Source organism: Coffea arabica, chromosome 2c (assembly GCF_036785885.1).
Source record: "Coffea arabica cultivar ET-39 chromosome 2c, Coffea Arabica ET-39 HiFi, whole genome shotgun sequence".
Lineage (NCBI taxonomy): Eukaryota > Viridiplantae > Streptophyta > Magnoliopsida > Gentianales > Rubiaceae > Coffea > Coffea arabica.
This window is the reverse complement of record NC_092312.1, coordinates 48,892,963-48,965,051: the sequence shown is the minus strand read 5'-3', so window position 1 is coordinate 48,965,051 and position 72,089 is coordinate 48,892,963. Positions and strand designations below refer to the sequence as shown.

Below are 72,089 nucleotides of genomic sequence, written 5' to 3'. Positions count from 1 at the left end.
AATCAAGAGATAAATCACATATTCCAACACTCAAGCCACTTCTAAGCATAATAATACCATCATTAGGTGTAGTAGGGTGTTCAAGCATAACTTACCAAGAAACAAGAGATGTAGAGAGGTGTTGGACACTTAGCTCTTCAAACAAACTTCACTACAACCCTTACTAGCACTAGAAGATAGAATTTTATGGAGTGAAATCTAGTCTAAGCTTTTGTTTATGGAAGATTGAAGCTTATGGAAGCTTGAAAGTTGGTGGAATTTCCTTCTTCTTTGCAAGGAGAGAGCCGGCCACAAGGAAGAGAAAAATGGTGAATTTTGGGCATTTTTTTGATATTTAATCCTTGGGTCAAAAAAGTCAAAAATGTGAATAGTATTTCTTAAAGTCCACCCAATCATATTGTGACACTTGTCACACTCATTAATGCATTCTTATCTTTCTTTTTCCCTCTCACATCAATCACTTCACACATTCTACTTATCTCTTAACACCCGATAAATTTTACACAGTATCCGAAACTTAACCTTATTGGCCGAATTTTTCCGAACTTTTCGCACTAGTGGGTCCCACGTCCACTATTTACTCTTAATTTTCTAAAATTTCACCAATGCTAGAAAAATCATTTTAAAACAATAATTGCTCATAAAATCCACCCAGATAATATTTCTAAGCCAGAAACGCAAAAATTATGCAATTCAGGGAACTAAAATCCTAGGAAAATGATTAGGGTTTTACGGGTTCTCACACTCACTCTCTCTCTTGTGTTCAGCCAACAAGCTAAAAAAATGGAGAAGAATGAAGCTCCAAGATGGCTTTAAGATGACTTAGTCTTCACTTGGGTCAAAGGTCACTTTTCCTCCACCAATCAAATTTAAGCTTAGGAAGACCTTAGAAGCTTCAAGGTTACTAATATCTTACTTTGCTAAGTCTCACACTATGGCCCTAATAACTTTTAATCTTTGCAATTAACTTCATGGTTCACCAACTAGTTGAAAAAAAACAATCGCATTTACCGCACTAGCGGGTCCCACGTTCATAATACATTTCAAAATTAACGTGGACTAACTTGGATCAAGAAAAATGATTTGAAAACTATATTTCCTTATAAAAATGTATAGAAAATTAATATAAGCGAAGAAAGGCATAAAATTATAGACAAGGAAACAAAATAATGTCTCGAAAATATATAAAATGTTTCGGGTTCTCACACGTATCTTTCGGGGCGTCACAAACTTCCCTCCTTAAAAGAATGTCGTCCTCGACATTCCATCTTGTACTAATCAAGTCAAGACATCCCGCAAGAATCACTCATATTTCAAACCAAACCCACAGTCCGGCATCCTAAACTTCAAGCCTAGGATACACTACAGAGATCGAAAGCCTAAGCTCTGATACCAACTGTGACGGCCCCACCTCCCCCTAGGGCGAACCCCAGGGTTCGGCGGGCCGCCTGCCCGGCTCTCGCCGGGACTCAGTCGTTCACTAAAGTCCTCAAATGAATTACAAGAATAAACCTCAAATATACATCACATGGTCCACAAATATACATCCAAGTCTCCAATAATTACATGTCACAAATGCAGCGGAAACTAATTCCCAACTATACATCAAATGATTCCAAATCCAAAACTGTACAAGATATAGGTCATCCATTCACGTGAATAAGCACAACAAGTCCTGCCTTCGCCTTGAGCCCTGTGGAGGGGAATAAAATATTTTTGGGGTGAGCTAGAAGCTCAGCGAGTAACCAGAAAATCAGTAATCAAATCGGTTTAACAATATTTCTTTTCAATGATGTCATAAATCAAATGATAAGTCCAGAAACGATTACAGCATTTACAAAACATTAAATATGGAGTATCAATAATTCAAGAAACATGTACAATGGAAAGCGATAGTAACATTCATGAAAAGGATACGTTCATTTTTTTTATAAATAATCCCTCGTTCATCTTTTTATTTGTTCATCTTTTTTTTTTCCCGGACGTTGGCCGGTCTCCACCCATCCGGACGTAGCCGGACTCCACCCATCCGGACGTAGCCGGACTACAAGGTAATACTCGAGTATACCAAATTCACCCAGGGTCACCATATCGCCCGACCGAGTCCGCTTCTGGCTCGAGTCGATCGGTAACAAAGGGCAGTGGCCAATTCAGCCAAACGGCTTACATTCATGCGCAACTAGCATTTCAATAATTAAATCCTTGAAAATTGCACCGTTATTTAAGTCGAGTGCGATAAAGTACACACTCGCCTAGAAAGCTCGTTTTGGAAATCATTCAAAGCACTTAACACGTTATCAATCAATAATACAAGTCATGAAGTCAAGAAAATATATCAAATAAGGAACACTCACATGCAAGCACGCATGATATGCAAGAAAACAGTTCAAAAGTAACTTTGGAAACAGTTTAAAGGTAAATAATGCAAGAAAACGGTACAAAAGTAACTTTGGAAACAGCTCAAATGTAAATAATGCAGGAAACTGTTCATAAATAACTTCAGAAATAGTTTGAGGTCACTCACCTCCATGGCTCAGAAACCATCCATCATATATCATTGCCTTGCTTAAATCCAAGTCTTAGATCACAAACTCAATGCAAACAAGTCCTTTAAAAGTTCGGACAGCACTTCCCCTAAATTTGCTTACTTTTCCAGCCATCATGGCTTCATTATTTCCTCGGCCAGTCCCAAAGGTACACACACAACAACAAGTTCATCCAATAGTCATTCAGCAAGCTCCAAGTAGTACAAAGACAAGTCAAGCTAGGAAAAAGTCTGGAAATGAAAGTTAAGCTCAAAACCAGAAAAAACAGGTTTTGACGTCATTTTGCGGAAATGGTACCAAAGGCACTACGATTGTCGGATGAAGGTGAAAGACCCACCATTTCGAAGCTAAGAGACAGGGCTACAATATTTCAGAAGGTAACTCAACCCAGTTTCGAGTGTAACAAGGTCACAAATGCAAGAAACTACACCAGAACTGGAAAAACAGATTCACAGAACTCATTCCAGCGGAAACATCATAAATCAGGCTATCCAAGTCCAAATTCAGAAATTCCAAAACCATCTAAAAGCTAAGAAACAGGGCTAAATTTCATCAGAAGGCTTCAACAACCAATTCGGAAGCAATTCCAGCCAAAACAACCAATTACAGGCGCACTTCTCAATTTCGGGTAAAACCAGAACAGCAATAGTAATTTCGACTTTTCTCATTCCACACTACTCCGATTGACCTGAAATTTTGTAGCCACCTTTATAATGTCGTTCCCTACAACTTTCATGTTTTGTACTAAGGCCAATTCCGCCTCTAACCTGGTCAAACAGAAACGGGCAGAATTGAGGAAATGAAACCCTAACTGGAAATTTTTGCATTCAAGTCAGAAATTTTCCACTAAAACATCTCTTAAGCTATCACAAGTCATTAATTTAACATAATCAAGAACAAAGGAAGGATGGCTAGACATGATACCTTCAAATATCAAGAAAGGTGATGACTTAGGAATTTTTCTTCCAAAACAACTCCACTAGAAGCTTTAATCCTCCTTAATAAGTAACTTTGATGGAGTAATCTTCACTTTTAATGGTTAGAAATCAAGATTGGGCAAGAAATTGAAGAACAAATGAGGTTTCTCTCTTGCTCACTCTCTCTCTTGTGTTCAGCCAACAAGCTAAAAAAATGGAGAAGAATGAAGCTCCAAGATGGCTTTAAGATGACTTAGTCTTCACTTGGGTCAAAGGTCACTTTTCCTCCACCAATCAAATTTAAACTTAGGAAGACCTTAGAAGCTTCAAGGTTACTAATATCTTACTTTGCTAAGTCTCACACTATGGCCCTAATAACTTTTAATCTTTGCAATTAACTTCATGGTTCACCAACTAGTTGAAAAAAAACAATCGCATTTACCGCACTAGCGGGTCCCACGTTCATAATACATTTCAAAATTAACGTGGACTAACTTGGATCAAGAAAAATGATTTGAAAACTATATTTCCTTATAAAAATGTATAGAAAATTAATATAAGCGAAGAAAGGCATAAAATTATAGACAAGGAAACAAAATAATGTCTCGAAAATATATAAAATGTTTCGGGTTCTCACACGTATCTTTCGGGGCGTCACAAACTTCCCTCCTTAAAAGAATGTCGTCCTCGACATTCCATCTTGTACTAATCAAGTCAAGACATCCCGCAAGAATCACTCATATTTCAAACCAAACCCACAGTCCGGCATCCTAAACTTCAAGCCTAGGATACACTACAGAGATCGAAAGCCTAAGCTCTGATACCAACTGTGACGGCCCCACCTCCCCCTAGGGCGAACCCCAGGGTTCGGCGGGCCGCCTGCCCGGCTCTCGCCGGGACTCAGTCGTTCACTAAAGTCCTCAAATGAATTACAAGAATAAACCTCAAATATACATCACATGGTCCACAAATATATATCCAAGTCTCCAATAATTACATGTCACAAATGCAGCGGAAACTAATTCCCAACTATACATCAAATGATTCCAAATCCAAAACTGTACAAGATATAGGCCATCCATTCACGTGAATAAGCACAACAAGTCCTGCCTTCGCCTTGAGCCCTGTGGAGGGGAATAAAATATTTTTGGGGTGAGCTAGAAGCTCAGCGAGTAACCAGAAAATCAGTAATCAAATCGGTTTAACAATATTTCTTTCCAATGATGTCATAAATCAAATGATAAGTCCAGAAACGATTACAGCATTTACAAAACATTAAATATGGAGTATCAATAATTCAAGAAACATGTACAATGGAAAGCGATAGTAACATTCATGAAAAGGATACGTTCATTTTTTTATAAATAATCCCTCGTTCATCTTTTTATTTGTTCATCATTTTTTTTCCCGGACGTTGGCCGGTCTCCACCCATCCGGACGTAGCCGGACTCCACCCATCCGGACGTAGCCGGACTACAAGGTAATACTCGAGTATACCAAATTCACCCAGGGTCACCATATCGCCCGACCGAGTCCGCTTCTGGCTCGAGTCGATCGGTAACAAAGGGCAGTGGCCAATTCAGCCAAACGGCTTACATTCATGCGCAACTAGCATTTCAATAATTAAATCCTTGAAAATTGCACCGTTATATAAGTCGAGTGCGATAAAGTACACACTCGCCTAGAAAGCTCGTTTTGGAAATCATTCAAAGCACTTAACACGTTATCAATCAATAATACAAGTCATGAAGTCAAGAAAATATAGCAAATAAGGAACACTCACATGCAAGCACGCATGATATGCAAGAAAACAGTTCAAAAGTAACTTTGGAAACAGTTTAAAGGTAAATAATGCAAGAAAACGGTACAAAAGTAACTTTGGAAACAGCTCAAAAGTAAATAATGCAGGAAACTGTTCATAAATAACTTCAGAAATAGTTTGAGGTCACTCACCTCCATGGCTCAGAAACCATCCATCATATATCATTGCCTTGCTCAAATCCAAGTCTTAGATCACAAACTCAATGCAAACAAGTCCTTTAAAAGTTCGGACAGCACTTCCCCTAAATTTGCTTACTTTTCCAGCCATCATGGCTTCATTATTTCCTCAGCCAGTCCCAAAGGTACACACACAACAACAAGTTCATCCAATAGTCATTCAGCAAGCTCCAAGTAGTACAAAGACAAGTCAAGCTAGGAAAAAGTCTGGAAATGAAAGTTAAGCTCAAAACCAGAAAAACAGGTTTTGACGTCATTTTGCGGTAATGGTACCAAAGGCACTACGATTGTCGGATGAAGGTGAAAGATCCACCGTTTCGAAGCTAAGAGACAGGGATACAATATTTCAGAAGGTCACTCAACCCAGTTTCGAGTGTAACAAGGTCAAAAATGCAAGAAGCTACACCAGAACCGGAAAAACAGATTCACAGAACGCATTCCAGCGGAAACATCATAAATCAGGCTATCCAAGTCCAAATCCAGAAATTCCAAAACCATCTGAAAGCTAAGAAACAGGGCTAAATTTCATCAGAAGGCCTCAACAACCAATTCGGAAGCAATTCCAGCCAAAACAACCAATTACAGGCGCACTTCTCAATTTCGGGTAAAACCAGAACAGCAATAGTAATTTCGACTTTTCTCATTCCACACTACTCCGATTGACCTGAAATTTTGTAGCCACCTTTAAAATGTCGTTCCCTACAACTTTCATGTTTTGTTCTAAGGCCAATTCGGCGTCTAACCTGGTCAAACAGAAACGGGCAGAATTGAGGAAATGAAACCCTAACTGGAAATTTTTGCATTCAAGTCAGAAATTTTCCACTAAAACATCTCTTAAGCTATCACAAGTCATTAATTTAACATAATCAAGAACAAAGGAAGGATGGCTAGACATGATACCTTCAAATATCAAGAAAGGTGATGACTTAGGAATTTTTCTTCCAAAACAACTCCACTAGAAGCTTTAATCCTCCTTAATAAGTAACTTTGATGGAGTAATCTTCACTTTTAATGGTTAGAAATCAAGATTGGGCAAGAAATTGAAGAACAAATGAGGTTTCTCTCTTGCTCACTCTCTCTCTTGTGTTCAGCCAACAAGCTAAAAAAATGGAGAAGAATGAAGCTCCAAGATGGCTTTAAGATGACTTAGTCTTCACTTGGGTCAAAGGTCACTTTTCCTCCACCAATCAAATTTAAACTTAGGAAGACCTTAGAAGCTTCAAGGTTACTAATATCTTACTTTGCTAAGTCTCACACTATGGCCCTAATAACTTTTAATCTTTGCAATTAACTTCATGGTTCACCAACTAGTTGAAAAAAAACAATCGCATTTACCGCACTAGCGGGTCCCACGTTCATAATACATTTCAAAATTAACGTGGACTAACTTGGATCAAGAAAAATGATTTGAAAACTATATTTCCTTATAAAAATGTATAGAAAATTAATATAAGCGAAGAAAGGCATAAAATTATAGACAAGGAAACAAAATAATGTCTCGAAAATATGTAAAATGTTTCGGGTTCTCACACGTATCTTTCGGGGCGTCACAAACTTCCCTCCTTAAAAGAATGTCGTCCTCGACATTCCATCTTGTACTAATCAAGTCAAGACATCCCGCAAGAATCACTCATATTTCAAACCAAACCCACAGTCCGGCATCCTAAACTTCAAGCCTAGGATACACTACAGAGATCGAAAGCCTAAGCTCTGATACCAACTGTGACGGCCCCACCTCCCCCTAGGGCGAACCCCAGGGTTCGGCGGGCCGCCTGCCCGGCTCTCGCCGGGACTCAGTCGTTCACTAAAGTCCTCAAATGAATTACAAGAATAAACCTCAAATATACATCACATGGTCCACAAATATATATCCAAGTCTCCAATAATTACATGTCACAAATGCAGCGGAAACTAATTCCCAACTATACATCAAATGATTCCAAATCCAAAACTGTACAAGATATAGGCCATCCATTCACGTGAATAAGCACAACAAGTCCTGCCTTCGCCTTGAGCCCTGTGGAGGGGAATAAAATATTTTTGGGGTGAGCTAGAAGCTCAGCGAGTAACCAGAAAATCAGTAATCAAATCGGTTTAACAATATTTCTTTCCAATGATGTCATAAATCAAATGATAAGTCCAGAAACGATTACAGCATTTACAAAACATTAAATATGGAGTATCAATAATTCAAGAAACATGTACAATGGAAAGCGATAGTAACATTCATGAAAAGGATACGTTCATTTTTTTATAAATAATCCCTCGTTCATCTTTTTATTTGTTCATCATTTTTTTTCCCGGACGTTGGCCGGTCTCCACCCATCCGGACGTAGCCGGACTCCACCCATCCGGACGTAGCCGGACTACAAGGTAATACTCGAGTATACCAAATTCACCCAGGGTCACCATATCGCCCGACCGAGTCCGCTTCTGGCTCGAGTCGATCGGTAACAAAGGGCAGTGGCCAATTCAGCCAAACGGCTTACATTCATGCGCAACTAGCATTTCAATAATTAAATCCTTGAAAATTGCACCGTTATTTAAGTCGAGTGCGATAAAGTACACACTCGCCTAGAAAGCTCGTTTTGGAAATCATTCAAAGCACTTAACACGTTATCAATCAATAATACAAGTCATGAAGTCAAGAAAATATAGCAAATAAGGAACACTCACATGCAAGCACGCATGATATGCAAGAAAACAGTTCAAAAGTAACTTTGGAAACAGTTTAAAGGTAAATAATGCAAGAAAACGGTACAAAAGTAACTTTGGAAACAGCTCAAAAGTAAATAATGCAGGAAACTGTTCATAAATAACTTCAGAAATAGTTTGAGGTCACTCACCTCCATGGCTCAGAAACCATCCATCATATATCATTGCCTTGCTCAAATCCAAGTCTTAGATCACAAACTCAATGCAAACAAGTCCTTTAAAAGTTCGGACAGCACTTCCCCTAAATTTGCTTACTTTTCCAGCCATCATGGCTTCATTATTTCCTCAGCCAGTCCCAAAGGTACACACACAACAACAAGTTCATCCAATAGTCATTCAGCAAGCTCCAAGTAGTACAAAGACAAGTCAAGCTAGGAAAAAGTCTGGAAATGAAAGTTAAGCTCAAAACCAGAAAAACAGGTTTTGACGTCATTTTGCGGTAATGGTACCAAAGGCACTACGATTGTCGGATGAAGGTGAAAGATCCACCGTTTCGAAGCTAAGAGACAGGGATACAATATTTCAGAAGGTCACTCAACCCAGTTTCGAGTGTAACAAGGTCAAAAATGCAAGAAGCTACACCAGAACCGGAAAAACAGATTCACAGAACGCATTCCAGCGGAAACATCATAAATCAGGCTATCCAAGTCCAAATCCAGAAATTCCAAAACCATCTGAAAGCTAAGAAACAGGGCTAAATTTCATCAGAAGGCCTCAACAACCAATTCGGAAGCAATTCCAGCCAAAACAACCAATTACAGGCGCACTTCTCAATTTCGGGTAAAACCAGAACAGCAATAGTAATTTCGACTTTTCTCATTCCACACTACTCCGATTGACCTTAAATTTTGTAGCCACCTTTATAATGTCGTTCCCTACAACTTTCATGTTTTGTACTAAGGCCAATTCCGCCTCTAACCTGGTCAAACAGAAACGGGCAGAATTGAGGAAATGAAACCCTAACTGGAAATTTTTGCATTCAAGTCAGAAATTTTCCACTAAAACATCTCTTAAGCTATCACAAGTCATTAATTTAACATAATCAAGAACAAAGGAAGGATGGCTAGACATGATACCTTCAAATATCAAGAAAGGTGATGACTTAGGAATTTTTCTTCCAAAACAACTCCACTAGAAGCTTTAATCCTCCTTAATAAGTAACTTTGATGGAGTAATCTTCACTTTTAATGGTTAGAAATCAAGATTGGGCAAGAAATTGAAGAACAAATGAAGTTTCTCTCTTGCTCACTCTCTCTCTTGTGTTCAGCCAACAAGCTAAAAAAAATGGAGAAGAATGAAGCTCCAAGATGGCTTTAAGATGACTTAGTCTTCACTTGGGTCAAAGGTCACTTTTCCTCCACCAATCAAATTTAAACTTAGGAAGACCTTAGAAGCTTCAAGGTTACTAATATCTTGTGACGACCCCACCTCTCCCTAAGGCGTACCAAAGGGTTCGGCGGACCGCCTGCCCAGCTCTCGCCAGGACTCACTCACTATCTCAATCGAATCATAAATACACAACCATGCACCATAAATAATATTCACGATTCAGACTTATAATTTACATTGATAGGAATCAGGTACAAAGTCTTAATACACCAACTAGTACAAAACGTATACAATCCAAGTACAACATGTTTCGTTCGAGGAATAGCGCGAGTACAAGACCAAAAAGTCAAAAGTCAAAACAAACGGCTACACTAGTCTTTTACAAGTCTCTCGCGTCACCCGTACCCCTGTAAGGAAAACAAACTAACGGGGTGAGCCAAAGCTCAGTGACGTTCCCAAATATCAAATTGGTCAGCAACCAAGTTATAGCAAAATAAAAGTGAAATGGCGAGCAAATAAGTCAAATCAAGGAAATAGTACTTCAGCTAGTCAAGTAGTATTAGATGCACATTCACATATAAGGATACGGTATTCATGTTACGGCTCCATTCCAGCTTGGTCAAGTGGTAGTCGACACTCCGTCAACTTTCAAGTAATTCCAAGTCCAAATAAACTCCGCTACACGCCAATTTCCGTCCACCGATCAACCCCCTATTCCGGGCCCGCACGCCATACCAAACATGGGTGGTAATACTCGAGTATACCGTTAGTCGAGGAGATAACACTCCACTCGACATTACAAGTGACCCAGGGTTTGTTATCTAATCGACCAGGCCCTTGCCGGCTCGACTCGATTAACTAGCCACAGGGTTTCTGGAATTCCAGGCAAGATATAATTCAAGTACATGTACAACAAGTCAAGTATGATCAATAGCAAGAACAGGTCATATTAGGGCAAGTGCGATAAAGTACACCCTTGCCCTTTCATTCATTGTCATGTAATCACGCAAGTCAAGTAGGGAGTACACATATCAAGTACAATCGGATATTTGGAAGCACTCACCAAAATAGTGCTTCTAGTGCTCGTGTCTGGGTGGTACTCCGAGTTGGGAGTCCAAATCTGCGATAAAACTTAACTTGAGAACTTTGAAAATCAACTAAGGTTCGAAACTTAAGCGTTTCGTTCAATAAGAATCAAGAAATTGAAATTCACTGGAGAAGAGTCGTGAAATAGTTGCTCGCTCTTTAAACTGAAAAATTTGATAATATTTTTGCTTGAAGATGACTCTTGAGTCAAAAGTGCAAGTAAAACGGTTTCGTAGTGATTCAAATCGTTTTCCTAAGGGTACAAGTTCGGCCAAGTCCTAACATATAACCCTCGATAAACAAGTGGCAAAGGTCCTCGATAGTTCAAGTGCTAATCACTTAACCTTCACTCAAGTCGCAAAGATAGTTCTCTAGACCTCGAGTAAAAATTTGGGCAGCATGCCCTTTGTGTTTACCTAATTTCCAGCCATTTAGGCTTCAATATTTTCCTTCAACAACATCCCAACATCATACAAATAAGAAATTTATGTCAAGAGCCGTTCCATAGGCTCACAATATTATAACAACAAGAATCGCCTCAAGTACCAGTGCAGAAATTCAATGTGGCACAAGACAGATTTGACGTACAAATGCGGTAATAACACATCCGAGGCTACGCTTATCGGATTAAGACAAAACCTGTGCCCTTTCGAAGCTAAGACACAAAGCTACAACATTCATGAAGGTCACTTAGTCCATTTTCTAATGTAACTTAGTCAAAATCTCAGATTACTAAACCAGAAACCAATTCGTCGGCTGTTTAAATGCAGAACACTGTAATGGTCATAACTCAGTGTACAAAAGTCCAATTCAGGTGTTCTTTGAGGCATTTTAAAGCTACTTCAGAACACGACAACTTTCATGTTTTGGCTCAGAGCTAAATCAGTACGGCTCCTAGTAAAAAAACGTGATAAACTGGACTTAACTGGTGAAACGGACTGCTGGGAAATATTTAAAATAGTAAGGGTATTTTGGACTTTTTACACCCTACGTTGCTCCGATTGAGTTGAAATTTTGTAGGCACCTATAAAATGTCATTATATACAACCTTTCTTCTTTGACCTAAGGCCAATTCGGCCTCTAACACACAGATAAAAATTCGGACAGAATGTAAGCAAGAATTTCCAGAAATCTGAAATCTTTAGTTTTTAGTGGAACTTTCCTTAATTTCTTGGTCTAATCACTCCCACAACACCTTATGAAACCTCAATTGCAACATATAAGCATCTTACAACAATTTGGGCAGAATTTCCATAAGCCCTAGTTCATCAAATAAATTGGGGAAAAACCTCTAAAACATGCTAATCATCCATGATTCCACCACTATAATCAAACTACTAAACTTAATTTAACAAAATTGAAAGCAACACTTAGAGAGATAAGCTCTCTTACCTTGAATAGAGGTTACAAAGAGCAGCCCAAGCCTTCCCTTTCCAAACTTTCACCACCAAACACTAACTAACCACTCAAGGACAAGATTAATCGGTTTAGTTCTTTGGATTTCTCACTTTGTAGCTTGAATCAAGAAGAAATGAAGAAGTTTTTCTCTTGGTCTTTCCCTCTCTCTCTTATTTCGGTTATGGAGCAGAAAAATGAAGGAAATGGAGCTTAACTTGTCTTATAAGGAAGTAAGAAGATTAAGGCTAATTGTGTCCACAATTTTTGGCCAACACTTGGACTAATCTTGTCCACAAATTTTTCTCTTTCTTCCCTTACATTTCTAGCCTTATAATTTCGGTCAAACCAGCTGCAAATTAGGAAGATATTTCGTGCAAAAGTCAATAAGCTTGTTTGGTAAGAAAAATGGTGGTCAAGCGGTGCGTTCAATCGGTAGTGCGCGGGACCCGCCGGTTCGCGCCGTTTTTCTTAAAAACACCCGTACTAGGGTTTTTACTTCCTATTCACTAACCTTATATAATTGCTCCTATTCACATATTATTTCTCACTTAAAAGTCACTTTTAATTATCAAATTGATCCTTGGCCAGTACCGAAAATTCATTCGGCGGAAAAATCGCTAAAACCCTAATTTGCTCAAATCTTGAAAACAAAGAGTAAAACCCTACTTTCTAGATTCATTTGCACTTATTATGGAATAATTAGATAGTAGAGCTTTAATAAATAATAATTTCCAAATAAAAGAGCATTTTTAAGAAACCGTGAGGGTTTTACAATTTCAGAAATTAAAATTAGGGTTTCTATTAAAATGTGAGACATTTAATAAAACCGGTTAGTCACAAGTAAACTAGGGTTTTTTGATTAAACATTTAGGGTTTCTAGTCTTTTAAAATAAAATAAGGTTTTAAATCAAACCCGAAGAAATACTCTTTAATATCTTCTTTACAAACAATCTCCTTTCAATTCCAAACTATTCGCATTCCCCGTGCCTGTGCTTTCGCAATCCAAACTTATCCCAATATTACGCGAGATCTTAACTTATCGTAAAGGTGTCACTCATTGGTATTCGGGGACAAGAATCCAAAAATATGATAATTCACCACTCAAGCTGGCCAGGCTCAAGAGCAAATCACCCGTATTAGAGATTCCTACCCAACATACATATCTAAGGTCTCCAACAATAGACAATTGTTCCACACTTAACAAGTCAATCCCCACAGTCCGAGAACCTTCTCCCGGCACGAGCTCAATAGGAGCTCTGATACCATCTGTGACGACCCCACCTCTCCCTAAGGCGTACCAAAGGGTTCGGCGGACCGCCTGCCCAGCTCTCGCCAGGACTCACTCACTATCTCAATCGAATCATAAATACACAACCATGCACCATAAATAATATTCACGATTCAGACTTATAATTTACATTGATAGGAATCAGGTACAAAGTCTTAATACACCAACTAGTACAAAACGTATACAATCCAAGTACAACATGTTTCGTTCGAGGAATAGCGCGAGTACAAGACCAAAAAGTCAAAAGTCAAAACAAACGGCTACACTAGTCTTTTACAAGTCTCTCGCGTCACCCGTACCCCTGTAAGGAAAACAAACTAACGGGGTGAGCCAAAGCTCAGTGACGTTCCCAAATATCAAATTGGTCAGCAACCAAGTTATAGCAAAATAAAAGTGAAATGGCGAGCAAATAAGTCAAATCAAGGAAATAGTACTTCAGCTAGTCAAGTAGTATTAGATGCACATTCACATATAAGGATACGGTATTCATGTTACGGCTCCATTCCAGCTTGGTCAAGTGGTAGTCGACACTCCGTCAACTTTCAAGTAATTCCAAGTCCAAATAAACTCGTACCCTTGAGAAATGAAATAATGATTGCTCGAAGTTTGTTTTCCTTGTACTTTCAACTCGCAAGACAATTTCAAGTATAAATATTACAAAGTTTTACTGTTTAAAAAGGCGAGCAAGTGTTTCACGACTACTGTCCGAGTGAATTTCAATTTCTTGATTCTTATTGAACGAAACGTCTAAGTTTCGAACTCTAGTCATGTTTCAAAGTTCTCAAATTGAGTTTTATCGCAGATTTGGACTCCGAACTCGGAGTATAACCTGAAAGTGACCAGTAAAGGCACTATATCTTTTGGTGAGTGTTTTCAAATACCGAATTGAACTTGATACCTGAACTTGATACGTGACCAATATGATTACATGTTATCTACGTGAATTGTTAGGGCAAGAGTGTACTTTATCGCACTTGCCCTTACGTGATATACTTGTTTATTGTTACAATTGACTTGATATACTTGTTTATGATGCGCGCACTTCCTGGAATTCCAGAAACCCTGTGGCAAGTTACTCTAGTCGAGCCGGCAGGGGCTTGGTCGGTTGGGTAACGAGCCCTGGGTCTCTTGCTTTGTCGAGTGGAGTGATATCTCCTCGACTAATTGGTATACTCGAGTATTACCACACCTGTTTATTGAGGATTTTGGGCCCAGTAGGGGGTGTGAATGGTGGACGGAGAGTCGTGTAAGTGGTGCTCTACTGGATTGGTTCCTTTACTTGAAAGTTGACGGAGTGTCAACTACTACGTGATCAAGCTCCTGATGATGAATGGAAGTTGGCTCCTGAGGGCCATCCGTATCCTTATGCTTTGGATTGATTATTGCTTATTGGATTATTGTTGATTTTGAAAAACTTTTACACTCGCTCATTTTGAGATTTCTACTTGACGTGTTATTGCTCACATTTATGAACTCTTCATGCTCCTTACTTTGCTATATCGAAAACTTGTACTTATAAATAATGGCCAATTTGCTATTTGGAACCTCACTGGGCTTTTAGCTCATACCACGTTATTTGTTTTCCTTACAAGGGGTACGAGTGACGCGTGAGATATGTAAAGACTAGCGTAGTCTAGTTGTTTGACTTTTGACTTTTGACTTGTACTCGCGCTATTCCTCGAATGGAACATTTTGTATTTGGATTGTATACGTTTTGAACTAGTTTAAGTATATCGAGACATTGTACCCTGATCTCTTACAATGTAAATTATAAGCTTGAATTGTGGATGTTATTTATGGTCCATGGATGTGTGCACGTGATTTGAGTGAGTGAGTCCTGGCGAGAGTTGGGCAGGCGGTCCGCTGAACCCTTTGGTATGCCTTAGGGGGAGGTGGGGTCGTCACATATCTTACTTTGCTAAGTCTCACACTATGGCCCTAATAACTTTTAATCTTTGCAATTAACTTCATGGTTCACCAACTAGTTGAAAAAAAACAATCGCATTTACCGCACTAGCGGGTCCCACGTTCATAATACATTTCAAAATTAACGTGTACTAACTTGGATCAAGAAAAATGATTTGAAAACTATATTTCCTTATAAAAATGTATAGAAAATTAATATATTGAAGAAAGGCATAAAATTATAGACAAGAAAACAGAATAATGTCTCGAAAATATATAAAATGTTTCGGGTTCTCACACGTATCTTTCGGGGCGTCACAACTCCAAATTAAAGCGGAAATAAGTCAAAACTCAATTGCAAAAGATGCTTTCTGTGACGCCCCCGCTTCTCCCAAGGGCGAACCCTAGGGTATCGGCGGGACGCCTGCCTAGCTCGCGCCAGGACTCGAAACACAAAACTAATAAAACTATATTAAACCAAAAGAGAACTGTTTATAATATATACAACCACCAAAAGTTCTATTTACATCTTCAAAAGTCTCAAGTCAAACCACTCTAATATACTATAACCACAACCAGCAGAAGATAGACCCTAAGGAGGGTCCTTATACAAACCACCAAAACAAAAACAAACATACTATATGTCCAACTATTATAATCAAACCTAACTATACTAGTGTACGAGCCAAAAGTCCCCGCGTCGGCCCCTGCTAAGGAAAACAAAATGAAAGGGGTAAGCTATATGCTTAGTAAGTAAACAGGGGCGAAAGTATAAATTTCACGTAACAACAGTTACACAGTAAGAGTAAAGCAAAAGCAGAAAAGTAACATCACATAATAAGGATACAGGTGGCTCCAAAGCCAATTCATGTGCCATGTATGATCTCCTGCCGACACTCCGTCGACTACAATTAATGGTCCGTAGAACTTCACTTGTGCTCCCACCGTACAGCTTAACACCCTCTCTAGCCAGGCACCTCACAAACTTGCTCGAGCGAACGAAATTGAGCTTGGTTCACAAGCTCGGGTCACAAACTTGGTCCACATAATCGGTGAACCGGATTCACAAACTTGGTGACCTCAACCAGGTTGGACTGACTTCGACCAAGCCCTAACCGGCTCGAATAGTCCATTTAGGTCATGAGATCGGGCCCCAAACTCACAAACTTCACAAAATTTATTCAAAAGGCACCCCGAGCCACAAGCTCAAGGGGTTTAGTTCCAAAATGATTCATATACATATGTCATGTACAAATATGTGCGCAAACTAGGGTTTAGGTCGAGTGCGATAAAGTACACCCTCGCCTAGGTACCCATTTCATACATATCGAAACACATAAGCAACTAACACGTAAGAGCGGCCTGAATACTTACTCAAAATACAAAAGTGGTACAAGAGCAAAATCACTTCGCGCGTGTTCGCTAGTAGTGGGCCCCACCGGCTCCGCCTAGCTCACCACTGTCTGAAATAGAAGATTGTATCACATATTATCACAAACGGCCACTAACATGCCCAAAACAAGCAAAACGGCAAAATCGGCACATGCAAGTGCGGAAACGGCACACGGAAACGGGAATGGCGGCCTAGCCATTTTGCCGTCAAAACTGTTTTGAGCCTAATCGAAGCTATGAGTGTCGGATCAAGGTACATGAGGTACCGTTACGAAGCTAAGAGAAAATTATATAACTTTTATGAAGACCCCCAACTCTGGATCTGAAAAGAGATGGGTCGAAAGTGCAGAAAACCGTTCCAGGAATTCGCACTCCAAAGTAACGGACAGGGTATGTTTGCTGGACTATAACTCCCAGCTCACAAATACAAATCAGGAAATTCCAAAGGCATTAGAAAGCTGAGACATAAGGTTAAAACTTTGATGTTTTGGCCAAGACCTGAATCCACTCAGAACAGAACGAAATTTGAGTGTCAAAGTACCCGTCAGAACTGTCCAGATTCAAAGGCAGTTCTGACGATTGATTTTGTTTGGGTCATAACGGAAGTTACGGAACTCGGATTTCGACGTACTTTATACCGTTTCGAAGCCAAAACCAAGATCTACATTTCTTATGAAGGAGTCACCACCCAGATCGTACGGTATCAAAACCGAAAAAAGTCACGGACAGAAGCTAAACTAAAAACGTACAGAACCTGATGTTCAAAACAGGCTTGAGTATTTCATCTATAACTCATGATACCCTAATCCATTTGACCTGAAATTTTACAGGAATATTAAGGACTTAAGGGGTTACAATGTTGAAGAAGGATACTCAGTCCAATTTTGAGTGTAACTACGTCAAAAATGTAACATACTACACCCGAATCGCAAAATAGGTTCACAAACCGTATTCTAGTACAAACATCATAAAACAGCCTACATAAGTCCAAATCCAGAAATTCTAAAGCCATACGAAAGCTTAGAAACAGGGATACATTTCATTAGAAGACCGGAACAACCAATTCTGAAGCATTCCAAACCAAAATAACCAATTACAATCGCAGTTCTCAGGTTCGGGTAAAAACAGGACAGCAAGGGTAATTTCGACTTTTCACAAGCTACGGTACTCCGATCGACCTGAAATTTTGTAGGTACCTCTAAAATATCATTCTCTACAACTTTAATGTTTTAAGCCAAGGCCAATTCAGCCTCTAACTAGGAGCTATAAAACCGGACAGAATGAAGAACAATGAAACCCTAATTTCCAATTTCTCTTCCAAAACAGAAATTTCTTGCAATTAACTACCATTCACACCAACTAGCTTCATTCTCAATCATTTCCAATCATCATACATAGCCACATAATATTAATCATATGCAACCAGCAAAAATCCCAAATAAATAGAAAACTTCATCAATCTTAACTAAAATCAAGAAATAGTCCACCAAATCACACTTATAACAACCACAAGTCATTAATTAAGCATCTTTAGATAGAAGAGAGGGGTTCCATAGTCACTCACCTTAGAACCAAAGAAGAGAGACCACTTAGCACCTTAAGCTTCCAAACAACTTCACCACACAACTCACTATCACTCACTTAATGATTTCTATGGAACAAAAACAAGGTTAAGTGGTTGTATTCTTGGATTTGAGCAAGAGAGAATCAAGAAGTTGAAGAGGTTTTCTTTCTTCCTTTCTTGAGAGAGAGGTTCGGCCAAGCTTAGAGAAAAATGAGGAATTTTTTGGTGATTTTTATGACTTATTTAGTCAATGGTAAGACAAGGAATAGTAGTCTTACTTAAGGACTAATCCAAGGGTGACACTTGTCACCTCCATTAATGCAAGTCTATCACTTTGTTCCCTGTCACTCTAATCCATAAAGTATCCTCTAATTATCTCTTAACACCCGATAAATTAAACCCAATATCCGAAACTTAACCTAATCGGCCGAATTTTTCCGAACTTACCGCATTAGTGGGTCCCACGTCCGATATACGTTCTTAATTTCTCAAAAACTAACCGATACTAGAAAAATAATCTAAAATCTATATTTACTCATAAAAATTATCTGGGGAATTTTTCTAATAAAGAAAATGTGGAAAAAGGCGGGCGATAAATAAAACTCCACTTAAGCTTTCTAATATAGTAACACTAGAGGTTTGCCAATCCAGAGTTTGCCAACCATTTTCAAACTTGTTAAACCTCTGTAAACTATAACGAATCCTATTTTTTTCTTGTGCTAAAACACACACTAGAATACCGCATAAACTAGGGTTTTATCATAAACAAAGTTAGGGTTTTCAATCTTAGCCGAGCTTAAGGTTTCTCCTTAGCCCTAAAACCTTAATTTAACCGTACAAAATAATGAATAACCCTAATATCAACTTACGAACAGACTGGGGCCTCACACTTTCATTAAGCTATTCACATATGCAAAAAATAGTTTTCATGAACTTTAGTAAATGACAACCCCTAGATTTACCGAAATCCCCTTCAAGAGGGAAAATACTCGGCCATCCAAATTGTGCAAAGATCCTTCAGGACTTTCAAATTTCGTCATTAGAGGTAGATGCCTCGAAGGTGTCTTTGTGCTTGGAAAAGGGGTTTGTACTTATACTCGGACCTTGTTCACCCTTTCCTCTTAGCACTATTTCCCCTGCCTCGATCATGTCTTGGACTTTGTTCTTAAGTTCTCTGCAGTCGGTGGTTGGGTGGCCAGGTGCTCCCGAATGATAGGCACAAGTGGACTTTGGATTGTATTCGGCAGGAATGCCATGAGGGTAAGCTGGAGGGGGAATTACGCCGATTTTACCAGCGGCTTTTAATTGTTTATACAATTGGTCCAGAGGCCTGCCAAGGTTAGTAAAAGTGCGATAACGATTTTGATTTTGGGGTTCAATGGGTTGAAGGTAATTATAGGTGGGTCTATTTGGTGGAGGAAATTGTTGATTGTAGGAACTTGTTGGAAGTTAGGTTGAGATATTTGGAAAGGGGCTATAGGCGAGTTGGTGTAATTAGGGCGAGGTCGAGGATGAGTGATATTGGTGTGATAAACAGGATGAGGGTTTGAATAGTAAGGGTAAGGGTTAGAGTAGGTAGGGTATTGTCGAAGTCTGGGTCTTGGGACAGGGTTTCGATCCCAGACAACAGCGATTTCCCCCTCTTTCTTTTGGAGTTGTTACTTCTTTCCATTATTACTTTGGCCATGCAAAGCTTCCACTTGAGTTTTCAAGGCAGACACATTGACAATCTTTCCAGCCTTCACAAAATCATCATATTCTTCAAGCTTATTGACAATAGCAGCAATTGAGCATCCAGTCATGCGGAAGATTTCTTCAAAGTGTGGAGGATCATGCGCCTTTATGAAAGTGCGAACAATTTCATCTTCGGTCATCGGAGGCTCAACCTTGGCAGCTATCTTTCTCCGTCTTTTGGCGTATGTCTTATGATCTTCAGATGGTCGCCTCTTTGTGCCTTCCAAAGTAGTTCTGGTCGGTGCTAACTCGCAGTTATATTCGTATTGTCTGATGAAGGCGTTGGATAGATCAAGCCAAGTCTTCACCTCCTCTGGCTTTAAGTTGGAATACCAATCGAGAGCGTCTCCTTCTAGACTCTCTGGAAATAACCTTAATGGCAAGTTTTCGTCATCCACTAGTCTGCCCAACTTGTTGGCAAACAACCTCAAGTGTGTTTTAGGGTTGCCCGTACCATCATATTTATTGAACTTCGGAGTCTTGAACCCCACGGGCAGCTGTACATTTGGAAACAGGCACAGATCATCGTAATCTAACACCCCTTGTTTCCTTAAACCTTGGCTTTTCCTGATGAACTCATCGAAACGATCCAACCTCTTAAGTAGCTTCATATCCACTGGGACAAACGACTCTCCCATTTCTGGCTTGGTTTGAACAATATGCTCTGGCACAACAGGCTCTGCGGTAGTCTGATAAAAAGCTTGTGGATCCAGAAGCATGTTTGGACCACTTTGAGGCTGAAATCCTTGCCCATAGGGAGGATAGAACGGAGGATTTTGAGTATAAGTATACTGCGGGTTGAAAACTCCCTCAAAAGTGGTTTGAATTGGAGGAATGACAAATGGTTCAGATTCCCGTTGTTTGACGGGCGCAGGCCGGGCTGCACTTCGCTACTAATGAGCTCGTCGATCAACTTCTTTTGGGCGGCCATTTCAGATGCCATTTCCCCAAACTTAGTAAGCATTTCAGTTAACTGAACCCCCAAACTCACAGTCTCGGGTTGAGCGGTAGTAGCAGACCCATCTGACGGCTCCGGTTGTGAACTCATGTTTACACGACTCCTTTGGGCTCGACTATGGGATCGCGTTATGATGGGGCTTCGATGGGAAGCTATGTTTAAATATTGCCTGAGAATTTTGAAAGGAATTGCCTTTAGATCTAGCCCTCGCTTAGCTATTCCAATAAAAATAAAGAAAATGAAAAGAAAAAGACAAGAGTTAGTAAATATCCAAAAAATTCGGATGCATGTCCTATGGGAGAACCCTTTTTGTGCCAAGGGTAGGCCTAAAATGATGTAATCCTCTGAGGTAGGCACTGTACCATACCTGATGGATCCGCTCAGCTTGGTAACATTTGATTTGAAAAGCAATTTGAAAATTTTTTTGGGCTAATCAAATAGTGGGAGACCTTTTAACAAATTCGAACGAATGAATGGTTTTGGTTGGCCCAGGAATTTGTACAAATTAATTTAACTTTGACGAGTTTGCTATTGAAGAAATTTGAAATCTCCTAACACAGACCAAAACCCTAATTCATCCAAATCAAATAAATGCAATGGGTGATTATCTTAAAAATAACTAGGTTTCTCAATTTGAAATTTGACATTAAAACCTTAATTAGCTGACTGGGTTGGATGAAATTGATGATTTATTCAAAAATTGACCGGATCACCTTTAAAAAAGGGTAAAATGGTCAAATGCATGAATAAGATTTGATTATTTATTCAAAACTGACTGGATAACCCTAAAAGGGAATTAAACTAGCCAAATGAATTGAATGAAATCAATTGATCAAAACATATCGAGTGAAATGATGATTTATTCAAAATCGATCGAATTGCCCTAAAAATGGGTAAACTGGTCAAATGTGTGACGACCCCACCTCCCCCTAAGGCGTACCAAAGGGTTCGGCGGGCCGCCTGCCCAGCTCTCGCCAGGACTCACTCACTCGTATCACATGCAAACATCCATAGACCATAAATAACGTCGCAATTCCAGCTTATAATTTACATTGATGCGAAATCAAGATACAAAACCTCAATATACCCAAACTGGTTCAAAGTATATACAATCCAAATACAAAACATTCTATTCGAGTGACAGCGCGAGTATAAGTCAAAAATCAAACAACTAGTCTATGCTAGACTTTACATATCTCACACCTCGCTCGTACCCCTGAAAGGAAAACAAATGGAGTGGAATGAGCTAAAAGCCCAGTGAGGTTCCAAATAACAAACTGACCATATTAAAAGTAGCAAAAGATAGCGAGCTTAACAAGTTCAGGAAGGTGAACACCAATACTTCAAGTAGCAAATTTCCAAATGAACTAGTGTAAAATGCTTTTGGTTTTCAAAAGAAACATCAATCCGATAAGCAATAATCATTTTCAAGTATAAGGATACGGAAGGCTCTCAGGAGCCAAATTCCCATTGCATCTCCAGAGCTTGATCAAGTAACAGTTGACACTCCGTCAACTTTCAAGTAAGTAACAAATCCAGTAGAACACCACTTAAACGACTCTCCGTCCACCGTTCAACCCCCAGCTGGGCCCAAAATCCTCAAGAACACGGGTGGTAATACTCGAGTATACCGATTAGTCGAGGAGATATCACTCCACTCGACAATACAAGAGACCCAGGGTTCGTTACCCAATCGACCAAGCCCTTGCCGGCTCGACTAGAGTAACTTGCCACAGGGTTTCTGGAATTCCAGGAAGTGCGCGCATCATAAACAAGTATATCAAGTCAATTGCAACAATAAACAAGTATATCACGTAAGGGCAAGTGCGATAAAGTACACTCTTGCCCTTACAATTCACGTATATAACATGTAATCAGATTGGTCACGTATCAAGTTCAAGTATCAAGTTCAATTCGGTATTTAAAAGCACTCACCAAAAGATATAGTGCCTTTACTGGTCACTTTCAGGTTATACTCCGGGTTCGGAGTCCAAATCTGCGATAAAACTCAGTTTGAGAACTTTGAAACATGATTAAGATTCGAAACTTAGACGTTTCGCTCAATAAAATCAAGAAATTGAAATTCGCTCGGATAGTAGTCGTGAAACACTTGCTCGCTTTTTAAACGGTAAAACTTTGTAACATTTATACTTGAAAATGCCATGCGAGTCGAAAGTACAAGAGAAACATATTCCAAATAGTCATTATTTCATTTCTCAAGGGTACAAGCTCGGCCAAGTCCTTCCTTATATACCTCGGAACAAGAATACTCAAGTACCCTAGATGGTTCAAGCAGTAATCACTCTTAACCCTTACTCAAGTTGCAAGTAGTTCTCTAGTCTTCGAGCGTAAATTTGGGCAGCATGCCCTTTGTGTTTATCTAATTTTCCAGCCATTTAGGCTTCATTATTTTTCTCAACCACAACCCAACCTCACATATGTCAACAATTCAAGCCAAGAGCCGTTCCATAGGCTCACAATATCATAAAACAAGATTCACAACAATTACAAGTGCAGAAATTCAACTTAGCACAAGACAGATTTGACGTACGAATGCGGAAATAACATATCCGAGGCTACGCTTATCGAATTGAGGCGTAACCTATGCCGTTTCGAAGCTAAAACACAGAGCTACAATGTTCATGAAGGTCACTTAGTCCAGTTTCTAATGTAACTTGGTCAAATTCTCAAATTACTAAACCAGAAATCAATTCGTCGGCTGTTTAGACGCATTACACTGTAATGGACATAACTCAGTGTACAAGAGTCCAATTCAGGTGTTCTTAGAGGCATTTTAAAGCTACTTCAGAACACTACAACTTTCATGTTTTGGCCCAGAGCTAAATCAGAATGGATCCTGGTCAAAAAACGTGATAAACTGGACTTACTGATGAAACGGACTGCTGAGGAAATATTTGAAACAGTAAGGGTATTTCGGACTTTTCATGACCTACGTTGCTCCGATTGAGCTGAAATTTTATAGGCACCTACAAAATACCATTCTCTACAACTTTCCTTCTTTGAACTAAGGCCAATTCGGCCTCTAACACATAGATACAAATTCGGACAGAATGTTGAGCAAATTTTCCAGAAATCTGAAATCTTTAGTTTTTAGTGGAACTTTCCTTAATTTCTTGGTCTATTCACTACCACAACACCTTATGAACCCTCAATTGCAACATATAAGCATCATACAACAATTTGGCAGAATTTCCACAAGCCCTAGTTCATCAAATAAATTGGGGAAAACCTCTAAAACATGCTAATCATCCATGATTCCACCATTATAATCAAACTACTAACTTAATTTAACACAATTGAAAGCAAAACTTAGAGAGATAAGCTCTCTTACCTTGAATAGAGATCACAAAGAGTAGCCCAAGCTTCCTCCTTCCAAAAACTTACCACAAATCACCACCTAGTCACTCAAGAACAAGTTTAATCGGTTTACTTTGTTTATTTTCTCACTTAGTTGTTGGATTTGAAGATGAAATGAAGAAATTTCTCTCTTGTTCTTACTCTCTCTCTCTCTCGGCCCTTAGCAGAAATAATGAAGGAAGATGAAGCTTGGTTTGTCTTATATGGAAGTAAGAGGATTAAGGGTAATTGTGTCCACAATTTTTGGCCAACACTTGGCCTAATCTTGTCCACAAGAATTTTCTCTCTCTTGCCTTGCCTTTGAGCCACACATTCGGTCAAGCTATCATCATGAGGGGGGAGATATTTTGCTCAATTAGTAATGAGCTTATACAATAAGAAAGTGGTGGTCAAGTGGTGCATTAAACGGTAGTGCGCGGGACCCGTCGGTTCACGCCGTTTTTCTTAAAAACACCCGTACTAGGGTTTTTACTTTCCATTCACTAACCTTATCTCATGGCTACTACTCACGTATTATTTCTCACTTAAAAGTCACTTTTAATCACCAATTTTGGTCCTTACTTTGTACCGAAAATTCATCCGGCCAAAAATCGCGAAAACCCTAATTTTGCTCAAATCTTGAAACCGAAGTGTAAAACCCTATTTCCAGGTTCATCTGCACTTATTGTTGAACAATTGGGTAGTAGGGCCTTAATAAATAATAATTTTTAAATAAAAGGAAATTTTTTAAGAAAACGTGAGGAATTTAAAATTTCAATAATTAACATTAGGATCTTTAGTAAAATATGAGAGATTTAAGAAACCGTTTAGTCACAAGTAAACTAGGGTTTTTGATTAAAACATTAGGGTTTCTAGTCTTTTAAAACAAAATAAGGTTTTAAATCAAACCCCAAAGAAATACACTTTAATATTTTCTTCACAAACAACCTCCTAATATTCGGGATGTTACAAAATGGATCAGACAAAATTGATGATTTATTCAAAATTGATAAGATTGCCCTAAGAATGGGTAAACTAATCAAATGAATCGAATGAAATTAGTGATCTATTCAAAAATGACTTGATTGCCCTAAAATGAACAAATTGATAAAATGGACTGGATGAAATTGATGAATAAAATGGTCTAATGGATTGAATGGAATTGATGGCTTTTTGGTAGTTTCAAAAATTTATTGTGATGCATTAGTCTATGAGCCTTCTAATATCAAATTTTGGCCTCAATTTATTTATCGTCTCAATAGTGAGGAATCATTTGTGAATTACTTCGAGTTATTGTCCTTTACGCAAGGGATGTTTACCAACTACGTTAAAATGACCAAAAGGTGATTATTAGACGCTCATATTCCAAAGATCGCTCTTGAAAATAACCGCATCCTACCTTACCTCATGCACTACCCCTTCAGATAATACAAAATATAAACGTGCACGTCTCATTGGATTATATATCCGAGATACAGGGCGGTTTAATCTTAGCACGGGATCCCCTAAATGGCATTCCCTTCTAGGGTTTATGCATAATGCCATTTATTAAAGCGATGCAAATATGTGACAAATATGGCCTAAAGGACATAAATAATGCATCGGGGGGAAACAGTCTAAAAATGAAATGTACTTATTGAAAATTAAGTGTAATAACTGAAATTTAAACATGTGAATTATCTAGTGGGTAAGTCACTAAAAGAGAGCCAAAGAGGCCTCTTATTGCTAAGGCACATGAATGCAAACAAAAAACAACGAAATGGTTAGTGCAATTGATAGTACACATAACATATTGGGAGCAATTAAGAAAAGAAATACATTAAAAACATGTAAAAGGGGTGGAACCCCTTCCCTCATGCCTAATGTGCTTAAAAAAGGGTGAGGCTGACTCTAACCTAGGAAAACTCTAACATGGATGCATGAGGCTGGGGCTCACTAATGCAACTAGACTCGATAAGGTTTAAAAAGGTCCCCAAGCCTTCAGACCTAAGGGAATGGGTCATCAATCCCAAGACCCTCGGTCGGTGGCTCGAGCGATCTCCTAGGTACTGCTATGGGCGCAGAGCACACCATCCACATACCTAGAGAAACCATTCCTAGTCCTACAAGGCGGTGTGGGAAAGAGCCCACGAAAATAAAATAAAATGGGATAACAGTAAATAAACGTGCACGTATAAAGTATTCCCTATTTTGAGGGAAAGGGTTGAGACCCAACGCGAGGCTCTAAAGGTGACACACCCACCCTCCCAAATGCAATGCAAAGCGCGAGATAAAACAAGTAAAACATACATCCAAGCAATCAATCATACATACGTGAGTGAGGGAGTAGTTTGATACGCGCGCGAGGCAAAAGGTCCTAAAATGGAAAATGCAACCCTAATATCCAAATGCTACGCATAGCAAGGGTGGAAAACGAAAAAGAATGGCTAAATCAAATGCTTGGACCCACTTAGGAGGTCCCCAGTAGAGTCACCAAGCTGTCGCGCCCCATTTTTTGAAGGTGTGAAAGTAGTGTGTAGGATATGTATGTGAACGTGTGTGAAAGTGAAAATAAAAGGCCGTGGGATTGTGAAATGCGACGGTTTGGCCAAGCAAAGAGTTTTAGATAGAAAAGGAGTCGCCACTTGGTATCGAGTTAGGGTGTACCAAGTCACCCAAAAAGTGATTTTTGTTTTTGGAAAGAAAAGTAAACAAACCCCTTTTAAAGAATTTTTAGGTCTACGTAACCAAAGAAAGGGATCGGGGTCACATTTGATAAGGGAGAAGGCAAAGGCAAAGCCTAAGGCACTCCCCTACCCTAGCCAAAGCTAGTTGCGTGACTTAACCCTTCTTTTCCTAATTCTTCTACCCAAAGTATGTGTTGCATGTTGGATATGACTAATGGATGCGAAAAAGAAAAAAAATGCAATCCTAAATCTAAAATGTCTCTTATGAGGCTTTTTGGTCCCAATCACATAAGTTGTGATGGCCAATAAGGAAAGCCTTCATAGAGGTTACGAATAATGCAAATGAAGACTCAAGTATGAGTGTAAGTGTGTAAATGTAGGAAAAGTGCAAGTGTGCCAATTGACAAAAATGAAGGTGTATGTGTGCAAGCGGATGAAAATATGGTATAATAGTAGTAAATATATAAGTGCAATTGGGTGCAATTTGTGAAGTAGAAAAATAAATAAGTGATAGGGAAAGAAAAATGTACAATCATGGCATGTGGATTGAGAAAAAATATAAGTAGTAAAAGAATGTGGATAAAGACGGTGAGGAAGTGATATGATAAAAATGAGAGTGTATGAACCTAGAGGAATGCATCAAGTCGAGTACGGGAATGACTCCTAACTTTGTGATTTTAATTTTCCCTTTGATAGAGGGAATACAAGCGTGCTAAGGCTTAGAAAAGCCACACTCGTCTATATCCCATATTTAAGGGGTAGCTCTCAAGCAAATGTACCCTATAACTAGCATGGAGATGCAAAAAGCCTAAAATGAAAGGGAAAGGGTTGGAGGGGCATGCCAAATGCTAGAAAACTAAGAAAAATGCATGAAATGCAGTGAGACATGCAAGTATGTACTAACGAGAGGGGACAACCTATTGGGTCTAGCATTGGACTAGCCCCTGTCTAACGCTTTCTCACAAGCATTGGACTTGTGAGGTGTGACGACCCCACCTCCCCCTAAGGCGTACCAAAGGGTTCAGCGAACCGCCTGCTCAGCTCTCGCCAGGACTCACTCACTATCTCGATCGAGTCATGTACACACATCCATGAACCATAAATAATATCCGCAATTCAAGCTTATAATTTACATTGATAGAAATCGAGGTACAAAGCCTCAATACACCAAACTAGTTCAAAACGTATACAATCCAAGTACAACATGTTCCATTCGAGGAATAGCGCGAGTACAAGACCAAAAGTCAAAAGTCAAAACAAAAGGCTACGCTAGTCTTTTACAAGTCTCACACGTCACTCGTACCCCCTGTAAGGAAAACAAATAGCGTGGTGTGAGCTAAAGCCCAGTGAGGTTCCAAATAGCAAATTGACCATTATTTATAAGTACTAGTTTTCGATATAGCAAAGTAACGAGCATGAAGAGTTCATAAAAGTGAGCAATTTCAAAATGAGCGAGTGTAAAAGTTTTTAGAAGAAACAATAATCCAATAAACAATAATCATTCCAAAGCATAAGGATACGGATGGCTCTCAGGAGCCAACTTCCATTCATCATCAGGGCTTGATCACATAGTAGTTGACACTCCGTCAACTTTCAAGTAAAGGAGCCAATCCAGTAGAACACCACTTACACTACTCTCCGTCCACCATTCACACCCCCTACTGGGCCCAAAATCCTCAATAAACACGGGTGGTAATACTCGAGTATACCAATTAGTCGAGGAGATATCACTCCACTCGACAAAGCAAGAGACCCAGGGCTCGTTACCCAACCGACCAAGCCCCTGCCGGCTCGACTAGAGTAACTTGCCACAGGGTTTCTGGAATTCCAGGAAGTGCGCGCATCATAACAAGTATGTCAAGTCAATTGCAACAATAAACAAGTATATATCATGTAAGGGCAAGTGCGATAAAGTACACTCTTGCCCTAACAATTCACGCATGTGGCATGTAATCATATTGGCACGTATCAAGTACAAGTATCAAGTTCAATTCAGTATTTGAAAGCACTCACCAAAAGATATAGTGCTTTTACTGGTCACTTTCAGGTTATACTCCGAGTTCGGAGTCCAAATCTGCGATAAAACTCAATTTGAGAACTTTGAAACATGACTAGAGTTCGAAACTTAGACGTTTCGTTCAATAAGAATCAAGAAATTGAAATTCACTCGGACAGTAGTCGTGAAACACTTGCTCTCCTTTTTAAACAGTAAAACTTTGTAATATTTATACTTGAAATTGTCTTGCGAGTTGAAAGTACAAGGAAAACATACTTCGAGCAATCATTATTTCATTTCTCAAGGGTACAAGTTCGTCCAAGTCCTAACGTATAACACTCAAGAAACATAGTGGCCAAGGTTCTCGCTAGTTCAAGTAATAAGTACTTAACCTTCACTCAAGTCGCTAATATAGTTTTCTAGTCCTTGAGTAAAAATTCGGGCAGCATGCCCTTTGTGTTTACCTAATTTTCCAGCCTTTTAGGCTTCATTGTTTTTCTCAAACACAACCCAACATTATACATATCAGCAATTCATGTCAAGAGCCGTTCTATAGGCTCACAATATCATAATAACAAGAATCGTATTAAGTATAAGTGCAGAAATTCAATTTAGTTCAAAACAGATTTGACGTACAAATGCGGAAATAACATATCCGAGGCTACGCTTATCGGATTAAAACAAAACCTATGCCGTTTCGAAGCTAAGACACAGAGCTACAATATTCATGAAGGTCACTTAGTCCAGTTTGTGACGCCCCCACTTCTCCCTAAGGCGAACCAAAGGGTATCCGCGGGATGCCTGCCCAGCTCTCGCCAGGACTCACTACAATCCATCATTCAAAAGCTCGAAATACTTTAAGTAACTTCAATACATAATTAAAGTACTCCAAATATCTCACACTTACAATTATGCAGCCTCCAAGCTTAAATACAACCCAACGGAAAAGGGTAAAATAGCCATCCGTTATAATATAACTTAAAGTCTTCAAAAGAAGACAATCTAGTACTACTCACGAGCACCCTTGGTTTCGGACCCTGTAAAAGAAAACCACAACGTGGGATGAGCTACACAGCCCAGTGAGGTTCCAAGACACTCTAACAGTTCAAATAAATCAAGTAAGTTGGGCATATCATATGCATGGTTCAATGTTACACAATGGCGTGTTATCATGAGGTGATGATCATTGTACGAGTAATTTGAGACATTTATCATGGTATGAGATATTTATCATGAGACAGGTATCATGATATCAGTACATTGGTCAGGTAACAGGTATGGAGCATATCACAGGCATAGTTCAGGATTTCATGTTGACATTTTAGCATGAAACAATTATCATGATACAAGGTAAACATATACGGTAGGATACGGTGTTCCAGTGGAACTCTGTCGGTCATCTGCACCTTATGACTTCCGATCCCCACGGTACGGTCTGGCCATCGCCTTATCCCTCCAGTGGTAATACTCGAGTATACCGAAACGGTGGCCCAGGGTTCCAACCTACCCGACCGAGCCCAGTCCTGGCTCGAGTAGGTCAGTAACCAAGGGCAGGGCCCAAGTTCAGCTTAGAGCTTACAACATGCACAGGTAACCAAGTAATTCGACAAAAGGTAAAATTCATCATTTGAGTAGGTCGAGTGAGGTAAAGTACACACTCGCCTAATAATGATGGACAACTTCATATAACATGTGATTCATGATAATCAAGTAATCAGGTGGTCAAGTAACCAAGTAAGTTGGTGATCACGTAAGCAGATAACCAAGTAAGCAAGTAACCAAATAGATTAGAAAACGGTAAGTAAACACGGTTAACGGTAAACGGTAAACGGTTAACGGTAGTAATTACGGTTGATTGGTAGACATATGTCATTTCAATAGGCCGCCATTGGCCGTTTTTCACTTTCACCACGTAAGAGTCGAGGAGATTCACTCCAACCGACTTATGCTTCCATAGCATAATTAATCATTTAAACACATCATGTAAATATGCTCTCTAAACATTTCATATCTAGTATTTCAAGTAATCACATAAGTATGCTCTTTAAGCATTTCATATCGAATAGTTCAAGTAGTCATGTAAATATGCTCTTCAAGGGTTTCATATCGAATAGTTCAAATATACATACTTCAGGTGTTTCATGTCGAGTAATTCAAGTATACACTATTCAAATATGCATGAGTGTGGTAAATACTTAACATATAGCACTTAACACCTAATGACCAGGGGTTAAGCATGTCATAGACTTATTCCAATTACGTATTCCTATATGGAACACTCACCTAGTCAAAACAAGCGAGTAGTTCTTAAACAAGCGTCTTAGGTGTCCGCTCCGAGTTCCTCTGGGAGATTCCCTCGAGTGCCTGAGCAAACAATAATCAACTACCACTCAAAATCATTCTAATTATGGAGGAAAATTGTACACTAGTACAATCTAAGAAATTAACGCGGAGACGAGTCTAAGAGTTCATGTAACTCGAGGTTCAAAAGTGAGTTTTAAAACACAAGACAAATCTGATTTCCATCTTTGAAATCAAATGTAAAACGATCAAATGATATTGAAGGAAAATGGAGGGTTCGAAACCCATAGTTTCCTTTAAGTTAGAAAATTCCAGATTTAACAAGCAATTTTTGAAAATCATATTTCACTCTCCACAAGTCCAAAATTGGAAAACTTGGTACTGTTGGAATCCTCTTTCAAAGTACTAAAAGTTCTTAGAAGACACTTTTCCACGAATGTAAGTGAAAGGCACTCAAATTTTGGCTCAAAGTTGGTAACTTGAATTACCAAGACAGATTTAAGTTGGTTTTTGGCCAACTTTAGAAATTCGGCAAAATTCACTTGTTTTGAACTAACCTTTGAAATTTGGAAATCAATTAGTGTTGCAATCCAAGAGTATAACAAAACAAGAGGAACGAGAAACGGAGTTTCGAACACCAAGATATAGTACCTCCAAGTTGCTGAAAAAGTTAAGACTGTTGGGCTATTTTCCAGGTTTAAAAACTAGATTCGAAGTATCATTTGGTCATCAAGCTGGCATTAGAAATACATCAAACTTGGTACACTAAATCTTCCATATGTGAACAACATTTCTACCAAGTTTCATACGAAAACTCACACGCTAAGGTAGTCATTAAAACAACCAAAGTTTATGAAGAGTTTCAAGGCTAAACTACCTTCTCACTTTTCTTTTGTTTACAAACTTTTTGTACCATGAAATCAGTTTCAAATCTCTCCATTATTGAAACCAAGAGTTCATAAACATCCACAGAGCAATTTAAAGACCATTGACATCCAAATTCTAGAAATAAAACTCTCCAAATCAGATTTGACCATTTGGCTAAGAGAAAACGAAAAGTTTTCCAGATTCGATGAGCGAATTTTGTGACATCATTTGCATATCAAAATGGTCTTAGAATATTACCAAATTTTGTACAATTAAACCTCCATATGAGGATTACTCTGCTATCAAATTTCATTTGAAAATTCACACGGGAAGGTAGTTAACTAAACCATCAAAGTTCAAGAAATTTCCCAAGGTAAAACTGTCTTCTAGCTCTTCTTTCCTTTTTAAACATTTTGTCCGAAGCAACCAACCCAAATCTGGTTTATTTGTGAAACAAAGTCCAAGGAACATCTAATCTAAAGTTTGGTAGATGTCGGACATCAAAGTTTCCAAAACAACAAGTCCCAAATCATTGTTAGTTACAAATCTGTCCAAGTGGAAAATTCTATCACTGTAGCAGTTTCAAACTTTGTCCACAACTCACTCAATTCAACTTGGAATTGGACGTGGTTAATGGCGTTGGAAAGCTCTCTTATAAAGCTGAATTTTCTCAGAAGAAACCATTTTCAAATTCCATTCACAAATAGCTCGTTTTTGAGCATCAAGATACAAGTCCTGTCCTGTCTCCTGGAGAGAAACGAAACAGGACAGTAATTTTTAATCGAATGGTGTGGCTCACTCAAGTGGAACCAGAAAGTGCATTTGGTACCAATGGAAAGCTGGGAATGTCTAGTTTCCAATGCCACAAACGGCACTTGATTTTGACATCGGAGCGAAGAGGTATGGCCGATACAAAATGACTGCCTGGGCAATACGGGATTCATTTTCCAGTTTTGCTAACTTTGGAAATCAACTCATTTGACCAACCAAATCATGTTATTTTTCAATGAAATTTTATACACCAACTATAAAACATATAAACATCATATAAGAACCATTAAACCCTCAAAATTCTACAGAAAAGGGTACGATCAAAGCAGGGGTAAAATCGGAACTTTTTACTCCATGCACTCTTTGAAGTTTCTACTAGTTATACACCATTAATCCATCATTTTAACCACTAAACCAACAATATATCCATCATCAATCATCAAATTAGCAACAACCCAAGAGTGGGAGTTCATAGAGCCCACTTTCACATTTTTCCCACAATATCAAGTCATCTACTTACATGCAAGTACTTAGAGATGCATATCTACTACTATAAATCAAGTTTAAGGTGATGGATCATGTTATACCTTCTTAATGTACTAGATCAGAATTTTTGGCCCTCAAAATGCTCCAAGAAACCGTGATTTCCAGCACCCTTTTGCACCTCAAAATGATCTCCTAGTGTTAAGCTAAGTGTGGTGCAAGTTTGGTTGAATTTGGAGATGATTTGGTGGTGGTTTTTGTGAGAAGAATTTTTGAAACTTGGAGGTTGAGAGAGAGAGAGATGGCCGGCTGTCTTTGGAGAGGAGAGAGAGAGAGAGTGATCAGATTTTAGCTTCCAAGAGAAGATAATAACTTGTGGCCACAAATCACCCATTAGTCAACTCACATTAGGGTGCGTTTGGCGCGATTCGGCTTGATTCCTCTTGCGTTTGTTTCACTAGTACACTAAACCTCTAATGCACTTATATTCATATAAATATTATTCACTCTTAATTGTCCCAAAATAAGGGTCTAAAGTTCCTAAATTAAATCGCGCGCGTAAAACGCGTACTTCCAATTTATGCGCGATAAGACGAAATTTCTGAAAAATTCTTATAACGATAGTACTAATAACTATCACTTGAGTATTTAAATATTAAAATGCCTAATTTAGGTCCATTGTACATGTCTCCAATATTTCAAACCTATTGTACTCTCAATCGATCAAGATTTCCAAAGACGTGTTCACTATTTTCACTAAACGAGCTTCCGAAAATTAATTTTTGAAACAAGTCATTTTAAAAAATATAATGAAACTATATTTCCATGTAATTAGGTCTCAAGAGCTTAGAAAATAATATTCAGAATAAAAGACCAAATAAATAATTAAATAAGCTAGAAATAGGAGATTAAATAAGTAAATTTTGCGAGTCCTCACACAGTTCCTAATGTAACTTAGTCAAATTCTCGAATTACTAAACCAGAAACCAATTCGTCGGCTGTTTAAACGCAGAACACTGTAATGAACATAACTCAGTGTACACAAGTCCTAATTAGGTGTTCTTAGATGCATTTTAAAGCCAATTCAGAATACTACAACTTTCATGTTTTGGCAAAAAGCTAAATCAGAAGGGATCCTAGTCAAAAAAGGTGATAAACTGGACTTAACTGATCACACGGACTGCTTAGGAAATACTTAAAATAGTAAGGGTATTTTGGACTTTTCACATCCTATGTTGCTCCGATTGAGCTGAAATTTTGTAGGAACCTATAAAATTCCATTCTCTACAACTTTTATTCTTTGACCTAAGGCCAATTCGGCCTCTATCATACAGATACAAATTCGGACAGAATGTTGAGCAAAAATTCCAGATTCTGAAATTTTGAGTTTCTAATGCAACTTTCCTTAATTTCTTGGTCCAATCTCTACCAAAACACCTTATACAACCTCAATTGCAACATATAAGCATTATACAACAATTTGGGCAGAATTTTCATAAGCCCTAGTTCATCAAATAAATTGGGGAAAAACATCTAAAACATGCTAATCATCCATGATTCCACCACTATAATCAAACTACTAAACTTAATTTAACAAAATTGAAAGCAAAACTTAGAGAGATAAGCTCTCTTACCTTGAATAGAGGTCACAAAGAGTAGCCCAAGCTTCCTCCTTCCAAAAACTTACCACAAATCACCACCTAGTCACTCAAGAACAAGTTTAATCGGTTTACTTTGTTTATTTTCTCACTAAGTTGTTGGATTTGAAGATGAAATGAAGAAATTTCTCTCTTGTTCTTCCCCTCTCTCTCTCTCGGCTCCTTGGCAGAAATATGAAGAGAAATGGAGCTTAGTTGCCTTATAATAAAGCAAGAGGATTAGGACTAATGGTGTCCACAAATTGGGCAAACACTTGGACTAATCTTGGCCACAAAATTTTCTCTTTCTTTCCCCTTGCATATGAACCACAATTTCGGTCAAGCTTGCTGCCAAGAGAGAAGATATTTTGCTCAAGTTCAATAAATTTGTTTGGTAAGCAAAAATGGTGGTCAAGTGGTGCGTTCAAACGGTAGTGCGCGGGACCCGCCGGTTCGCGCCGTTTTTCTTAAAACTCACGTACTAGGGTTTTTACTTCCCATTCACTAACCTTATATCATTGCTACTACTCACATGTTATTTCTCACTTAAAAGTCACTTTTAATCACCCAATTTGGTCCTTGCTCCGTACCGAAAATTCATCCGGCGGAAAATCGCGAAAACCCTAATTTTGCTCCAAACTTGAAACCGAAGAATAAAACCCTACTTTCTAGATTCATTTGCACTTATTATGGAATAATTGGATAGTAGGGCTTTAATAAATGATAATTTTCAACTAAAAGGAAATTTTTTTAAGAAAACGTGAGGGATTTTTCCAATTCCAGTAATTAAAATTAGGGTTTCTAGTCTTTTAAAACAAAATAAGGTTTTAAATCAAACCCCAAAGATATACACTTTAATATTTTCTTCACAAACAACCTCCTAATATTCGGGATGTTACATGAGGGCTCGAGGGGAAGACCATGACTAGCATTGGACTAGTCACGGTAACGTGCATTTGCATTCACCATATATATACAAGTAAGTAGGCACAGTTAAAGCAAGTAAGCATGTAAGCACGTAATTCACATAACACATAAGCATGCATATCTAGATGCAAAGGCCTAGGAAAGCGATAAACACATAGGCACACACAAGCACATAGCACATAAGCCCTATCTATTACAAAGGGGGGAAACCTACTACAAACTAAGAGGGGGAAAAGAATAAATGAATACCTAACTATTACATCTTGGCATTTAAATGCCTTTCAAATAACCAAAATTGAACTAAAATAAATATGCAAATTTAAAAATAAATAAAGCGAATAAATAAATAGAGAAATAATTCAAAAGGCAAGCAGTTAAGCACGTAAAGTCACATAAGGCACATAGAGTCAAATAAAGTAAGAAACGAGGGAAAGGGTGTACCTCCCTTGATTTGAAACTCTAATGAAGTGAAATGACTTATTTACCCTCCAAAAGACAAAGAAAATGTCAAGGCATCACTTTAATTAACAAAATAATCACAAGAGATGGAAATAAACATGAAATTGAATTATTCCAAAACATTCAAATAAACTAAATAACTCATATTCATCAAATTGGAACAAACAAGGACCCAATTGAAACAATTAAAAAAAGTTAAAGGGGGCCAATTTGATTGATTTTTCCAATTTTCTGGTCCATAATAGAATTAAACACAAACTGAGGGGTTAAAAGGTGATTCTTCCTTTTGTTTTTCATGCAAGGAACGAAAAAGCTTTCTGCAACAAGGCTTGCTGCCTTCTGTAACCATACTCATGCGGTTTCTTTTCTTTCCAGCCTAGATACATTCATGCAACCTAACTCAAACAAATCCTAACTTGTTCTACCACCATCAGTAAGAACACAACAAAATGATATGAAAAGATTCTGAAAACTTTGACCCACACCCAAAACAAACAAACCCAAACAAGATAAAGAAAATTGATGGCTTTTATCTTCTAAGTTCCTAATCACGTGCATGCCTTGCAAAAGAAAAATAGAAACTAAAATCTTGCTTAATGCTACCCAAACCAAAAACCTCTCAAACAAGGTCTTAAGCAATCCTCAAGATTCCACAGAAACGCAAGGAAAACCGCTACTGGAACATATGAACGAACAAGAGAAAGACCAGTCGCAAACATCGAAAACATTTCTGCATTTTTCAGACACAATTTTCTGCAACTTTCTTATATTGGTTCTATCCAACCACCAATCGAAAGAAAAATGAAATCCCAGCCAAATCATGCATTCCTTAAAAGATTTCCAACACAGATCACGCACAAACACAAACAAACAGCCATGAATTTCCACACATAACAACTGACTTCTCATGAATTCCCATTCAACAACGAATGAGATAACTCAAGATGATGGCCCAACAAATGCATGAAGATGAAAGGAACCGAACATCTATCTAGGGGAATACATGATATAGCCATTCGTGTCGAAACCCGGACAAGAAAATGAGTGAAAGAAAGCTGCTGGAATCTTCATGAAAGCCGTGTAAAATGAACAAAAGAAGAGGCCAAAGTTACCTGAGGATGGTCTCATGGTTAGTTGAGAGTGGAAAATGCCAGGAAGCGCTGCCAATTCCAAAAATGAAATCGCGAACGTCGCCGCCGCAGAACTTCGCACTGATGAAGCCGTCACTTTGGCTCTTAATTTTCTGTCTTCCGGTGATCTCTTCCCAGAGATTTGTGAACGAGATTTCTTCTATGGCCTCCCAAGAGTGCGCAGAAATAAAATATCCTTCAGAAGGCCAGAATTAAAACAGGAATCTGGCACCGATGCAAGTTAGTTCATCAGCCGGGCTGGGCTTTTGCAGATGGGATTCCTGCAATTTCCTTTCCGTCATCGTCCGAAGCTTTCTTCTTCTGGTTTTCATTTTTATTTCTTATCCGTAGCCTCTATTCCCGCTTAGCTCTCTCTACTCAGATTTTCTAGCCGTCGGCTTGCTATCTCCTTTCTTCTCTCCAGCCGCCAAGTTTCTTTACTCTTGCTTGGTTTCTTTCTTCAGCCGTCCCCAAAAAACCTCCCTTTCCTCTCGGCTGTTTCTTTCCTTTTTATAGGAATTTCCAACCCCTAAACCCTCCTATCAAGGGTCCTGATGAGAGCCGCAAAAAATGGAATCAAGTTCCAGTCATCTGATCGTACCCAACGATGGACAAAACAGTCGGCCGAAAAAATGGAATTGCACATTTTTTTAATAATAATACAATAAAAAATAGTATTTTAAATAAAAATAAAAAGCACAAAACTAGTAACGAAAGATAAAAACGAAACTAAAATTTTCCTCGTGCTTGATTAATGATTTTTTTCTTTTTTTTTCAATTAATAAACAACAAAAGAAATAAAACACATTTTTCATGCCTAATTTTTCTTTTGACAAATTTTGTGCTAAAAATTTTACAATAAAAATAAACAGCTAAAAGGGCATCAAACGAATACAAAACTGAAAACTAAAATAAAATAATAGATAATAATGATCTAAAATGCTATACAAATGCAAACAGTCTAAAACAAAAATCATTTTTTTTAAATAAAAGGGGAAAACCCCCGATCATTTATTTATTGTAAAGGATAGAACCAAGAAGGTGGAAAAAATCCCAACCTTCAATACATGCCAGAGAACTAGGAGTACTATTCCTACACAGTAAATCTGCGAATGTATGGATAACCTATTGCATCCAAATTAATCAGCGACCGAACTCTACTTGGAAGCTGCTGACAAGATTGGAAAGTAACATATGGACTCTCCCGAGATAACGCTGCTAAGCTGTCTGCCACGGCATTCGCCTCACGATGAATATGTGTAATGGACCCCTTCACCTTGCCCAGTAACAAGCGAATTTGACCTAAGACGCTACACAACGGCCACTTACCAACAGATTGACTCTGAACCAACCTTACCAACACTAAGGAATCCACCTCTACCAAAATATCTGACAACCCTATTCCCATACACCACTGCAGCCCAGTAAACAATGCTAAGCCCTCCGCATATACCACCTCATATTCCCCAAATTCCTTATAAAAAGCACCAAGCATCTTCCCTTCAGAATCACGTATCACCCCACCACCTTTAGCCAAACCATTGATCACACTTGCATCTGTGTTAAGTTTGAACGACCCTCGAGGCGGCTTCATCCATGATATGGCCTTCAGACAGAAGGATTTAGCTGGTTTGATCCGAAAGTAACGTGCAAAATACGTATCCATATCCCCCTCCAACTGCACTCTGTTTAGCATACATGCCGCCCCCTTAGCAACCAACCACCCATTGGCGTCGAAAATAACTTTGGAATAGACAGGGTGAATATTTCCAAACCGAGCATCATTTCTACTACGCCATAGAAACCATAACACTACTACCGGTATTACGCACCGAACATGATCCAATCGGCCATTGCTAGAAGATTGAAACCACGCCACTAGCAGTGAAGAAACACATGAGAATGAACGCCACGGAATTCCGCAAGCCAGAAAGAAATGTTGCCAAACAGCACTTGCTAACCTGCCATGTAAAAAAATATGATTCAAAGATTCCACCGCATTACCACAGCAATCACATTTGGAAACCATGGCCATTCCTCTAGACCGGAGCTTGTCGTCCAGAGGGAGGAAATCAGACAAAACCCTCCAAGCTAAGTACGATATTTTTAACGGGAGCAACGGACACCAAATTCCACGGCAAACCAAAGACATGTTACGCCGCTGTCGAACTAGTTCCCAGGCTGACGACACAGAAAATGTACCATCAGCGGAAGGAGCCCAAATTAACTCGTCCTTAAGTTTCGGATCAACAAGTGTTTGGGAAATAATATTAACAATAGGTCGAGGAAGGATCTGGAGGAGACGATCAGTATTCCACCCCGTAGAGGTATAAAACTCAGCTACCAAAAAGTGAGGAGGCGCACCAGTAACCTGTCTGCTAAGAGGTTTATTGAAAAGCCATCGATCATACCACAAATCGATGAATCCTTCACCAAGCCGCCAACGAATATTATCCTCAGTGATAGCCCGAACCAAACAGACCCTCTTCCATGTTGCCGACCCCACAGCAGCCGAAACCAAACATGGATGTTGCTCGCCAATGTACTTACGGTGCATAAATCTGGCGCAAAGAGAGCTCTTTTGACGTATTGTCCACCATAATTTCATTGCAAAAGCCCTCTCTAAATCCAATAGAGATCGAAACCCCAACCCCCCTTCTTCAACTGGAAAGCATACTTTTTCCCAAGAGGACCAATGAATCCTCCTACCATCCTTGCCATCCCACAAAAAAGCGTTAAACAGCTTGCCCAATCTAAGAAAGACCCCCTTAGGCGGTTTAGTAACCTGCAAGAGGTAAAGAGGCATTGAACTCAACACATGATGAATCAAGATGAGTTTTCCCCCAGCAGACAGAAACCGGGAACTCCAATGATGAAGCTTCGCTCTCACAGAGGCAATTACTCCATCAAATAAGACACTTTTACAACGGCCAAGAGAAAGTGGGACTCCCAAGTATTTGACAGGCCAAGGCTGCCCTTGAAATCCCGTAACTTGCTGAATTAATTGGATAACCTCCGAAGGGAGCTTCGACGAACACAGAAAATGACTCTTGGAGAGATTAATTTTTTGGCCAGAAAGAGTTTGATATTCCTGTAGAAAGGACGACACAGCTTGTAGGCATTCAGTCGATGCCCGGGTGAAGATAATCACGTCATCGGCAAACGCAAGAAACGAGACCAGCCCTCCCTTAGACAAAAATCTAAACGCTGGAGTGCTAGTAAACAGCCGCTGAAGACCCCTTCCAAGAAATTTCGAGACAAAAAGGAAAAGAGTGGACGATAACGGATCCCCCTGACGAACCCCTCTAGTCGACTTGAAAAAGCCGGTGAGTTCCCCATTAACCAGGACAGAAAACCAGACGTTGGATATTAACCGAAAAATCAGATCCACTACACCTTCTTTAAAACCAAATTCTCAAAGCATATATAATAAAAACCCCCAGTCCACCCTGTCGTATGCCTTCTCCATATCCAACTTCAAGATTACGTTAGGGTGACGCAGTTTCTTGTCCAAATCCAGAATTAATTCCTGAGCTAGCAAAACATTATCTTGTATTCCCTTGCCCGGGATAAAGCCAGTCTGAAACTCTAAAATCAACCTAGGAAGGAGCTGGTTGATACGGGTGGACAAAATCTTAGAAATAATCTTTGCACTAACATTAGCTAAACTTATTGGTCGGAAATCTTTCCACTCACATGCACCTTCCCTCTTGGGGAGTAAAATGATCGTCGTACTGGAAAATCCGCGGGGCATTGTGGCACCAGCAAAAAAATCCTGCACCCCGTCGATGAAGTCATCTCTTATACACTCCCAACAACTTTGATAAAAACCCCCTCCAAACCCATCAGGCCCCGCAGCACTCTGAGCCTCCATTGAGCACACCACCGTATAAACTTCATCCACCGATGGAGATTTCAGTAGCATGTCATTCTCCTCTTGCGTAAGCTTAGGCAGCTCAAGTGACGGTCTGCTCCCAGAACAAACATCGCGGTCTACTGTGAACAAAGAGGAGAAAAAATCAGTCGCTGACAGCTTAATATCCTCGATACTATCAAACCAACTGTCCCCGGTGCCCCTAATCCGTGCAATAAAATTAGAGCTGCGTTTCTGCTTAACCGTTGCATGGAAAAAAGAGGTATTCGCGTCGCCCTCTTTGATCCATTTGATCGCTGCCTTTTGTCTCCAGAATTCACATTCTAACGCTAGCTCCCGAGAATGAATTGGCCGTGCCTCATGTACTGCCGACCTAGACAACATGTCCCTATTTTGATCATACAACAATTCCTTGGCCAATAAGTTATCCGCTGCCACTTTGACCCGTTGAGAGACATTCCCAAAAACATCCACATTCCATCCAGCTAAAACTCTCTTAACCACCTTCAATTTATTAAAAAATTTCTGCATTCCAATTCCAGCAACAGGCTGAGCCCAAGCAGACCGTACTGTTTGTTGAAAAGTAGGATGACTTCACCAAACATTAAGAAATCGAAAGGAAGACCGCCGCGTTGTCATACTTCCTCCCTTAACCAGCAACGGACAATGGTCAGACCGCCCTCTCTGAAGATGAGCAACTCGAGTCAGCTCAATAGAAGACAGCCAAACAGCATTAACGACCGCTCGATCAAGCCGCTGCCACATACGCCCATTTGTCCATGTGTAGGCAGCCCCATCAAACTGAACTGGAAATAGTCCACTCCGATTTAATGCAGAGTTAAATTCTTCCAGATCACGAATATTCGGGGCTGAACCTCCAATCCTTTCCTCCGCAGAAGAAATAACGTTGTAATCCCCTACGGCCATCCATGGAAGCGTAACAGACGTTGAAAATTGCTCCAGAGCCTCCCATAACTGTCGCCTACCAATTCTGTTACACCTCGCGTAAACAGTCAAAATAAAAATGGAAGAACCAGAGGGGAAAGACACATGTATATGAACCACCTGATCCGCAGCTTCTACAAAAGAATATCGCGCATCTGAACACCAGAATATCCAAATTTTGTTATGCACGAAGGACTGAGCAAAATCAAAACCCAAGAACAGCTGCACACTCTCCAAATGGGAGACATTAGCTAATGGTTCCAAGAGAATCAGTAAACGAATATCGTTTGATCTACAAGTGCAACGAATATGCCGCAACGACTCCTTATTCGCAGCACCACGAATGTTCCACACTATAAACTTAATCGGATCTAACATTATGAGACCGAAGGTTATAATGAACAGATGAAGTCTTACCTTCTCTTCTCCTGGTCTGCCTACCACGAGTCTTGTGACCTTGGACCAAATTTTGCAGCAATTGAGTGTCTGTATCATCCAGGAGTGCTCCAGGGACAACCGGGTCACCGCATAACTTAGATGCTGTGATTCTGCTGGCCAGCCGATCCCCAAAATTTTTTAACTCAACCAAAGAAATACTTTTCACCCCTAACTGACCTTCGGAGTTATAGCGCACTAGACGAGCATGACCTTCATGCCGTCGAGGAGAGAGTGAACAAGCCCGCTCACGCTGCGGCATTGAAGCCACAGACTTAGTCAACAAAATATCATCTCGGCCGAAAGAAGGGATTGTGTCCGATAAAGCTTTAACCGAAGAAGAAGAATCTGGGGGAAAACGGGTCAGTACAGAGATATCATTCTGTGTATCTGCAGCACCCCCCCGATATGAATCAGGAAGAACCGGATCTTGAGTATGAACATTAGCCTGAGTAGGGCTACCCCTAACAGGGTTAGACGATGATGATGGAATACCAGTAATAGAGACATCTGCAGCGGGATTACTGTTTTCCCGCACTTGTACCCTTGGGACTATCACAACCCCCGGATCCACCACAGGAAGAGATTCATCGACAGCCGGTCCTCCCTTTGGTTGAAAGACTTGCCTGACTTGAGTCGAAGCTGATGGTCTAGCACGTCGCACAGGCCGCAATTCCGGATATTTCTGATGACAGGTACTTTCAACATGACCAATTGACGAGCAAAAAACGCAATACGAAGGATATTCTTCATACTCAATTTTCTGCCAAAAACCCCACTGGTCATCGCCGATCCAAATCCTGGATCTTGGAGAATGCAATACATCGACTTCCAACAATATACGAGCTACAGACGGACGCTTCAGCGAAGCCGTAGCTTCATCCACCTTTAATGGGCGGCCAAGTAAGTTACCCAGCTTAAGTAGAAATTGCTTTTCAAAAAACGGCAATGGAAGACCTGGGAAATTGACCCAAACTGGCGCGATGGACGACTCTGCTCCCGGTTTAAAATCGATTGTCCATTTCGACAGGGACATATGGAATTTGCCAATGTACCAAGACTTGCGACACCAGAGTCTGGTGTAATCCTCCTCCACGGAAGGCCGTAACAGAATATGCTTGGAATCTAATAACCCTATCGGACACTCACCCCTCAGCCCCAAAGAAACGATAAATTTGCGAATAATCTCCATGGAAGGGCGACCAACTGCAAACCTGCCAACCAGTGCATTAGAATAAGGTGCTGCTATCTGTATCATATCTTGACTGGAAATCACCAACGAAGGCTCCCCCTTGTAAGTACTGAGATGGCCAATGCTAGAGGACGAAGAAGACGGAGATTGAGAAAGAATGGAGGCAAACGTCTTCGTAGGACGAGCAAGAAGCGGCGCCTCCCCATGCTGGGGAGCCGCCATGAAACCCTACTAAACTTGTAAAGCCCGAAAATGGTGAGGAAGCCCGATTATAGAGAGAAAGCCCGATCAAATATTAAAGTACTTCAAACAAAAATCATGAAATTAACAAATAAAAATAGATAGGAATTATCACTAAAACAGAAATAAAAACATACAAATTATTTAAAAATTTGGTGTCTACAGGACCCATAGTGTTCTGCTTTTAGAATAGGTAATAGGCAAATGACTATAACACTCGAGGAAGTAGCTGGCCTCCTTAGTTTACCCATACATGGAACCACCTTGGTTTTTCCATCCGCTCCCGACAAGGCCGAATTTTGTCAAATTATAGGATTGAAAGATTCAGTACTACGAGGGTCAGATTAGGGCGTCGCCGTGAATATTTTGTTTGAACGTTTTACGCCACGCGACGGATTCGAGAGGCATATGATAGATTTTGTGTTCACTTCCAAAGCCATATGGGAGCGCAAAAGGCCACTAGTATATGGAGTAGTTATAGCTGGGATCTATTTCTTTCCAAGGAAAGATCAAAAGATAGGTTTTAAATTAGCAAAAGTTGTGAATGATCTTTTTTTGGGAATCCAAGGTAAGCAATGCTCTATAGTCCCAACCATTCTCGCAGACATTCTCTTAGCTTGTACCAGTTGTCGAAAGGGAGAAAAGTTCTTTTATGCGGCAAATTTGGTTTTATACATATGGGCTACGGGGCATTTTAAGAGACAAGCATCTGTTGCCAATAGTTTGCCGGTAGTTGGATACAATTGGATAGTTACACATCCCAAAAGAGTCAACGAAGAAGATCTACCGAAGAACGCATCTGAATATGTGGACTACTTGAAAATACTGCCAGATCATGACTTTAGGTGGGTATTAGATTGGACGGATTGTTTTAAACCGATACTTCGGACTAAGGCATCAGAATGCGTTCTCTTGCTGGGTACTCAAGGAATCATCTCATATACCCCGAAGAGGTTTCTCAGACAACTAGGTCGCATTCAGGGGCCGCCGCCTATTTCCGAGTTTAGTGAAGTCACCGTTTTCTTTGATCAGGGGGTATGCCCAAAAGAGATCCCTATGAAGAGCCAAATCACTGAATCTTGGAGAACAATATCTGACGATAGAAGCATTAGTTATCTTCCGGATCTCAAATAGAAGGGGGTAATAACTTCGTAATACGAGGATTGGTTAAAAGACTCCACCACGTAAGAGTTGCAACATGAACCATATGGGGAGATCGAGAAGTTGAGAGCCATCGTGAAAGGCAAGGACAAAGAGGTGTTACAGTTGAAGAAATCCGTCGAGGCACATAAGGAAAAGGCAGAAGAAAACAAGAGGTTATATGAAAAGGAGCGAGAAAAATGCCAAGAGATGAAGCGGAAATGTGGGGAATTATATGATCAAGCCGAACGTGTCAAGATGCCATATGCTAGAGAAAGTAGAGATTCTGTACTAGATAGGCTAAAAAATTTTGGTAATCTTGTACAAAATCGCCTTCGTGATATGATGTAAACAAATGTATATGGTTTCTGCAATGAAATGAATCTCTCCCTTTGCACAAAGCGTTTGTCAAATAACAGGTTTGATTAACGGGTCTCACTCCGAAAGTGTTGCATCATACTAGGCCTACCCTTGGCGCAAAAGGGCTCCCCAATAGGACATGCATCCAAGTTTTTTTTGGATATTTACTAACTCTTGTCTTTTTCTTTTCTTTATTCTATTTTTGTTGAAAAAAAAACTAAGCGAGGGCTAAGATCTAAAGGCAGGTCATTTCATATTTTCAGGTAATATTTAAACATAGCTTCTCATCGAAACCCCATCATAACACGATCCCGTAGTCGAGCCCAGAAGAGTCGTGTAAACATGAGTTCACAACCGGAGCCGTCGGATAGGTCTGCTGCTACCGCTCAACCCAAGACTGTGAGTTTGGGGGTTCAGCTAACTGAGATGCTTACTAAGTTTGGTGAAATGGCTACCGAGATGGCGGCCCAAAGGAAATTGATTGACGAGCTAATTAGCAGCGGAGTTCAACCCGAGCCCGTACCTGTCAAGCAGCCTGAGCAAGAGCCATTTGTCATGCCTTCGACTCAAGCCACCGTTACTCCATCCTTCCCTATTCCACCAGAAGAAACTTTCACCTATCCCACCACAAATTGGCCATACACTTACCCCCCTAATCCTCCATTTTTTCCTACTCACATGCGAGGTCCACAACTCCAAGTCACTTCAAATATACCACCTGAGCCACACACCTTTTATCACACTGCTGCTGAGCCATTCCTGCCAGACAATACTGTTCAAACCAAGCCAGAAATGGGGGAATCTTCCGCTCCCGTTGATATAAAGCTGCTTAAGCGCCTTGACCGTTTTGATGAATTTATGAGGAAAAGTCAAGGGTTGACCAAGCAAGGAGTTCTGGATTACGACGAGCTTTGCCTTTTTCCGAATGTGCAGTTGCCTGAGGGGTTCAAAACCCCTAAATTTAACAAGTATGATGGAACAGGAAATCCCAAAACACATCTCCGGCTGTTTGCTAACAAGTTGGGAAAGCCTGTAGACGACGAGAATTTGCCTTTAAGGTTATTCCCCGAAAGTCTGGAGGGGGATGCACTCGACTGGTACTCTAACCTGAAGCCCGAAGAAGTGAAAACCTGGATTGATTTGTCCAATGCTTTTGTGAGACAGTACGAGTATAACTGCGAGCTGGCTCCGACACGAACCACGTTGGAAGGAACGAAGAGAAAACCCTCCGAGGATCACAAGACCTATGCCAAGAGGTGGAGAAAAATAGCTGCAAAAGTCGAGCCACCAATGACCGAGGACGAAATCATACGCACTTTCATTAAAGCACATGATCCGCCGTACTTTGAAGAAATTTTCCGCATGACTGGATGCTCGTTCGCCGCCATTGTCAATAAGCTTGAAGAGTTCGATGACTTTGTAAGAGCTGGAAAGATTGTTAATGTCTCTGCCCTCAAATCCAGTTGGATGCTTTACAAGGACAAGGGAGTAGTGGGAAAAAGCCGCAATTTAAAAAGAAAGAGGGGGAAGCTGCCTTCATCTGGGATCAAAACCCTACACCAAGACCCCGATTTCAACATCAACCAACATATTCACCGTATCCCTACTATCCAAGCCCTTACCCTGTCTACTGTACCAATATCTCGCACTCCCGACCTCGTCCAAATTACACCAACCAGCCTACGACCCCTTTCCAAATATCCCAACCTAGCTTTCAACAAACTCGTCCTCGACCCCCTTACCATCAAAGAGTTCCCCCACCGAACAGACCCACCTATAACTATCCCCAACCTACTGAAGCCTACAATCAAAATCACACCCGAACCTTCACCAACCTTGGCAGGCCTTTGGATCAGTTGTATGAACAATTAAAGGCTGCCGGTAAAATAGGCGTGATTCCCCCTCCAACTTACCCGTATGGCATGTCGGCTGGGTATAATCCACAAGCTACTTGTGCTTATCATTCAGGAGCACCTGGTCACTCCAAGGCCAATTGTCGACTCCTTAAACATAGAGTTCAAGACATGTTAGAAGCAGGGGAAATCGTGATTAGAAAAAGAGAAGAGTAAGGACCGAATGTGAGCAAGAACCCCTTGCCGGAGCACACTGATACTATGGGAGTTATTATGGATGATGAGGAATTTGAGGAGTTTGTCCGAAGCGTGTCAAATAAAATAGAAGTATTTGGGATAATGGACCAACCATTTGTGATAGAGGAGGCATCGTATGAGAAAGACAAAAAGGCCTTTATTTTAGACCTAACCACATCTGAAAGTGCGGCCTTAGAACCTGTAGTAATTGAATTCCCAGAACAAGCGCCAATTTTAAGCCTACGACAAGTGCCGTGGAATTATAGTGAGCCCGTTTTGCAAATCAGAGGAAAACCAGTTTTGAAGGAAGAAGTGTCTGTTGTTATGAGGTCAGGGAGGATTACCAGTCCATCCGCCGCTAGTGCCCCAGTTCAAGGAAGCAATTGTGAATCAATTACCAAACCTGTAGTGACCGAAAAAAAAACGTGGGATTTTCTCAAGAGGCTTAAGAGAAGCGAATACAATGTGGTTGAGCAATTGAACAAAATGCCTGCCCAAATTTCCATCCTAGACTTGCTTTTCACCTCAGACTTGCATAGGGATGCATTACTTGAAGTGTTGACTAAGGCTCGTATTCCCAAGGATATTTCGGTTGACAATTTCTCACACATAGCTGGGAATGTATTGACTTCCAAACAAATCACCTTTTCTGATGAAGAGCCGCCAGGGGAAGGAACTGGTCATAACAAAGCCTTATATGTAGCTGTGTGGTGCAATGGGAAAATGTTGCCTAAAGTACTGATCGACAATGGGTCTGCCCTCAATATTTGTCCCTGGAGCACTTTGGTGAAGCTAGGGTTGCAAGATGTTAAATTAAAACCCTCAGAGTCCGTAGTTCGAGGATTTGATGGAGCCCAAAGAGAGTCCCAAGGAGAAGTAAATTTGGTGGTTGAAATGGGGCCCGCTCAATTTCAGATAGCCTGCCAAGTTATGCATTTTCCTAGTGTCTATAATGTTTTGCTCGGACGGCCGTGGATCCATAGCTCGGGCGCTGTACCCTCTTCCCTGCATCAAGTGCTGAAATTTGTGGTGAACGACCAGCTGGTAACCATTTTTGCTGAAGAAAATTGCATTGTAATTGCTGATTCCGAGCCTGAGGAGGATGGTAACCAAAATGCTTCAGTGTCTTCTTATCGTACAGCTGATATATACTATGTGAGTTGGATAACGAGCGAGGAGTCAAAAGACGAAAGGGTTTTGCCAACGGCCAGTGTTATGATGGCCAAGGAAATGATTCGTGGAAGATATGAATTTGATAAGGGATTGGGACGCAATCTGCAAGGCATTCTGAAGCCCGTGGAACTCATCGAAAAGAAGGACCAATTTGGGTTGGGATTCCGTCCGACTGCCAGAGATATACAAGAGATGAAAGCGCGCAAAAGGGCAGAAAAGAAAGGCAAGTTAGGTGCGCTAGACATTCCGCCATTACGCTATACCTTTCCAAAGCCAGCTGAAGTCATTGCATCTGAGTTTAGCCCAATTGACGAAGTGGAGACAAGCTTGACTCATTTGTTTGTGGGAGCAATATCCGAAAATGGCCCGTCAGATGATACCGAATTCCCAGACATTCCCGAAGGAGCTATACACAACTGGACCGCCGAGTACTTTCCCGTACAAAAGGAGTTTCGGTAAATCTACAGGGGGTTGTCATTTGCTAAAGTTCATGAAAACTTTTTCTTGCATATGTAAATAGTTCAATGAAAGCATCTTTTGCACTTATGTTTTGGCTTGTTTCCGTTTTGATTTGAAGTTTTATGAATGTGCATACTTTGTTTTATCATGCCGTTCATTCATGTGTCTACTTGCTTATTGTCTCGAATTTCTTAATTCTTTCAGATGGCCAAAAATAAAATTATTTGACCCTATGGATATCACTGTTCTAGAATACAATGATGACAATCTCTATATCACTCACGATTTGGAAGTTATGCAATCTGAATTACAAGACGAGAGTGATAGTGAGGAAGTGTTTGATTGTTTTTCAAAAGATCTTGAACAATATGAGGAGAAACCTAAACCAAACCTAGAAGAAACAGAAATTGTCAACATTGGCACTGAAACTGAGTGTCGCGCCCCATTTTTTGATAAATAAATAAATGGTTTAAAAAATGTATTTTTTGATTCAATTTGTGATTGGAAAATGAATTGTGATTTAAAAGAAAAATGGGTCTAAATGGGGGTTTGAGAATGCGACGATTTGACCCAAAATTATAGTTTAAAAAGGGTTTTTGAAATAAAATAAAAAAATCGGAGTCGCCACTTGGTAATGAGTTAAGGTGTACCAAGTCACCTAAAAATGAATTTTTAAAGAAAAAATAGGAAAAAGTAGTAAGAAACCCCTTTTAAACGACTCCTAGTCCACGTAAACCAACGAAAAAGGTTCGGGAGTCACATTTGACGAAGGGGAAGGCAAGGATAAAGATCCAAAGCACCCCTTCGACCTAGCCAAGGCTAGTTGCATGATTTAATCAAAGATTTTCTTGTTTTAACCAAAGAATTTATTACATTTGGATGTACTACATGAATGCAAACCCTAAACCTAGGGGTAGATGGGGAAATTTCTCTTCAAAGGTTGAGTGGTGCCAATCACATTAATTGTGAAGCCCAATAATGATCCTTTGGAGAGGTCACACATAATCCTAAATGACGTAAAAATGAGTGAATGAATGCATGCCATGTGAAAATGTGAGTTTGTGTGAAGTGAAAAAGTGATAAAAACAATAGTGTGTAAGTGGAAGTGTGTAAAATGGATTTACAAGGTAAGGTGAGTAAAAAAATGGTAATGTGACAATGTATTACACATAAAGTGCGTGTGTGCGAGTGATATTTATAAAGTGTAAATATTTAAGTGAAAACGTGCAAAATTAAAGTCGTGTGAAGTGAGAATATGGAAAAAGGGATAGAATATAAAGTAGAAGTGGATGTGATAGTGAATGAGTAAAATGCATGAATCCTATAGGAATGCATCAAGACGGGAACGGGAGTCCTAACTTTGTGACTTCAATTTTTCCTTTGATTAGAAAGGAGAACTAGCGTGCTAAGGCTATTTTGTAGCCACACTCGCTCGTTCCCCTTATCGAAAGGGGACTCTCAAGCAAATGTACCCTATAACTAGCATGAATATGCAAAGCCTAAAGTGAGAGGGAAGGGATTAGTGGGGCATACCAAATGATAAAAAAACTAGGAAAAATGCGTGAAATGAAATGAAACACGCAAATATGCACCTACGAAAGGGGAGGGCCTATTGGGTCTAGCATTGGACTAGCCCATTCTATGAATTCCTACTAGCGTTGGACTAGTGGAAACGGGTCAATGAGCCACAACTAGCGTTGGACTAGTGTGGTGACGTCCATTCATCCATTACATTCATTCATGACTATAAAAAGCGACTGTGACGCCCCACATCTCCCTAAGGCGAACCAAAGGGTATCCGCGGACGCCTGCCCAACTCACGCCAGGACTCAAGCAAAACCATTCAATTTCAAACCGAACTAATCACTTCGATGAGAACAACATGAATACAATAATGCGGAAGCGTTCAAGCTTAATAAGTCAGTTAATGTATACCCAGTACATCGGGTAATCATGAAACGACTTAAATTCAAAGTACACATCAGGGCCCAAACTTTTCAAGTTTACAATTTCCAAAAGTACAACCTAAACCAGGGACTAGTCAAAATATATAACAGGAGTCTTAATAAAATTTCAACGGATGGTTTCTCCATATGTCTCCAAGAGTCGGTCCTGTTAAGGAAAACAAAACTAGAGGGTGAGCTAAACGCTCGTGAGGCCAAGAACACACATGCAATCACTTAGTCAAATAACAATCCCAGATTTAATAAATAAAGTCATGTCTTTTCAATAATCAATCAATCAAACAGGAAAAGTAATCAGAAACAATTCAAGGATATAGTAGCTCTCAGGAGCTAAGTTCCACTCGATCTGCCGTTGTCATTCGTATACCTCCCCGCATTGACCCTCCTGTCAACCGGGTCGGTATTTCCATTTCCGTAGATCACCACTTACTTTCCTCCGTCCACCGTACACCCCAAGGGCCCACAAGTCTATTATTGGGCGATACTCTACGAGTATGCCAAGCAAGACCTCTTATTAGGTCGAGGTTATGTGTATCTCATGGCTCGTCCAAATCCCCGACCAAGCCCATTGCTGGCTCGAGTCTAAGGACGGCCTATGAGTTTGGGCGTCCCCCATTCATTTGAAAGTCGAGGAGGTTCACTCCAACGACACAAGCATTCATGACATAACATTGCATTTCATTCGTTCATTCAATACATTTCATTCGTTCATTTGAAATTAGAACGAGTGCGATAAAGTACGCACCCGCCCTTATTTTTAAAACTTTCAACAAATACCACAAATAAGCAAGTATCAAAATTCACACACTTGACACTCACCGAGCAATTCAATAAGAATTATTTTCCGGAAGTTCAAGTGTCCACGGTGAGATCCTCTTGAAGGTCTCCTTGTGCGCCTGGCAATTTAATAGTGGATAATCACACAATTAACCCACTTATCAAGAAAGATTGTACACTAGTACAATCTAAGAATTATTTTGCAAAAAGGAACCTCAATTACACGTAAATCGAGGTTCAACTTGCCTTTTATTAGGTACAATATTATTTGAGTTTTTATCTTGAAAATCGTAAGCAAAACGTTTAAGAATATCAAAAGAATAAAGAGTTCATGAAAAACTCTATTTCTTTGAAGTTGGAAAATTTTTCAGTTTTACGATAAATCTTTGAAAAAATCATAACTCGCTCGGCATAAGTCGAGAATTGGAAAACTTTATACCGTTGGAAACCTCTTAGAGAGTACTATAAGTTCCTAGAAGAAACTTTTCCATGAATCAAACTGAAAAGTGGTCAAAATTGAGCTTGAAGATGCTGGGTTGGTTCACAAGGCAGAATGAAGTTGGATTTTGGCCAACTTTGAAAATTCGGCATGATTCGTACGTTGCAAACCGGCCTCTGAGATTTTCAGCTCAATTAGTGTTGCAAGTGAAGTGTAGGACAAAACAAGCGGATCAAAAATCGGAGTTTCGAGCACCGAGATACGGTAGCCCGAAGTTGAGCAAATTCAAGACTGGATAAGAATTTTTCCAGATTTGAACCTCTAACTTTAGTAATTCAATTGGGTATCGAAACGAACTTGAATCGGCACCAAAATTGGCAGTATTTCAATACTATATGGAAGGTATCTCTCTATCGAATTTCGGGGAAAAATACCTTCGGCAAGGTCGTTAATTAGCCAACCAAAGTTCAAGAAAAATCCTAAGGCAATCTGCCTTGGACTTTCATTTTCCAAATTTCCAACCGTTTAACCAAGAAAGTTATCCAACCATGGTTCATTTGTGAAATAAGGGTCTAAGATATACCCATGATACCTTTGGTAAGTGTTTAATATCAAGAACATCAACTAACAAGTTCACTCCAAGATTTGGTTCCAAACCAGTCCAAACATTAGGGTTTTCCAAAACAGAGCAGTCCACTTGTTTCAGTCACAACTCAGTCAAAATAGCTCGAAATCGAGCATGGCTTATGCCGTTGGAAAATGCATTCATAGAGTTAAAATATCACAGAAGAAATCGTTTCCAAATTCGGCACCCATCTGGTTCAAATTCGGGCATCAAGTTGCTGCCTGAACACTTCATTCCAGATGAACAGAGTAACAGGACAGCGAACTTAAAACATTTGGTTCGGCTTGCTCACAAAGAATCAGAACGTGCATTATATACCAAATTAAATCTAGGAATGTCTAGTTTCAAACGCCACCAACGGCACATGATTTCGACATCCGAGGACAGAGTTATAGCCAAAATACTACTGCTGGTCAGAGCATACGCGAATCAGTTTTCCAGATTTGCTGGTTTCTAAAAAAAATTCATTTGCCCATTCAAACCTCATTATTTTTCAATGAAATTTTTCACACATCTAATACATCCTACAAACATCCAATTCAAGCCATTAAACCATTAAAAATTGGCCTGGAAATGGCCGAACATGGCAGGGGCAAAATCGGAAAGTTTAGCTTCTTACACCCAATGAAGTTCCTACTAATTACCCACCACTAATGCATCATTATAACCACTAAACCAACAATATAATCACCATCAAACATCACATCAGCAACAACAACCCAAGTGTGGGAATTCCAAGAGCCCACAATCACATTTTTACACCATAATCAAGTAACTAAGTGCATGTATGAGCTTAATCTTGTCATATAATCTCCAAAAGATAAGAATCCAAGGGTTGATCATTACCTACTCCTTTGGTTTGCAAGGTCAGAATTTTCGGCCCTCTTGAAGCTCCAAGAAACCGTGAAAGCTCCCCTCCTCCTTAGCTAGATATAATCTCCAAGAGGTTTGCTAAGTGGTCTCCAAGTTTGGTGTGATTTGGGGTGGTTTTGGGTGAGATTAGTGTGCAGAAATTTTAGAACAAGGAGTTAGAGAGAGGGAGTGTTTTGGCCGGCCATGAGGAGAGAGAAGAGAGAGTGTGTTTGATCTAAGTTAGCTTCCAAGAGAAGGTGCAATGTGTGGTGCAAAATCACCCAAAAGTCAACTCTCATTAGGGGCCGTTTGGTGCGATTACGGCTCGATTTTTCGCGCGTTTGGTTCACTAGTGCACTAAACCTCCAATGCATATATATATTCATGTAAATATTATTCACTCTTAATTGTCCCGAAATAAGGGTCTAAAGTCCCTCAAATGAAGTCGCGCGTGTGAAAACGCGTACCGTCAGTTTTACCGCTATAACGCGAAACTTTCGAAAAATTCTTATAACGATTGCACTACTAACTATCACTTGAATATTTATTCATAAAATTACCTATTTTAGGACCATAGTACAAGTCTCCAATATTCCAAGCTTATTGTGCTACTACGCGGATAAAATCTCCAAGCACTATTCACTATTTTTACGAAACGCGCTCTAGGAATTTAATTTTTGAAACGAATCATTTTAAAAATATAACGAAGATATTTTACCACTTATTTAGGTCTAATAAGACTAGAAAATATTTCTTGGAAATGAAATCCAATTAAATAATTCATTAAGCCATAAATTAGGCATAAAATAATAGTTTTTTTTTTTTTGCGAGTCCTCACATCCTCTCCCCCTTAAGAAAATTTCGTCCTCGAAATTTACCTTGGTCGGTGAACAAGTCTGGATACTTCTCTCTGATTGTCTCTTCAACTTCCCATGTTGCTTCCTCTACTCCATGGTTCTTCCATAAAACTTTCACTAGTGGTATCTGCTTGTTCCTCAATTCCTTCACCTTTCGATCCAGAAGTTTTACCGGTCTCTCCTCATAGGTTAGGGTTTCATCGATCTCAATATTCTCCGGTTGTAAAACATGAGAGGGGTCTGGATGATACTTCTTAAGCATGGACACATGAAACACATTATGAATACGAGATAAGCTCGGTGGTAATTCCAGCTTATAGGCTACATTCCCAACTCGCTGAATAATCTTATAAGGCCCTACAAACCTTGGTTGTAGTTTCTTCCCTTTTCCGGACATCAAACTTGCTTTTAAAGGCGTAATCTTGAGAAATACCATATCTCCAACAGTGAACTCCAAATCCTTCCTCCGATTGTCGGCATAACTCTTTTGTCTACTCTGAGCGGTTTGAATTCTTTGCCGTACCAATTTCACCTTTTCATTAGCCTCCTCAATCCAAGATACAGTGGTCGTGTCTAAGATTTTCCTTTCACCTACTTCATCCCAACAAATTGGGGATCTACACTTCCGACCATAAAGTACCTCATACGGGGCCATTTGAATAGAAGAGTGGAAACTATTGTTGTAGGCAAATTCCACTAAAGTCAAGAACTTACTCCAATTCTCTCCAAAGTCCAGTACACAAGTCCTCAACATGTCCTCAAGAGTTTGAATTGTTTTTTCAGATTGTCCATCAGTCTGGGGATGATAGGTGGTACTAAAGTTCAACTTAGTCCCCAACACTTCTTGCATCTTTTGCCAAAACCTCGAAACAAATCTTGGATCCCTATCCGACACAATATTCACAGGTATACCATGTAGTCTGATGATCTCATCCAAGTACAATCTGGCCAACTTCTCCAATGGATATTTCATATTAATCGGCAGAAAATGAGCCGATTTAGTCAATCTATCTACTATCACCCAAATGGCATCATGGCCTCTCTGTGTCCTTGGTAAGCCTGATACAAAATCCATGGTAATATTTTCCCATTTCCACTCAGGTATTTCTAGAGGTTGCAAAAGCCCAGATGGTTTCTGATGTTCGGCTTTGACCTGTTGACAAACCAAGCATGTCTGAACGAATTGAGCAATTTCCTTCTTCATATTTCTCCACCAATATAGACTCTTCAAGTCTTGGTACATTTTATTCCCTCCTGGATGTACTGTAAACTTTGATCGGTGTGCCTCTTCCAAAATTTCTTTTCTAAGCCCTTCATCCTTTGGCATAACCACCCGATTTCGAAATCTCAATATTCCATCTGATCCCAAAGTGAAATCGGTCTGGTCTCTCATCTTGACTTTCTCCACCAACTTTTGCATTTCAGGGTCCTTTTCCTGAGATTCCTTAATACGTCCCAATAAAGTGGAGGTTATCACAATATTCCCCAAAATCACTTTCCTTGGTTCTAATCGGGGATTCCAATAGCTAACTTCCTCCAACAATCGAAATTCCTTAACCATCAATCCAGCCATTTGTACCTGACGGCTCAACGCATCGGCCACTACATTGGCCTTCCCAGGATGGTACTTAATAATGCAGTCATAATCTTCCAGAAATTCCATCCATCTACGTTGCCTTAAATTTAGCTCCTTCTGAGAAAATAAGTACTTAAGGATTTTGTGATCTGTAAAAACCTCAAATGTCACTCCGTATAAGTAGTGTCTCCATTTCTTCAAAGCAAAGACCACAACCGCTAACTCCAAATCATGGGTCGGATAGTTTCCTTCATGCGGTTTCAATTTTCTAGAGGCATAAGCTATCACTTTATCATTTTGCATCAAAACACATCCCAAACCTTCCTTAGATGCGTCTGTGTAAACCACAAAACTATCATGTCCATTTGGTAGAGCTAGAACAGGCGCTCTAGTCAACCGTCTTTTCAACTCCTGAAAACTTCCTTCACACTTAGAACTCCAAATAAATTTTCCATTTTTCTTGGTCAGCTCAGTCATAGGTCCAGCAATTTTTGAAAAATCCTGGATGAATCTCCGGTAATACCCTGCCAATCCTATAAAACTCCGAACTTCCGTTGGGTTTTCCGGTCGTTTCCATTTCGAAACAGCTTCCACTTTAGCTGGATCCACTTTGATCCCATCCTTAGAAATTATATGCCCTAGGAAAGTCACTTCCTTTAGTCAGAATTCACACTTGCTAAACTTAGCATATAACTGATGTTCCCTCAAGATTTGTAAAACAATTCTCAAATGTTTCTCATGATCTTTCACATTCTTAGAATACACCAAAATGTCATCAATGAAAATCACCACAAATTGATCCAAGTAAGGCTTAAAAACCCTATGCATTAAATCCATGAAAGCGGCAGGTGCATTGGTTAACCCAAAAGGCATTACTGCAAACTCGAAGTGCCCATACCTCGAGTTAAAAGCAGTCTTAGGTATGTCTTTCTCCAAAATCCTCAATTGATAGTAACCTTGCCTTAGATCCAACTTTGAAAACACTACCGCCCCTTGCAATTGGTCAAACAGTTCATCGATGTGGGGTAGTGGGTATTTATTCTTAACCGTAACATCATTTAAGCCTCGATAATCTATACATAACCTCAAACTCCCATCTTTCTTCTTTACAAACAAAACTGGGGCTCCCCACGGAGAATCACTCTCTCGTATAAAACCCCGTTCTAACAAATCCTGTAATTGTAATTTCAACTCCTTCAACTCAGCTGGAGCCATCCTGTATGGTGTCCTTGATATAGGTGTTGTTCCCGGAGCTAAATCAATTTTAAAAGCTATTTCCCGTTCCGGGGGTAGAGACTCCAATTCTTTAGGAAAAACATCAGAAAATTCTTTTACTACCGGTGTATCCTCCAGATTCACCTTATCGCTAGGGGTATTAATAAGAAAAGCCAAATACTCTTGAGCTCCTTTACTTAACAACTTTCTAGCCCGAATTCCCGAAATAAGGGCAGACGAGGCTAACTTACCCCTCACATCCAATTTCAAGGTTGCCTCACCTGGAATACACAATTCTACAATTTTCGTCCTACAATTCAGTTGGGCATTATAACGGGCTAACCAATCCATCCCTAGGATCACGTCATATCCTTTAATCGCTAAGCCTATCAAATCGGCCAGTAACTTTCTTTCCCTCACGCAAATTTCACTATTCTTATACACCATATTAGCAATTAGACTTTTGTCCCCAGTGGGTGTTTTAACCTCCAAGTCATATGGTAACTTAATTGGCTTCAAGTCTATTCCACTCATGAAATCAGGGTTTACAAAAGAGTGCGTTGCACCCGGATCAATTAAAACCCTAGCTAGGCGGTGAAAAATTGGAATTGTACCTTCGACCACTTCGGTCGCATCTGGAGCTTGTGGATAGTCCAATGCGTAGACCCTAGCCGGTACTTTCGGTCGACTCCCTCCGGCACTGGTCTGCTTAGAGGTTGATTTTTCAGGTCTCTGCAGGTTTCCCCCTGTCTTTGACGATTTCGGACAATTTGCAATCTGATGCTCAGTGCTCCCACACAGTAAGCATTTTCCCAGCTTTCTCCAGCAGTCATCCTCAGAGTGGTTGGGTTTACCACAATACCCACAAGTAACTTGAGGGGTCACAGTCGATCCGACAGATGGTGCTCCCCTAGCTTGAGTCGTCCCGCTACGACCTCCCCTAGAAGCTCCATCAGTTCTCGTTCCTCCTTCTCCTCTTCCCTTTTTAGAAGGGTGTACAACTTACTGGTCTGCCCAGTAGTGCGACTAGGGAAATTCCTTTTTCTATTGTGGAAATCCCTCACTTGAGATCTTGCATTCTCAACCCTTTGCGCTTTCTCTAGAGCCTCAGTAAAAGTAGAGATTTGGGCTGCAGCCAGGCCCTCCTGAAGTTCCACATTAAGTCCCTGTATGAACCTTCTAATCCTCCTCCGTTCATTGGCTACTAGCTCAGGAGCATATTTGGAAAGTTTAGTGAACTTCCCTTCATACTCTGCTACAGTAAGGGTTCCTTGTTTCAACTTAATAAATTCGTCCTCCCTTTTCTCTTGGATCAAGGGCGGAAGAAACTTTTCATTAAACTCCCTGGTGAAATTCTCCCAAGTCCAAGGGGTTCGAGCTCTTTCCCATTTTCCTTTTATCAAATCCCACCAAGCACGGCTACTCCCTCAAATTGAAAAGCAGCAAAGTTCACTCGCCTATCCTCAGTATAGTCTAGAGCGGCGAATATGTTGGTCATCCTTTCTAACCAATTCTCCGCTACTTCGGGGTCAGGTTCACCCATAAACTTAGGCGGGTTAAACTTTAGGAATCTTTCCAGGGCTCTATCCTCTCCCCTATCCTGGCCCCCAGGTTGGTTAAATGGTCCAGGACCCTGTCTCTCCGCTAGACGTTCTAGGATATCAGGCATCCTATTGATGGCAGTAGCCACTTGGTTACCCTCAACGTTTTCCTGTCTCTGGGTCGGTCCAGTTGCCGATCCCTGGTCATCCCCCTGAGGTTGGGCCTGTCTAGACGCTCGCCCACGGCCTCGACCACTTCTTAATCCTTCCATTAGTCTAGACGTGCCTAGTGCAAGAAATAAATAAATTTAAGCAGAAAGCAAGAATTATATCGAATTTAGAACTAACCAAGAAAGCATGGAAATTAACAATAATTTACATTTATAAGCATGTCAAATTCGTACAATTAGCAAGTTAGGGACAATCCACAAAATATAGCACACAGGTGCTCAAAAGTATACTTTTAGTCGCAGAAGACTAAAGTAAGAACAAGTGCCCAAAAGTAGGCCACACAAGCATGCAAAATACAATGGCCTCGGCACTCGCGTCACCCTAACTAGTTCTAACTGTACCAATCAAAAGTCAAAAGAGGTCAACGACCAAGATCCTAGCCCATAGCAGGGCTATCAGGAGGAACTTCCTCCTCGGGATCCTCCTCGGGATCCTCCTCCTCATCATCAGGAATCACTGCAGTAGCGTCCTCAACCAGACTAGTAGCATCAACCAGCATCTCGAAAGCCCGAGTACGGACATCCCGTGCTAACCTAATGAGTCGAGCTCTAGTATCCCGAAGCTCCTCATTAACCACTGCAGATGTGGCTACCTCACCCTCTAGCACCTCCTCAAGCTCAGCAATCCGCTCACCCTGAGCGCTAACCATCTGCCTAAGTGCGTCTACCTCAGCCTGTAGATCGCGGTTGGCATCCACCAACTGACGACGCTCGTCGTCCAAAGCAAGCACCACATTGTCCGGGTAGGCGAAAGTCAACCTACACGAACATCGAGGGTATCTATCATACGGTGAGTAGCGTACTCGATCTCCTCCCGCTAGAGGTCGGTAGAATATAGTCCTAAGAGGCTCATAATGACCATTCGCATGGCCATTCCCGTTAGCTGTCGGGGCTCCGTTTCCATCAGCCATCCCTGCAAAATGATAACAATAATAATATTTTTCAGGTTAGAAACTTAAATCACCACTCAGTTCCAATATCCTGCAATGCATGCCTATCTTAGTCGTTGGTTCATCCCATTCGTCACTTGAGGTAGGACTAACTTAGTTGCTAGCTCGCCTCAAGTATCACTTAGGGTAGGATTAAGTCATCCCATATCGAGTCTTAAAGGTAGAGTATCTAATATGTCTCCCATACAGACCTCTAACCTAGTGCTCTGATACCAACTGTGACGCCCCACATCTCCCTAAGGCGAACCAAAGGGTATCCGCGGACGCCTGCCCAGCTCACGCCAGGACTCAAGCAAAACCATTCAATTTCAAACCGAACTAATCACTTCGATGAGAACAACATGAATACAATAATGCGGAAGCGTTCAAGCTTAATAAGTCAGTTAATGTATACCCAGTACATCGGGTAATCATGAAACGACTTAAATTCAAAGTACACATCAGGGCCCAAACTTTTCAAGTTTACAATTTCCAAAAGTACAACCTAAACCAGGGACTAGTCAAAATATATAACAGGAGTCTTAATAAAATTTCAACGGATGGTTTCTCCATATGTCTCCAAGAGTCGGTCCTGTTAAGGAAAACAAAACTAGAGGGTGAGCTAAACGCTCGTGAGGCCAAGAACACACATGCAATCACTTAGTCAAATAACAATCCCAGATTTAATAAATAAAGTCATGTCTTTTCAATAATCAATCAATCAAACAGGAAAAGTAATCAGAAACAATTCAAGGATATAGTAGCTCTCAGGAGCTAAGTTCCACTCGATCTGCCGTTGTCATTCGTATACCTCCCCGCATTGACCCTCCTGTCAACCGGGTCGGTATTTCCATTTCCGTAGATCACCACTTACTTTCCTCCGTCCACCGTACACCCCAAGGGCCCACAAGTCTATTATTGGGCGATACTCTACGAGTATGCCAAGCAAGACCTCTTATTAGGTCGAGGTTATGTGTATCTCATGGCTCGTCCAAATCCCCGACCAAGCCCATTGCTGGCTCGAGTCTAAGGACGGCCTATGAGTTTGGGCGTCCCCCATTCATTTGAAAGTCGAGGAGGTTCACTCCAACGACACAAGCATTCATGACATAACATTGCATTTCATTCGTTCATTCAATACATTTCATTCGTTCATTTGAAATTAGAACGAGTGCGATAAAGTACGCACCCGCCCTTATTTTTAAAACTTTCAACAAATACCACAAATAAGCAAGTATCAAAATTCACACACTTGACACTCACCGAGCAATTCAATAAGAATTATTTTCCGGAAGTTCAAGTGTCCACGGTGAGATCCTCTTGAAGGTCTCCTTGTGCGCCTGGCAATTTAATAGTGGATAATCACACAATTAACCCACTTATCAAGAAAGATTGTACACTAGTACAATCTAAGAATTATTTTGCAAAAAGGAACCTCAATTACACGTAAATCGAGGTTCAACTTGCCTTTTATTAGGTACAATATTATTTGAGTTTTTATCTTGAAAATCGTAAGCAAAACGTTTAAGAATATCAAAAGAATAAAGAGTTCATGAAAAACTCTATTTCTTTGAAGTTGGAAAATTTTTCAGTTTTACGATAAATCTTTGAAAAAATCATAACTCGCTCGGCATAAGTCGAGAATTGGAAAACTTTATACCGTTGGAAACCTCTTAGAGAGTACTATAAGTTCCTAGAAGAAACTTTTCCATGAATCAAACTGAAAAGTGGTCAAAATTGAGCTTGAAGATGCTGGGTTGGTTCACAAGGCAGAATGAAGTTGGATTTTGGCCAACTTTGAAAATTCGGCATGATTCGTACGTTGCAAACCGGCCTCTGAGATTTTCAGCTCAATTAGTGTTGCAAGTGAAGTGTAGGACAAAACAAGCGGATCAAAAATCGGAGTTTCGAGCACCGAGATACGGTAGCCCGAAGTTGAGCAAATTCAAGACTGGATAAGAATTTTTCCAGATTTGAACCTCTAACTTTAGTAATTCAATTGGGTATCGAAACGAACTTGAATCGGCACCAAAATTGGCAGTATTTCAATACTATATGGAAGGTATCTCTCTATCAAATTTCGGGGAAAAATACCTTCGGCAAGGTCGTTAATTAGCCAACCAAAGTTCAAGAAAAATCCTAAGGCAATCTGCCTTGGACTTTCATTTTCCAAATTTCCAACCGTTTAACCAAGAAAGTTATCCAACCATGGTTCATTTGTGAAATAAGGGTCTAAGATATACCCATGATACCTTTGGTAAGTGTTTAATATCAAGAACATCAACTAACAAGTTCACTCCAAGATTTGGTTCCAAACCAGTCCAAACATTAGGGTTTTCCAAAACAGAGCAGTCCACTTGTTTCAGTCACAACTCAGTCAAAATAGCTCGAAATCGAGCATGGCTTATGCCGTTGGAAAATGCATTCATAGAGTTAAAATATCACAGAAGAAATCGTTTCCAAATTCGGCACCCATCTGGTTCAAATTCGGGCATCAAGTTGCTGCCTGAACACTTCATTCCAGATGAACAGAGTAACAGGACAGCGAACTTAAAACATTTGGTTCGGCTTGCTCACAAAGAATCAGAACGTGCATTATATACCAAATTAAATCTAGGAATGTCTAGTTTCAAACGCCACCAACGGCACATGATTTCGACATCCGAGGACAGAGTTATAGCCAAAATACTACTGCTGGTCAGAGCATACGCGAATCAGTTTTCCAGATTTGCTGGTTTCTAAAAAAAATTCATTTGCCCATTCAAACCTCATTATTTTTCAATGAAATTTTTCACACATCTAATACATCCTACAAACATCCAATTCAAGCCATTAAACCATTAAAAATTGGCCTGGAAATGGCCGAACATGGCAGGGGCAAAATCGGAAAGTTTAGCTTCTTACACCCAATGAAGTTCCTACTAATTACCCACCACTAATGCATCATTATAACCACTAAACCAACAATATAATCACCATCAAACATCACATCAGCAACAACAACCCAAGTGTGGGAATTCCAAGAGCCCACAATCACATTTTTACACCATAATCAAGTAACTAAGTGCATGTATGAGCTTAATCTTGTCATATAATCTCCAAAAGATAAGAATCCAAGGGTTGATCATTACCTACTCCTTTGGTTTGCAAGGTCAGAATTTTCGGCCCTCTTGAAGCTCCAAGAAACCGTGAAAGCTCCCCTCCTCCTTAGCTAGATATAATCTCCAAGAGGTTTGCTAAGTGGTCTCCAAGTTTGGTGTGATTTGGGGTGGTTTTGGGTGAGATTAGTGTGCAGAAATTTTAGAACAAGGAGTTAGAGAGAGGGAGTGTTTTGGCCGGCCATGAGGAGAGAGAAGAGAGAGTGTGTTTGATCTAAGTTAGCTTCCAAGAGAAGGTGCAATGTGTGGTGCAAAATCACCCAAAAGTCAACTCTCATTAGGGGCCGTTTGGTGCGATTACGGCTCGATTTTTCGCGCGTTTGGTTCACTAGTGCACTAAACCTCCAATGCATATATATATTCATGTAAATATTATTCACTCTTAATTGTCCCGAAATAAGGGTCTAAAGTCCCTCAAATGAAGTCGCGCGTGTGAAAACGCGTACCGTCAGTTTTACCGCTATAACGCGAAACTTTCGAAAAATTCTTATAACGATTGCACTACTAACTATCACTTGAATATTTATTCATAAAATTACCTATTTTAGGACCATAGTACAAGTCTCCAATATTCCAAGCTTATTGTGCTACTACGCGGATAAAATCTCCAAGCACTATTCACTATTTTTACGAAACGCGCTCTAGGAATTTAATTTTTGAAACGAATCATTTTAAAAATATAACGAAGATATTTTACCACTTATTTAGGTCTAATAAGACTAGAAAATATTTCTTGGAAATGAAATCCAATTAAATAATTCATTAAGCCATAAATTAGGCATAAAATAATAGTGTTTTTTTTTTGCGAGTCCTCACAGAGTAGACATGCGAATCACTTATAAACACGTAGCACATAACACTTAGCATGCTCGACTAGATGCAAGAGCCTAATAAAACACTTAACACATAACACATAGGCATGCAATCAAGCCAATGAATCTAATACATTTGCTAACTAAAACAAAAGGGGAAGGGGAAAATGGACCAAATTGCTCGCCAAGCCCTATCTATTACAAGCCAAGAGGTGTACACATACCCCATAAAAAGAATAACTTAATGAAAAGCAATAGCAAATGAAATAAAGGAATTAAAGAAAGGTAAGGAAAGCAAATTAGACATGCAATTCTCACTTAGCACGTTGGATCACGTAGGAGAGACAAAAAAAGGATAAAAGAAGTATACCTCCCTTGAGTTGATGCCTTAAATGGAGTGAAATCGCTTATTTATCCTCCAAAATAAAAGAAATGGTCAAGGTACCAATTTATTTGGAAAAAAATAAAGAAAATAGGCAATCACAAGCTCACTTGGTCATAAAGCCCCCAAAGTCATGACTTAAGTGCAATTGAAACAAAGCATAGTAATTAATTGAAACAAACAAGCAATGAAGTTGTAGAATTAAAACTACCAAGGACCAAATTGAGGAGATTATTCAATTGGTTGGGTCATAGTGGCATAAGGGGAAACTTGAGGGGTCAAAATGAAATTTGAGAAAATTATTTCATGCAATCTTCATGCAAAGAACGTAGCTTATATTCTGCAACAAAGTTTCAGCCATTTCTAAAGCCTTTTGCACTATTCCAGCCGTAGCTTGCTTTTCAATTCATTGTCTTAAATGAAACAAAAAATGTAATCTTCATCCGAACACAGCCCAACATCCCAATCCAACATCAAACCGCAATCTCTAGTAAGAAAAACAAAGCTAAACATTCGAATATACAAACAGCAAGAGAAATTCTGCATTTTCGGCATATGATTTCAGCAATGAGACTTGCTGCATTTTCTTTCAACCTCTGATTTCTAATCCCAGCTTTGATTAGATATTTTCAACCCCAACATCACAACTTTAGACTAAGCAACTAACTACATAATCACCTCAATCCAAACAAACAAAACTCAGCAAGATATCCTGCAAAAATTCTGGAAAACATGCGTGCAACACTTAAAGAACAAAAGCTGCCGCAACTCCAAGCAACTTTCGGCAAACAAGATTCATGCAGCCCTTTGATCCATTTCCAATCAAACATGGCTACAACTTAATAACAATGGGATTCTTGGAATACTTTTATGCAAGTTTCATGCAACAAAAGAAATACAAGAAGCTTCTGCAGCTAAAAAATGAAGGCTGCTGCCTTTGGTTTCCAAACTTGTTGTTTCATCATGCCAACAGATTTATCAAACCAGAAATTACTGATGACCTTTGACACCAAGTTCCCAATCATGCACAGGACATTTCAGTCAAGCTACAAACCAAATCAAGCGTTTGAAACAAAACCAAAGCTTCGGCCATCTAAGGAAAAGAAAAGGTATTCGCTCATGCTGCTGCAACAGGACCAAGAGCTTTAAGCTCATTGCAGCAGAATTCATGCGCAGGTTTCTGGAACTTGTGTCAAACAGAACCATAACTTGCGATTCTAACAAGTGAAACCATCCTAATCTTCTAACATGATTTGCCAACATCAACTCAGTCAACTAGTGTTTGTCAAACAAAAATTCTGGAGCAAAATGTGCAAAGAAAGAAAAGAAAACAACGAGAGGATGGGAGGAACATTTCTGCAATGGTGGACCGGCTTGCTGCAGTTTTGCATTCCAATCAAAACTCATTGACATGGAACAACTCAAACCAAGACCAACACCCATGTAATGGCCTTAAAACCATGTTGTTAACATCAATCCAAATATCATTATTTACCCCAAACATCAAGCAGGGAAATGGGTATGAAATCAGCAATAAGAGATGAACTTGGAACATTGAAGGTTTCAGTCATTGTCATCAACATCTCCTAAAATGCAATTGCCTATCCCCAGCAAACCCATGAAGCAAATGAATATGAATAATGCAGCAATGATATAAAGAAAGCAACTCCAACATTCTAAACCAAAAACCTAACTCCATATCTGTTTCATGCCGAAAGATAAAAAACAATCAAAGTTGGAAACTTTTCATTGATCTACTTTCGGCTAAGACCCAACCACACAAGAGCTGACTTCTTACTCCAAACAAATGCCATCAAAACCCAAGCAAAAGCCATCAATCAACGTTGAAGCAAAACAGAACCAGAAGACAGCAACGGAAAACAAGTAATAACTAAAGGAGACAGCTTTTAGCTATAAAAGATGAAAACAATACCTGGAGTGACGGTAACTCAGATGATCTTCCCGAGTATTGAACGCTGAAGATGGCTTCGTCACCTTCCTTTTCTGCAATCCCCTAGCCGAGAATCCTTCTTGCTTCGCTCTTTCGTTACCTCTTTTGCCAACTGCCGCCCAGATTTTTCAGTCTATCTCGCTCTCTCTCAAAACTGCGTTTTTTATGCTCAAAGCCTAGCCGCCACCTCTAGTTTTCTTTTCTGGTTTCTCTCTGTCTGGCTTTCCTTCACTCAGCCCCTCTCGTTTTCTCTCTCCTTAATCCACAACCACCCATGTTTCCTCTCCCTCAGGTTTCTAGCTTTTTTCCACTACAGCCGTCAACTCAAAAACTCTCCGTTGCGGCTGCCCCTTCAATCTTCCCTCTTGCTCTGTTTTCCTTCTCAAGGCTGAAGCTCCCTGCTTGGCTCTCCAGATTTTCCATCGTCCCTGCTCCCTGTTTTTCTTAGCTTTTCGTCGCCTCCCTCCTATCAGACTCCAACCACTGTTTTCTCTCCCCCCTAGCTTCCTCTTTTTTCGGTTCCCCCCTTGCCGTTTTGTTTTTGTTTTTTCCTTTTGCAGCCGCCACTTCCATCTCTCTCAGACTCTCTTGATTTTTCCTTATCCCCCGATCCCTTCCTCCTTGCGGCTGCCGTTTCCTTTTTCATTTATATGGGGCACTCAACCCTAAACTCTCAACAATCTCTTCTAAATTGCAGCCAAAGGGCTGCCGAGTCCTTCCTTGCAAGCTGCGAAAATACGCAGCTTGCATGGCACGAGTGATTTTTTTTTTTTTTTGGCAAAAGTAATTTAACAAAATTGATAATAAAATTAAGTAATAATATAATAATAATAAACAACAAATTAAGTAACATCACATCAAAATAAACAAACAAAAACCACGTTACCATTTTTCAACCTTTTTCTTTCATTTTCATTTTTTTCTTTTTTTTTCTTCAAGAAAACATGGAATTTAAATCAAAACAACTAAAGCATATTTTTTGAATATTTTTTTTCTTTTTCCGAGAAATTCTATGCTAAAGCTTAAAAATAAAATAAAAACTAAAATAAAAACTAAAAACACTGAAAACACTGAAAATTTGGTGTCTACACTGAGATTAAGGAGATACAAATCAGCATTCATTTGAACAAAAAGCAGAAAGAGGAGATGATTGAATTTTTGTCTATGTTTCAAGATGTGTTCGCATGGTCTTATGATGATATGACTGGCATTTCGACGAATGTAGTGGTACACAGATTACCTACAAACCCAGCTTTTCCGCCAGTAAAACAAAGGCCCCGTAAATTCAAACCAGACATGAGCCTCAAAATAAAAGAACAAATTGAAAAGCAGCTTAAGACTAATATCATCCTTGTATCCCATTACCCTGTTTGGCTCTCAAATCCAGTCCCTGTTCCAAAGAAAAATGGAGAAGTGCGAGTCTGTGTTGATTATAGGGACCTCAATAAGGCTAGCCCTAAAGATGACTCTCCTTTGCCAAATATCCATATCATTCTAGACAACACTGCCGGACATGAAATTGAGTCTTTTTGTGATTGTTTCGCTGGATATCATCAAATCTTAATGGCCGAAGAAGATAAGGAAAAAACTGCTTTTATCACCCCTTGGGGAACTTTTTGCTATCGAGTCATGCCGTTTGGTTTGAAGAATGCCGGAGCTACTTATCAAAGGACTATGACTACATTGTTTCATGATATGATCCACCAGGAGATGGAGGTTTACGTGGATGACATTATAATCAAAACCAAGAAAGCCGAGGACCATTTAATTGATTTAAGAAAGTTGTTTGAAAGGTTGCGGAAGTATAATTTGAAGCTAAATCCTGCGAAATGCGCCTTTGGAGCACCAGCTGGTAAACTGTTGGGATTCATTGTCAGCAAAAAGGGCATAGAGGTAGATCCGGCAAAGATCAAGGCAATTCGAGACATACCAGTGCCGAAAACGCAGAAAGATATGAAAAGTTTCTTAGGCAAGATTAATTTCATTGGAAGATTCATTGCCCAATTAACCGCTACGTTCGAGCCACTATTCAAGTTGTTAAAAAAGAATGTGCCATTGCATTGGAATGAGGAGTGCCAACAGGCTTTTGACAAGATTAAAGATTATTTGCTGCAGCCTCCGGTCCTAGTGCCACCCAAATCGGGCCGGCCTCTGATCATGTACTTATCTGTGCTCGACGGAGCAGTAGGGTGTGTTCTGGGACAACACGATGATTCCGGAAGGAAAGAGCAAGCCATCTAGTATCTTAGCAAGAAATTTACCCAGTATAAGGCTCATTATTCATTTATTGAGAAAAGCTGCTGTGCATTGGCCTGGGCGGCTCAAAAGTTGAGACACTACTTGCTAAGTCATACCACTTATCTCAAATCCCGCTCCGATCCTTTGAAATACCTCTTGGAAAAGCCGATGCCAACTGGGCGCCTGGCCAAATGGCAAATGATTCTTTCAGAGTTTGATATTGTTTTCACTTCGCAAAAGGCCGTCAAGGAGCAAGCTATAGCAGATCATTTGGCGGAAAATTCAAAGGACGATGAGTATCAACCGCTCCATACCTATTTCCCTGATGAAAAGGTTTTGTTTATCGGTGCCGTAGAAGATATGAACGAGTGGTGCCCTGAATGGAGATTGTTTTTTGATGGTGCCGCTAATTCTGTCCAAGCTGGAATCGGAGCAGTTCTTGTATCTCCAGAAGGGAAGCATTACCCCGGAGCTGCTAAGTTGCAATTCGCCTGTACAAACAATATGGCCGAGTATGAAGCCTGTATTTTTGGTCTTAAAATGGCTTTGGAAATGGAAGTTAAAGAGTTGATCGCCTTCAGTGATTCAGATTTACTTGTGCACCAAACGTTGAAACAATGGATAACCAAAGATTCCAAGATCTTGCCATACCATTGTAATTTGCTCAATCTGGCTAGACAATTTCAAAGTTTGGAGTTCAGACATCTCCCACGAGCCCGAAATGCATTTGCAGATGCCTTGGCCACCTTATCTTCTATGATACAATATCCAGATGAATTAGGAATCGAGCCTATCCGGATCCAATTCCAGGACAAGCCTGCTCATTGTTGGGTCGTGGACAAAACATCTGGCAAAAGCCCTTGGTACAATGATATTAAGGAGTTCATCAAAATCGGGTCTTACCCTCCAGAAGCTACTGCAAATGACAAGGGTTTCCTGCGCAAAATGGCCTCGAAATGTTTCTTAAATGGAGAGGTATTATACAAAAGGACATCAGATTTGAACCTCTTAAGGTGCATCGATGAAGATGAAGCTCAATACATGATGAAAGAGATGCATAGCGGCGTCTGCGGACCTCACATGAATGGACATTTGTTAGCAAAGAAAATTATGAGAACCGGGTATTTTTGGCTTACAATGGAACGCGACTGCATAGATTTTGTCCAGACATGTATTAAATGTCAAGTGCATGGCGACGTTATACGTGCTCCTCCCACCGAATTGCATAGCATGATTGCTCCGTGGCCCTGCTCAATGTGGGGTATGCATGTGATTGGCACAATTGACCCTTCTGCTTCAAATGGCATCGGTTTATATTGGTGGCAATTGAGTATTTCACCAAATGGGTCGAAGCTGAATCATTCAAGCACGTGACTAAGAAGGTGGTGGTGAATTTTTTAAGGGATCACATCATATGCCGATTTGGGGTACTAGAAACATTGATTACAGACAATTCCAAGAATCTCAACAATGATATGGTGGATGGGCTATGCGAACAGTTTAAAATCAGACATCGCAACTTTGCCATCTATAGACCACAGATGAATGGAGCCGTAGAAGCTGCAAACAAGAATTTGAAGAAGATTATTCGCAAGATGACTGAAAAGCATCGTGACTGGCATGAAAAGCTCCCTTATGCACTAATGGCATATCGGACTTCTATCCGAACATCAACTGGGGCAACACCCTACTCGCTCATGTATGGAATGGAAGCTGTGCTACCTGCCGAGGTCGAAATCCCTTCATTGCGGGTTCTAATGGAGACCAAGTTGGAAGAAGCTGATTGGATAAAGCAGCGTCATGAACAACTATCTTTGATTAATGAAAAACGGCTTAATGCCATTTGTCATGGCCAATGTTACCAAAAGCGCATGGCCCGGGCCTACAACAAGAAAGTCCATTTGCGAACATTTGAGGAAGGCGACAAAGTACTTAAACGAATTTTTCCCGTGCAGGATGAGGCCAAAGGCAAATTTGCTCCAAATTAAAAAGGGCCATTCATTGTTCAAAAGGTATTACCTGGCGGAGCACTCATTTTGACCGAAATGGATGGACAAACATTCCCTCAACCTATCAACTCAGACATGTGCAAGAAGTTCTTTATTTGATTATGCAGATTTCTTTTAGAAATCACACAAGAGACGAGGCAAAAGTCAGGTCATCTTCCTTTCCAATCAAAACATTTCATCCCTAATCCTCCCCTTTGAGCTATCAGAATCATAATTTTCGTTTGGCAACCCCTGAGAACTGCAAACCCCACACTAGGGCAAATTCATTTTGAAAAAAGATCATCAGAAAAAGAAAGAACCCACACTGGGGCAAATTTAGTTTTTTTTTGAAAAAAAAATGCAAAAGTGAGGAAAATGCAATGAAAAATGCAAAGAGAGAATTCAATCAAACTAGGGCAAATTTTCCTCAATTTCGTTCGAAATTGGAGATGATTTCAAATGATACAATCTCAGGTTATTTCACCTTTCATAAGAACAAATTGCTTTCAAGCCTTAACTTTTCTTGAAACACCCCACCTGACCTCATTACAAAAGCCCAAAAGTCCTGGCTTTCGTCACTTGCTGTATTTCTATTAGGAAATTCGCTAATCAACTGGCAAGTGATGTCCATAATGCCTTCACCTAAACTTATAAGGGAAGCGCATTTTACTGATGCCAGCAATTTTCAACTCATATTGCTGAGTCGATCATGGTCGAGCTTTTCCATTGTTCCTTAGGTGAAAACCCGAAAGGGCGCCTCAAAAAAAAGAAAAAAAAAAGAAAAAGAAGAAAAAATAGAAAAAAAGAAAACAAGAAGGGAAAAGAAAAAAAAGAAAAAAAACAAGAACAAAAACAAAATAAAATAGAAAAAGGGTGGGGGCAACCTTGGTGAAAACCTGAAAGGGCATCAAGGTAGGGTTCTGCAATGAATGAGCACGAGGAGGAACAGCTAGTGACTTGGTTCATTTGGATTTCTTTTCGTTTTGTACCATTCTGTCAATATTGAATTCCGGAACAAAGATATCCCGAGATTCGAATATGGTGTCTGTTGGACACAACTGTTTCATTTTAGAAACTCTTTTGCAAATACATTCCTATGGAATTCATTTTTCCTCAAATATTTGTATTCATGACATTTTCATGGGATTAGGCATGATTGTTTACATCCTTTTTGCATATTCATCCTTGCATGACATGTGAATTTATCATACATCATTTTTTCT

General features: G+C 40.0%; 3 protein-coding genes across 3 annotated transcripts; 1 reads left to right on the top strand and 2 right to left on the bottom strand.

Moving 5' to 3' along the window:
• Nucleotides 1–19,796: 19,796 nt before the first annotated feature.
• On the bottom strand, nucleotides 19,797–20,591 carry LOC140035676 (uncharacterized). The gene is made up of 2 exons (XM_072076997.1): nucleotides 19,995–20,591; nucleotides 19,797–19,877 (listed from the first exon to the last, which is right to left on the bottom strand). The coding sequence occupies exons 1-2, from the start codon at nucleotides 20,589–20,591 to the stop codon at nucleotides 19,797–19,799; spliced, it is 678 nt and encodes a 225-aa protein (XP_071933098.1).
• Nucleotides 20,592–38,517: 17,926 nt separating this feature from the next.
• LOC140035675 (uncharacterized) lies at nucleotides 38,518–44,092 on the bottom strand. Its single transcript, XM_072076996.1, has 4 exons — nucleotides 42,661–44,092; nucleotides 41,940–42,614; nucleotides 40,873–41,867; nucleotides 38,518–40,737 (listed from the first exon to the last, which is right to left on the bottom strand). The coding sequence occupies exons 1-4, from the start codon at nucleotides 44,090–44,092 to the stop codon at nucleotides 38,518–38,520; spliced, it is 5,322 nt and encodes a 1,773-aa protein (XP_071933097.1).
• A 24,954-nt stretch (nucleotides 44,093–69,046) lies between these two features.
• Nucleotides 69,047–70,866, top strand: LOC113715921 (uncharacterized). Its single transcript, XM_027240225.2, has 2 exons — nucleotides 69,047–70,187; nucleotides 70,328–70,866. Exons 1-2 carry the CDS (start codon nucleotides 69,047–69,049, stop codon nucleotides 70,864–70,866), a joined length of 1,680 nt encoding a protein of 559 aa, XP_027096026.2.
• Nucleotides 70,867–72,089: the final 1,223 nt, after the last annotated feature.

Bases quoted from the DNA above. Each gene is read 5' to 3' on its own strand.
- LOC140035675 (XM_072076996.1), bottom strand. From the start codon at position 44,092: ATGGCGGCTCCCCAGCATGGGGAGGCGCCGCTTCTTGCTCGTCCTACG. The intron at 42,615-42,660 runs GTAAGACTTCAT...TCATAATGTTAG, and splicing joins GCAGACCAGGAGAAGAGAAG to ATCCGATTAAGTTTATAGTG. The intron at 41,868-41,939 runs GTATGACAACGC...TTCAACAAACAG, and splicing joins GTTGCTGGTTAAGGGAGGAA to TACGGTCTGCTTGGGCTCAG.
- LOC113715921 (XM_027240225.2), top strand. From the start codon at position 69,047: ATGCCAACTGGGCGCCTGGCCAAATGGCAAATGATTCTTTCAGAGTTT. The intron at 70,188-70,327 runs GTTTATATTGGT...CATTGATTACAG, and splicing joins TTCTGCTTCAAATGGCATCG to ACAATTCCAAGAATCTCAAC.
- LOC140035676 (XM_072076997.1), bottom strand. From the start codon at position 20,591: ATGCTTCTGGATCCACAAGCTTTTTATCAGACTACCGCAGAGCCTGTT. The intron at 19,878-19,994 runs GTTCGCACTTTC...GATTTTGTGAAG, and splicing joins CGATGACCGAAGATGAAATT to GCTGGAAAGATTGTCAATGT.